The 72,089-nt window shown below is 42.3% G+C and overlaps 1 protein-coding gene across 1 annotated transcript; it reads left to right on the top strand.

The window, feature by feature from the left end:
- Positions 1-71,075: 71,075 nt before the first annotated feature.
- Positions 71,076-71,880, top strand: LOC149244937 (uncharacterized). Its single transcript, XM_089436768.1, has 2 exons — positions 71,076-71,234; positions 71,521-71,880. The coding sequence occupies exons 1-2, from the start codon at positions 71,076-71,078 to the stop codon at positions 71,878-71,880; spliced, it is 519 nt and encodes a 172-aa protein (XP_089292894.1).
- The last annotated feature ends 209 nt before the right edge of the window (positions 71,881-72,089 follow it).

The following is a 72,089-nucleotide window of genomic DNA, read 5'->3' as shown; positions in this document are numbered from 1 at the left end:
CGAAGGAGACTAGAGTCATCTTTTCGTCCTTTTCTCGACTCTTGAAACATGAAAAGGTCAAGTTTAGTTCCTGTGTCTTAAAAATTTATTCGGCCACGTTAACATCACCTGGTTAGATTTTGTATGCGTTAGTTTGTGTAAGGTCTTTATCGTTAGATTCCTTTAGGTCTTGTTTGGGGTTTTGTCATCCTGGCTGACCCGTCAACTCCCGTTCCAAGTGATCAAGGTTCTCCATCTTCTGCTGCTCCTGAGGTACCAGTTGTAAGTGATACTCTTCCGGTTATCCCGAGTATCCAACCTATCAACTCTCGTGCCCCGGGCGACGAAGATTACGAAGAAGATTGGAACCCTATCTGGGAGCCTGACGAGGACGATATTCCTGTTACTCCCCCTAGCGTCTCGTCTCCGATGTCTACCTCCCACATGGATGAGACATCTTCCAGCACAGGTGAGACACCTGTGGTGTCGAATGTTGACACTCCCATCCCAGCTACTTCTCCACTCCCCCCGCGTTATTCATCATTGAGGGATAGAGTAGCTGCTAGGATTCCTGATACGACTATGTGGGATCCTCATATCACTCCCACCACAGGACCTTTTGTTTCATGACCCCATACTACACCTGTTACCTCAGTTCCCACGAATCCAACTGTTTGTGTAGCGTACTCGACTCCGGTCGTTAGTGCCGTAACAGCGTCGTCATCTTCGAACACTGGTGCTGGTTCCCCTCACGGTCAAGTGAGTAGCGGCCAGCCGGAAGTCTCGCCTAGAGTCATCCACCCTACACAAAGTGCTCCATCCTCTTCTGGTCCTTTTCCAGGAGGGGGACCATATGATGCCTATGGGCAGCCTATTCAGGATCCGAACGCGCAAGGTCCACTCTTTTATTATGATTCTACTGGTCAATACCTCCAATACTCTCAAACCTTGCCGCTTCAACCTTTCGTTGAGGTTTCAGTACCGTTATCCATTGCTTGGGACTCTAGTACTCACTCTTTTCATGGGGCCCAAGCAATCCCTGGGCAGTTTCAAGGACTGCCGAATCAAGGCCAGCCACCTTATGTGCAAGCCCCCCAAGGGCAGCCACTTTATGGTCAGTCTTACCCAGGACAATCTGGGGGCCCACAAGGACAACCCTATCAGGGAAAACCTTCGGTCGCTGGTGGTCCGTCGTTTACCTATCAGAGTCAACCTTCTGGTTATCCGGGGCAACCCAGTACCCAGCAAGGTTACCCATCTGGACAACCAGGACAGCCTTACATCCAACAAGGCCAACCTGGTCTCCAGCAGGGTTATCCCTCTGGACAAGCTAGACAAACATCTATTCCACAAGCTCAACCGGCAGTCCAACAGGGGTATCCTTCTGGGCAAGGGGGGCAGCCTTACGTACAGCAAGGCCAACCCATTGCTCAGTCTAGTCATCCTTCTGGGCAAGGGGGGCAACCCCTACATACAGCAGGGCCAACCAACTGCTCAGTCTATGCATCCTCCCGGGCAAATGGGCCAGCTTTCTACGCAGCAAGGCCAACCCACCGCCCGTCTTAATCATCCTTCTGGACAGGCTGGCCAACCTCAAGGTCAACCGACCATCCAGTCTGCTCGACCGTCTGTTCCGTAAGGACAACCCTTGGTTGCTCAAGGACAACCTGGCACCCAGCAAGCACATCCTTCTGGGCAAACAGGTCCATCCCAAACCCAACCAGGCCAACCTTCCGGCCAGATGGTCCCAGCCCAACCTGTTCAAGGACATCTTTCTGTGCCCCAAACTCAAATGGGTTATCAAATACAAGGTGGGCCACGGCCTCAACCTTCTTACCAAACGCAGCCTTCTTATCAGGCTCAGTATGGAGCTCAGGAAGTGTATGGCTACCAGCAACCCCAGGGGCAAACTCAGTTTACCCCATATCAAAATTATCAACAGATGCAGGTCACTCCTTACCAAAATTATCAGTACGATGCACCTGCGGGTCAAGTTGCTAATTGATGGGGTGCTGGGGGATAGACCCAGGGTCAACTGTCTGCATATGGACAAAATCTATATGGACAAAATCCGTATGGACATAATACATATGGACAGAATCCCTACGGGCAAAGTCCCTATGGACCAGGCCCTTTTGGGCCGGGCCCATCTGGACAGAGTCCATGGGGGCAACCACCACCTGGTTGGAACCCTGGTACTGCCTCTCTCCCACAGCCACAAATGTCCTTTAACCCTTAGTTGCCTTTCTTAGCGACGTTGGAACTTCCAGATGTGTCCAAGTTAACGAATGACCCCATTCTGCATAATCCGTATTGGCCACCAGTTCCAACTAAAATACCCGGTGATTGTCCAAAATTTGATGGCAAAGTTGGTGAAGATCCTCAAGCCCATGTCATGACCTATCACCTTTGGTGTTCATCGAACTCATGGCTTGATGACTCTATCCGGCTCCGCCTCTTTCAGAGAACTCTCACCGGCTCAGCCGCTAAGTGGTATATTGAGCTGAATCGCGGCACGTTTCAAGATTTCAACTCGCTAGCTATGGCGTTCTTAACTCATTTTCAGTTACCCATTCGGTACGAGACAGGGACACATCTCCTTACGTCTCTCAAATAGGACACGGCTACGCATATATCTGATCATATACATAAATGGAGAAGGCGTCGTCGCTTCATCAAATTCTGGATTCCTGATCAACTCCTAACCGATTGGTTCACAACTTCCTTTGGCCCTGCGATTGCGTGAGACATCGCCATGGGAGCTTGTGTAAATGAAGAGCAAGCTATCGCGCGTGCTCAGTACCTAGACTTAGTATACTCTCAGTCAGGTACTCTATATGATTATTTGCTAGACGTCCCAAGGCCTGGACAGCCCAAGGCTCCGCCAAAACCATCTGTTGACGGAGTCATTGGCTCTGTAAACTCGTCATCAAAGAAATCGGCCGCGAACCCTAGGAAGCAAAAACATAACGCTTCTAACGGAAATACTTCTCAGGGCCAATCTAATTTTGGAAGTAGCTCCGAGGTAAACGCCGTTCAGTCCACCACGGCGGATAAATCCTCAAAAGGAAAAAAGAAAGGGAAAGCTAAGGATAAAACCGGACAGCCCAAGCAGGATTCCCCTAAGCCTCCACCCGAGGAAGGAGCTAAACGAAAACCTAAGTATCCTTGTCTCATCTGTGATGAGGATCACTACACTAAGGACTGCCCAAGGCGATCCGAAGTTAGTCGGTTATTGAAAGGTGCTCCTGGGACTCTTGCCGTGCTTAAAGAACCTTTCCCTTCCCATCAGACTCAAATGGTGGTAGACCCGTCTCAACCCTCTTCCTCGTTCGTCTCTCAAGTGTTCATGGCTGGGACGATCCTCATCCATGTTTCTACTCGAGCAAAAGAATATCCATCTCATGCCGGGAAAGAGCTGGAGGTCCCCTCCAGCGCTCCTCCGTCCAGTTCTGGTCCTCTCCACATCGAAAGGCCCAGCGCTGAGACGATCCCCCGACCCCCTCCAAAAGGTGTTCTCCGGAAGTCGTCTTACAACCCTAATGCTCGTGCTACCCAGCACTATAGCATTGTTGAGGACTTAGCTCAGGCTCCGTCTGCTATGTCTGCTCTAGAAGTACTCCAGAGCTGCCCCTCCAAGAGGAAGTCCTTGCTATCAGCTATTGGTGGCATCGACCCGGCTGATTTAGATTTGATTTCTTTTGATCTCGAGGGTTTTACACAGAGACTGCCTCACCAAGTCGCTTTCCTTATACAGGTCATCATCAATAGCAAAACGGTTCATCGTACGGTCATTGATGAAGGTGCCTCAACTTGCATCATGTCTGTTGCTTGCTGGAAGGCTATTGGTTCTCCTACTTTGAGTCAGTCTCCTACCACGTTAGAAGCCTTCGATGGAAGAGAGTCCCGTCCTTACAGTATCCTCCAACACTTGCCCATCTCTTTGGAAGGGAAGACGGTGGAAGTGGAGGTCGAAGTTGTTGACGCCAATCTTACCTACAACCTCCTCCTCGGACGGAGCTGGACATACGCCATGCAAGCTGTGGCTTCCTCCCTGTTCCATGTCATTCGTTTCCCTCACCAGGGGAAGATTGTCACGGTGGACCAGCTCTCCTTCTTCGCCTCTTCCTCTGAAGGTAATGTGCCATTTGTGGAGCATACCTCTAAGTCACTCGAGAGCGTGGGCACCGGACTTTTCAAAGATCCCACTTTAATGGGAGTCTTTCCCCTCCCACCTCCGAATCTCGCCCCTATTAACATGATCTCTGTACGCTCTGATCCGTGGGTTCTTCCTCCCGCGAATCAGGAAGATTCTTGGGGTGATATGATGCCGTTGAGTCCTGCCGAGCTCAACTACATCGAAATCGTCGCTGCATCGGCTCCCCCTGCTGAACCTGCTCTCCCGAGTAGTGTTCCCGATTCATATGTTCATTTCCCTTGGCTAGGATATGAGGCTACTTCGGATCCATTGAAGGAAATATTTCCTTCCGATGAAGCCATCATAGAGACAATGTCTCTCGAAGAGCTCCCTTGGTTAGATAATCACCACCGCTCTTCGTTCCTCCCTCCCCATTCGGAAATGATCGCATGTCTCGAGCGGTTTGCTTCGTGTGTCCCATCCCCGCCCCTCCAAACACCTATTCAGCTTTATCAAGTGTCTTCTGAGGGCAATATGGGAAACATCACGCAAACCCAACCTATCGACATCTCTGTCAAACCAGGGATTGTCGAGCACATTCATATCGGAGTCACTTGCACTCCAAAGGAAGTTCAACTCTACACTGCTCTATTTCGCGAATTTCGTGATGTCTTCGCATGGTCCTATGAGGAAATTCCCGGCATCGACCCTAGTATAGTGGTGCACGAAATACCTACGTATCCAGGTGCTAAGCCTGTTCGTCAGCGCTTACGCCCTGTGCACCCCCGAAAGGCTGCAGCTATCAAAGCAGAGGTCGAAAAGCTTCTCAAGGCCGGTTTTATTTACCCCATTCCACTCACGGATTGGGTTTCTAATATAGTCCCTGTGAATAAAAAGTAGGGTACTATCCGAGTCTGTGTTGATTACCGTGATATCAATCGTGCCTGTCCGAAGGACAACTTCCCTACACCCTTCATCGATCAGCTTATTGATGAGTGTGCAGGAAGCGAAATTTACTCGTTTATGGACGGCTTCTCTGGCTATAACCAGATCAACATTGCACCCACAGATCAACATAAGACGACTTTTATTTGTCCTTGGGGCACTTTTGCCTATAAGAAGCTCCCTTTCGGTCTCAAGAATGTCGGTGCCACGTTCCAACGTGCAATGTCTTATGCCTTTCATGATATTCGTCACATTGTACAGCCGTACCTGGATGACCTCCCAGCTCATTCAGCCAAGCGTCAGGACCATCCCTCTCATCTTCGTGAAATTTTTCTCCGCTGTCGACACTACCGCATTAGGCTCAATCCTCATAAGTGTGTCTTCTGCGTAGAATCAGGCCGACTACTCGGGTTCATCGTCTCCCGAGAAGGCATCCGTCTGGATCCCCTCAAAGTTGAGGCCATCCTGAATCTTCCTCCCCCTGCCTCTTTGCAGCAATTGCAGAGCTTGCAGGGCAAAGCGAATTTTCTTAGACGATTCATTCTGAATTATGCCGAGGTGGCTAAGGGTTTCACACGGTTATTAAAGCGAGACACACCCTTTCGTTGGGATGCCATCGCTCAGGAGTCTTTCGAGCGACTCAAGGACCTCCTTGTCTCAACTCCACTCTTAAGACCTCCGAACTACCACCGTGATTATACTCTCTATCTAGCTGCCGCTGACACCACCATCGGCATGGTTCTGGTGTAGGATGATGATGATGGCAATGAGCACGTTATCTATTACCTTAGCCGCAACCTCTTGGATACGGAAACTCGCTACGCTTATGTCGAGAAGTTCGCATTGGCAGCTGTCTGCGCCGTCCAACGTTTCCGGCACTATATCCTATTGTGCACCACGACTGTGATTTCTGACTACAACCCAATGACCTACATCTTGTCGTGTCAGCTGCTGGGGGCAAGTACTCGAAATGGATCGTAATCCTACAAGAGTTTGACTTGGAATTTACTGCTGCCAAGTCTAAGAAGTCTCTGGTCTTTGCATAATTGCTCTGTTCTTTGCCATCTCCTTCTACACCATCTCGTTCGGAAGAGCATATCCCGGATGAAACGTTGTTTCTAATCAGTACCATCTACCCTTGGTATGGGGACATCATCGTGTATTTGCAGACGTCTTCCTTCCGTCCCAATGTATCGAAAGACGCTCGACGGAGGATTCGTCATCAATCTCAACCCTATCGCATTATTGGCGATACCCTGTACCGCTTCGGCGCTGATTCTGTTCTCCGCCGATGCTTGACTCTCGAGGAGGTTGAGCGGGTATTGAATGACTGCCACTCCGGTGCTTGTGGCGGCCACATGTCCGGATATGCCACTGCCCAGAAAATCCTCCGTGCTAGTTATTTTTGGCCTTCTATCTTCAAGGATTGCATCCTTGCCGTCCGTGCATGCCATGAGTGCCAGATCTACCACCGGAAAATGCGTGCACCTCCTGCACCACTGCACCCTGTTGTTACCGTAGGTCCGTTTGCCAAATGGGGCATCGATTATACATCCTGTAACCCTCGTTCGGCCGGGGGGCATGGGTATATTATCGTTTCCGTGGATTATTTCACCAAATGGGCCGAAGCGATGCCTACATTGAACGAAGACAGCCACACAACGATGCAGTTTTTGTTTAATCATGTCATTACTCAATTTGGAGTCCCCCAGGCTATCGTCACGGATCATGGAAAGCATTTCCGTAATCACATGATGACGGAACTAACGACCCAACTAGGCTTGCGTCAAGATAGTTCGACGTCGTACTACCCTCAATCCAATGGCCAAGTTGAAGCTGTGAAGAAAGTTTTGATCACAATGCTCCAACGTACCGTTGGTACACACAAGTCTAATTGGCATCTGATGTTGTTCCCCGCCTTGTGGGCCTATCGGACCTCTGTGAAGGACGCCACCGGTTTCACCCCTTTTCAGCTCGTTTATGGACTGGAGGCCACCCTTCCTGTTGAGTGTGAGATTCCTTCGTTAAAGTTAGCTGTCGAGTTGCTTCCCAACACCACTCCGGTGGAGGAACGGCTTCTTTGTTTAGAACGGCTAGACGAGACCCGTTGCTTAGCTTCTCTAGCTATCGAAGCACAAAAGAAGAGAGTTAAGGCTCACTTCGACAACACCATTCAACCTCGTTCCTTTGTTGAGGGAGATCTAGTGCTGCTCTATGATCAAGCTAAGGATAAGCTAGGGGCAGGCAAACTCGAATCCATGTGGCTAGGCCCCTATATCGTGAAGAGAGTTCTGCAAAAGGGGGCATATGAGCTGATCGACTACGAAGGAAATCCTCTCGACAAGCCCCACAACGGGCTTTATTTGAAAAAATACTATGCATGATTTCGTGCACCTAGTTTGTACATACGTGTGTTTTTAGCAAGTGTGTTATGTGTGCATGATTTCACGTTTTGCTTTGGTATGAAGGCGTGTTTTCCGCTTATTGTGTTTTCTGCTCCTTGTGCAGATGTCCAGTGCACCTTATGTTGGTTTCGCTGATGGCGCCTGCCGTAGCACTTGCAATTTGTCTTCTGCAGCATGGGCGATCTATGATCCTCACGGAGAGTTGATAGACCTTCAAGGTGTGTGCTTGGGTCGTATCACTAACAATGTTGCCGAATACAATGCTGTAATTGAGTTACTAGCCGAAGCAGTTGATCTCGGCATTCATGCAATGGTGGTGAACCTGGACTCTCAACTTGTCGTCCATCAACTCAACGAGCGATATTCCGTCAGAGACCAACGCATTCTAAGGTTGTATTTACGTGTAAGATTGTTAGAAAGGAATTTTTATTACATCACATATCAACACATTCCGAGACGATTAAACATGTTAACTGATGCATTGGAAAACCATGTATTAGACAGACATTTGCGTAATAGATAAACATCATACAAGAAGACATAGAAAGCATAATAAGACCATAGAATAAGCATATGTAAATAAATCCTTTTCCAAGCATAGTTTGCATGTGTGTTGTGTGTGCTTTTAAGCTTGCATTAAAAATTAAAATATGTGGATCGTATGTTGTGCAATTGATACATTAGATCACATTTGTGTTAGACATTTGCATAGCATATAAAAACATCATCATATGCAAAAGATCCATCCAAAATCGGTATATATATATATATCGTGTGGCGCACTAAGGCGCTCAAAAATAAGTGTATATGTCTAAGATAAGGCCGATGTCCTCAGTACATCTGAGACGCGTGTCTCTCAAAAAACATCAGTGAGAAATGAGACCTAGATGTCTACTGTGGTGGGTTATGATCTCTGTAGCATACAACTGCCCGTGCCACCCGCCTCAAAAGACGATGCATCTTGGGTTCTACCCCCACTGTGTGAATCTGAGATGCTATGGGGACCTCCTCTATCCCCTGGTAATCTGGAACTCCCGCCAGTAAACCCTCAAGGTTCTGAATCACAATCTCCGGTGTATTGACTCCTGGAGGAGCCAAGGCCAGGGCTCCAGCGCCCTGTCCCTCTCTCCGTGCCTCTGGGGCTAGACCAAGGGGTCTCGTGGGTCCCACATCTGCATACCATAGCATTCATCATAAAGACATGTACATGAAAAAATTAAAAAACATTACAAAAGATAAAAATTAAAAAGAGATCAAGTGGCTTACCACCATCGTCCCAATGCTCTCCTGCGGGCAGTGGCATGTCTGGATCACCGCGAAAGTCTATGCCAGCATATGGCCAATCCTCTACAAAAATAACCTGCCGATCCAACCACTCTCGAAAATATACACCCCATGCCACTAGGCGTCCGCCACCTCCACGCGGCATGACATGGCCCCATCGACTAGCCCTCGTCTCTCGAGGACCTCTGGGTGGATCCACGACCATGTCCTGCAGCTGTAATGCCGGCACCCGCTCCAGCATGAGCGGAACTAAAATGGACCCGTAGCCAAACTGTTTCGACTCACCGTGTCGACAGTTGCTCAATTGTCTCTTCATGTTGATCGTTACTGCTGCTGCCCAGTTGAATATGGTGGGCTGTAAACACTCGAGAGCTAATAGTAGATGGGTCTTTGAGGCCTCGTGATTGGCCAAACAGCCCGCTGCCCGGGTCACCAGGAAGAGTATGGATCGAAGGACGATGTCCTCCACCGTGGGAATACCTACCTTCCCACTCCGTGTTTTGCGTGCCTGTGGGCACACCCGAGCCATCAGCATATCGAGGGTTTCACCACTGGGTCGTTGCCCCTCCAGAATGGGCATCTCACCTCGGCGTGATAACCCGGTCAAAAAATAAATGTCCGTGGAATCAAACTCGATATCACGGCCTCGAATCGTAAACTTTCCATCAACAGGATTCCAGGCTCTGATTAGGAACTCGAGCAGATCAGGTTGTGCTCGCAGGCGTGGAGTGAGGAAAAATTTGAGCAACCCGCATGCCCGCATTGCATTGCGGCACCCAGCATCGGCATAAGCCGCTATATCTTCGTTATCGTGAGCTCTCTCTTGCCAAAAAAATGTCATTGTGTCCTGCATGACCACAAAAAAATATTAGAGCCCTGACCGTTGAAGTCTATACATTTAAAATAATAATAATATAATTTCACGGCATCAGCGCGGCTGTTTTTAAAACAGTCGCGCTGATCATGGCGCCCCTTTGTTTTTTTCCTTGGGTCAGCGCGGAAGCACACGTGTTTTCCACGCTGATCCGGAGGTGGTGTGTGTAAAATTTAATCGATCAGCGCGGACCCGATGAGGAAATCCGCGCTGACCGAGAGCGCATTGAAGCTCCAAAAATTTGCCCAAATGGCCAATTCCCACCGTGGAAATGCTGCAAAAAGGACTCAAAATGAAGCGCAGGAGAAGGAGAACCTACCTGGAACAAGTTGCAGGATGGATGGTGTCCGCACGGGATGGAATTCGCTCCATCAACCTTGCAGCTCCACAACGTTCTCCACAGTTCAAAATGGTAACAATGGTAAAAAATTTCTTTTACCCCCCTATTTATGGTAAAAAATTTATAATTGACTATGGTTTTTCATAAATGTGGGTTTTTGTCATGCTTTTACCATGTATTTAGTGCTAATGTCGCTATATTATGTTGTTATGCATGTTTTACTATGTTTTTAACATGTCGAACAGGTTTACGCGTGTGGTGCTCTTGTGCAGGTTCTAGTAACTGGCAGGGTCACGACGGTCCTATACACACTTGGTCCCAAAAAACGTCGTCTTTAAGCTCTTTTCCGACGTAAAACAAGAAAAGATGGCCGAGCTCCCTTTCGGCTCGTTAAAAGGAACGAGAGGCGATCGCTTTTAAAGCTCTTTTTAACGACCATTTAACTTAAAAAGATTGTCGGGTGTTTGTCGTTTCGCACTCGTTATTGGCTCCAAAACGACATACTTCTGACCGCTTTTTTACTTTTTCGGGTCGAAGTCACTATTCACGAAAAGTACTCCTCGATCATACTGGTCAGGCGGTTCTTTCAAGCATTGTTTTATACTTTTTCGGGCTCGAGAGACACAACTTTACGAAAAAGGACCCCCCTGGAGTTTTCTTTTCCACTGTCTTTTCAGACTCTCTAAACAAGAAGAGACGCCTAGTTCTTCCTTTGTCAGACTCGTTAAAACTTAATGACATCGGACACCGTCACAATGACGCTTCCCAAGCATATGCTATCCCCGTCAAGCTTGTCACCCAAAAATAATCAGGGTACCTGCCAGAAATGGTGGAGAAAATGGAACTGTAATAATGGTCGTGTCGGTAGTATGTCACTCTTGAACATGGCACTAGTCTGCATTCATGTCTGGGTGGGGATTTCTCATCTTGTTTTACACTAGCCTTCGTGGGTTTGGGTTATCCTATTTGACCTCTCATCTGCTCATTGCCTTGTCATCATGACCTCTGCTCATTTGATGCCAGATACTGCCAAACCCGCTGTCGTGCCGCCGATATGTTCAAGAGAAGTTGACCTCTGCGAACTTACCACCTCCCTCTGATGTCTCACACAAAATATTTTGTCCTTCTTTGTCTCGTGTCGATGATGTGGGAAACATTATGGCCCACCTTCGATCAAGGTTACTTCCTGTCGACTTCAGCTCATTATCCAGGAACGTGACCTAGAGACCCCCTTCAGGTGCCTTAGAGCCTACATGCCTCAATGGCAGGTTCTTCGTGTTCGACGCGAGGTTTTCAGCATTGGCCTCCGATCGAATGATTCTGCGGGTGTTCGACACCAGCTCATTGATTCACACGCCGCAGATTGTACCTATAAGTACCTTGAGGACCATTTTCATTATTGGTGGTACCTCTCGCGTCTGTTAACAGTCTTCACCATTGGCTGGTAATCAGACGATGTTCATGCATGTTCGACCTCGGCTCATGTATTCACATGCTTGGACTTGTACTTTGTTCGGGTAGGGATGGAGCGCAAGACCCTGGTTTTTGTCTGTTGCACACCAGGTTGCGATTTTGTGGATTATTATTACATGACTCATTGATGGATGGCTGCGCCCATACCTGAGTCTTTTGGGATGGCTGTGACCATACCTTTTTATCATCATGGTCTCTTCAGCTGGGTGGCTACGTCCATACCACAAACCTTTTCGTATGTCTTTTGGATGGCTGCACCCATGCCTAGACTACGTGTAATAGAGATATCTGTTGTACATGCGTGCAGGTTCTTCCTGGTGGTGTTCCAGTTCAGCGAGTTTTGTAAAGCATTTCACCCCTCCCACTCTCTCGGGCTTCATGCTTTAGGGGGCATCTGTTACACAGTAATTTGTCACTGTCTCTCTGCCAGTCTCCCTACTATGTCATGAAATCAAATTAATCATGCTCATGCTCTCTAATCTGGCCAAATGACCCACTTTGCCAAAGTTTATTCCATCACCGCGACTGTTATTAAAATAACTGCGCTGACTGGCGCCTCATAGTGCAACGAATGCGCTGCCAGCGCGGAAGCACACGGGTTTTCCGCGCTGGTCGAATTTCATGACCCAGCGCATCCTATGTTTGTATTGAGTCGCGCTGACACAACCTTCTCCGTTATTTAGATGCGATGTCAGCGCTCCAGTGCAGTTATACACCCGCGCTGATCCAGTTTGGGCGAGTTTGTTCTACCAGCCAGCCTTCCAGATGACTCTAGACCTGGTTGTTGGCCTTGTGAATGTCGCCCTCCCTTCTATGGCATGTCTGTTCATCATTTGAGCCACCTTCCTTGGAGATAAGCTCATCCTTCCACCATTCATGGAGACTCCTTCTCCTATTTAAGCCTCTACCATGGCCATGAGCAGTTTTTTTGGATAGTGTGGAATTCATAGTGCTTAGAGTGCTGCTGCTAGTAGGTAGTTGGTGTGACAAGTGTGGATTTGCTAGAGAGCTTAAGGAAGATTGTGAGTATTGCTTGTGTGAGAGAGAGTTTTTGTCTTGGGAGATCTACCTCCAAGGGTGAATTCTTAAGAGACTTGCTGGCTGGACCCTCTTGAGAAGGACTCAACGTCAGAACTTTGGTTGTACCTTTCTCTATTATTGATTAATAATAGATGACTATTGTTATGGTTCCATTCTCATTTGTCTTTGTAATGGTTAATGTGAATTACATCCTTTCTGACTGATGTATAATTGCATTTATTAGATTTCACGCTTGTGTTTGTGTTCCTCTTTGTGTGTGCAGGTATCTATCTACGGGGATCATGGAAGATCGTGACTGGCCAAAGCGAAGGAGCGAGAACGACATCTCTTCATCAAACAATAGCATTGGAATCCAAGTAGGTGTTCATTGCCTATCTTTTATTTGCAATTAGGAACTTGCATAGTAGCATTGATTGATTTTTGCTAGACCCATTCTGGGCTAGTAGGGATCGCCTCTATCCGTAGAGGGGATTTACCTCTCCAACATGTATTACAGCTAGAAATTCTTTTTCAATAACAGTGTAATTTAATTCAGCAGGGGATAAATTTTTGCTGATGTAATAAATAGCATATGGTTTTTTATCCTCTTCCTGCCCAAGGACTGCTCTGATGGCTGTGTCTGAGGCATCAGATGAGATCTAGAATGGCAAATCCCAATTTGGTCCTCTAAGGACTGGGGCTGTGGATATGAGCTTCTTCAAATCCTTGAAAGCACGTTCACATTTTTCTGTCCAAAGAAAATCAACGTTACCAGTTAATGCATATAGAGGTGCAGCAATGTGCGAATAATGTTCTATAAATCGCCTATAATAACTAGAAAATCCAAGAAAACTGCGTACCTCTGTTTGAGTAGTAGGAGTGGGAATAAGCAAAAGTATTTGGATTTTGGCCGGGTCTACCTGAATGCTAGCTGCTGAAACATAGTGTCCTAGAATAAGTCCTTCAGTCATCATCATATAACGTTTTTTGTGGCTTAAGCAAAGCCTGGTAGCAATGCAGCGTTGTAGGACTTCTTCTAGGGTGTCCAATGCTGGATCAAAATCATCGCCATATGGTGTAAAGTCATCCATATATACTTCAAGTCCGTCATTTATTAAATCTGCAAAAATACTAAGGATAGCCCTTTGGAATGTGGCAGGAACATTGCATAAGCCAAAAGGTAGAACTCGATAGGAAAATGTTCCCCAAGGACAAGTAAAAGTAGTTTTGTCTTGGTCTTCAGGGGCAATCTGAATCTGATTGTATCCACTGAAGCCATCTAGGAAAGAAAAGAATTTCTTTCCTGCTAAAGTATCTAATACTTGTTCTATGAATGGGAGAGGAAAGTGGTCCTTTTGTGTCGCTTTATTTAGCTCCCTGTAATCCACACAGATTCTCCATTTCCCATTCTTTTTTGGTACCACTACAAGCGGAGAGACCCATTTACTATCAGAGATAGGATAGATAAAATTGACATATAAAAGTTTTTGAAGTTCAGCTTTTACCACATCTTTTAGATGAGGATTGAGTCTCCTTTGAGGTTGGCGAACAGGTCTGACATCCTTTTCTATATAAATGTGGTGTGTACATAATTGGGGGTCAATGCCTTTCATATTAGGGTAATCGCATGCAAATGCTTCTTTATATTTTCTTAACAAATGGATAAGCTTCATTTCTTGTTCAGATGTGAGGTTGGCATTGATATTTAAGGTTTTTCCTGGTTCAATTTCCACAATTTTACTATTTGCAACAGAAGTAACAGGTATTGTTTGGTCATGTGTATCTTTCAGAGGATCTTCTTCTAATTCATTATCAAATGCTGCTTCTATCATGTGACACTGTGTGCAGGATCTAGATTCAGTTTGACTAATGAAATTATTAATGGCATCATCTTCTATTTGGTCTTTAAAATCAAGTGCCTCTTGTATAGTTAATGGAGATCTGATGTTATCAGTAAGGTATGATACAGGGTGCTTATTAGTTTTGATTATTGTGACACTTGGCTGCGCTGGAGGATATAGAACTAAATTCTTGATATTTGGTCCTCTGGTTATGGTCATATTTCCCTGCCGGCAGCCAATGTAGGCATCGGCAGTGGCAAGCCAAGGTCTACCTAAAATCAGCGGGTGTCCATCAAGTCGGGTTTTGGGATTTATTATCAGGAAATTGGTTGGATATTCCCAGGAATCAACAGAGACCATGACATCATGTAGAGTACCCTCCGGCCTGACCACAGATCGGTCAGCCAATTCTAGCAAAGTAGAGGTGGGTTCTACAGATGTAATGCCTAGCTTTTGGCAAGTAGTGGTTGTTAGAATATTAATTGCAGCTCCTAGATCAACTAAGGTATTAGATAGGGTCTGACCATAGATTTGGACAGTTACAATTGGATTTCCTGGGTCTTCATATTTAATGGGTGTTTCTTTTCCTGATAGTAAGTCAGATAAAGTGCTGAGTACTTGGACTCTTGGATTATTTGTTATATTCCTCCTTGGTTTCTTTATGCACAATTCTTTGATAGTTTTTGCGTATATGGGGATGTCTTGAATGGCTTGGAGGAATGGAATTTTTATGTACAGATTTTGTAACTCTCCCAGAATGTCAAAGTCAGGGTATTGTATAGGTCGATGTATGACTAATCGTTCTGGGAACGGAGGAGAGGATGTGGTTGCTTGATTATGAATTTGTTGTTTATTCACGTCCTCTTGTTGTGACAGATGTTATCTGGGTAACTGATCTTCAATCTGAACTGTCTTATCTCCCTCAGTTTCAATAATACGCCCAGATCTTAACTGAAGATCATTACACTCCTTCAAGTCGGGTCCTATTTCTGGTGATTCTATAATTTGGAGAGATTGGACCGGTCTGTTATTTGGATTGGGGTTGGGTTGGGCTAGGAGTTGCGGTCTCAGATTAGACTGGGGATTTTGTTGTAGGGCTAGCAATGTAGGTTGAGGGAGCGGAATAGTTCCTACTGGCTGATGCATCGGTCTCTGCCAATTTGTATGCCACGCTGAACTTTGTGAAGTAGGGGGATTCCATTGTGGAGGATATGGGTTACTTTGCCAATATGGTGGAGTATAAGGAAAAATCGGCCAACCAGATTGGCTTGCCTGATTCAGCCACGGGTTTGAAGAAGGAAATGACTGTGGTGACCAGTATGAAAACGGGGGCTGGGACTGACTTTGCCACATACTATATTGTTGAGCATTATACTGTGGAGGCTGAAAAGAAGAAGTTGGGTCTGGAAACATACCAGATTGTCTCGGATGCCACTAACGGCGCTGGTTGATCAAATACACCGATTCTGGTTCTTCTTTTGCCTCCTTATATACCGCTTTCAATCCAAGAAGTGAGGGGCAGCTCTCCATAAGGTGATCTTCTGTATAAATGGCACATGTTTGGATTGTATCCAGTGGACATTCCTTGTGACTATGCTTTTTCCTGCATCGGGGACAGAAGATCGCCAAATTCTGTTCCGCCTCCATTTGCTTCTGTTTAGCCTACATAATATCAAGTTGTGTAGTTAGTGTCCCCAGAATATCAGTTTTAAAATTTTCCAATAAATTCCCAATTTCTACACGTGTTACTCCTTCTGTTGAAATTTTATTATCTCTTACAAATCGATCATGTTCTTCCGGTTTTATTCTTGTGCTGCTTCTCGAACTCCTGATACACAAATTGATAATATCAACAAAATTCTCTTGATAAATATCCCCTTTTCCCATGATGTTTAATGTTTCGATCCTTTGTTCCTTCATGCCCCTTATCAATGCAGTTTTTAACACATTATCAGGTAAAGGTAGTTATGCATAAAGAGATCTTTGTAAATTGTACTGGAAACATTCCACATACTCCTCTAATGTTTCATTCGGTCTAGCTGTCATCTGAAATATTTCGTCCTTCAGTTCTCTAGACCTGCAATAATCCTGATATTTTTTTAGGAAAGATTCTTTCATTTGATCCCAGTTATTTATAACCCCACCACCTAATCCCATAATCCATCTTAAAGCAGCCCCTTTTAATGTAGAGGGAAATAAATTCAGTTTCTGGGGGTCGATGGTGTAATCATATCCCCTGCACAACACATCAAATTCAAATAAAAATGCATCCGGATCTTCTGATGTGAGACCATGAAATGTAGGGATATGTTGAAGAGGGATTGCTTTCATAGGCGCATTTACTGCAAAATCCACTATAGGGTATTGTAATGTAGAGGTTTGAGTGTTTGGCTGATTTTGAGCCATAGGGTCAAATATATGCCAATAACCTTCTTGGATATCTAGGAGGGTATTCCTAGTTTGAGAGGGAATGGCTTTGACAGGAATAGTTTTAATAGCACTTCCTCTATCTGGGATAATGAGAATGCTCGATGTCTGAGGAGATTGGGTTCCTTCAACAATGATTTTCGCAGCACTCCCCTTGTTTGGTCTATTTAATGGCTGATTTATTCCAATATGAGATCTTGGCTCCTCGGTTTCCCCTGTTTCTCCTTCTCCTTCACAAAGATTGCTGAAATTCCCTTCCTGCAATAGTTCTGGAGTAGAATTTTCAATTTCTTGAAAGTCCTGCTCTTCAGTTTGACTATGCACCTCAGCAAAGGCTACAGATGGTGATCCTGTGGCCTGAAGGGAACTAGTAGGCTTTTTAGAAATGATTTTCCTGGGTCCTACTGATGGTTGAGATTCTTCTTTCTTGTAGATTTCGTCTATGAAGGTCGTTCGGCAAAGGGTCACCAACCCCTTAGCTTTTTCTGGCTTGGGTAGAGGTTTGGTATTTTTTTCCTGTTTTTTCTGCTTAGTCATGCACTCAAATGAACTACTAAATTCTATTCAAACAAAGCAATAGCAAATCTGTTAGGAAAGCGGACAGGGGAGCAGGGCTTTTACATGCTCCGTACGTAGGTTCTTACCTTTCGTTTTTAAGATCAAACTCTTCCCTAGCAGGTTTGTACACTATTCCGAAAAAAAGGACAAATGGCTACACTCTTTCCCTGGAAACGATGCCAAAATGTAGAGCTATAAAAAGGGTCTCTTTCACCTCTAATTACCTCACATTAATATGTCAATCTGGGAGCGATTTGTTATTTCAAAGAGTGTCTCAGTTTGAGGCTATCATTTGTCAGAGTAATGCTAGTAGTACAGTGTTCAGAAATACAAGAGTAAACGGATGCTTGCCTACAACTTAACTACTTCAAAAGAGTAAATCACACACTCAAAAGACTAGGCAACTTATCAGTCAAGGGTTTGGTAGCGATAACCCATCCCTTTGGAAACTGATGGAAAAGGAAATTAGGACAGATCATGGATCTGGGAGCCAGGCAGTAAATGCCAAGGCTCACTACAGCCTTAGATCGTCTCACACACCAAAATAACAAACGCCAGTAAATGGAACAGCAGATAAGAAAATGGAACAGCAATTAGGAAATCGAACAGCAAGTCTGTAAAGGAACAGCAAATCCAAAAGGGAACAACAATTCTTAAATGGAACAGCAACTAAACAACTAAGTCTCACAAGCAGTAATCAAACTTAATATATCGAATCAAATGCATTAATCGTAATCAAACAAAAATCTTTCACTCTTAAAGTAGATCGAACAGTACGCATCAATGGAGCAGCAATTCTTACTAATAAGTTATGGAACAGTGCTTAGAAACCATATACGCACACAGCACACTCAAATAGTAATCTGATCTAAGCATCAATCTCAGTTAAAAGGAATACGACTGTATTTTAAAATAGAACAACATCGCTCATCAATTCAACAATCGTAAAACATATAATTTTGTAACGTGAATGAACAGATGCACAGCACAAAAGCTCTGTAATGAAATAGTAACAGTCTCCTATTAAGACTCGTAATATTAGATCAACTCTGAAAAGAACAGTAATATAATGCAGAGTTAATACAACAGTTCTGTCTATGGAAACCTTAATGAATTAAACAAAACAGAGTATGTGTTGTAAACATATAAAGCATATCAAATTACCAAATAATGACGATAAGCAAACCACACAGAAGCCAAACCGTAATAATACAGGAGCAAGTGTCCCCCAGGGCCAGGCCCTTAGCCTCCAGGGGTACATCGCTTTAGATTAATCCAGACTCAGAGATGAAGTGATCACCAAGCTTGTATTAATGCATGAAACAAAATTACAATAAACCAGTTCTTATTGAGACTCGATGATGAAAGTTTCGATCTTAACAGAAAATGCATAAAAACATAATCATGTCGAACTCCCTAAGCTAACAATGTTGTCCCCTTTTATAAGGGTGACGGCGGAGATGTCCAAGTACAAAAATAGATAAAACAGCGATCCCTCAGGATCAAGGATCCTGAGGGATTCGCCGAACCGTTAATCCTCAATCATCTCTTTTCTCTCCCGCGCCGAGCTGGTGTCTCCACCTCCTTTTCAGGGCCAATTTGCTTTGATCTGCTTAGCCCTGTTTGCATTCGGTCTCCCTTCGAAGGGATAGCGGTTATCTCGTCCTTGTCCTTTCCTTTGGAACGACAACTCCTCGTTTTCACTCCTTCCTGCATGAGGAAATGAAAATTGTCAGCGTTTAGTCTTGCATATTAATCTCACATGTTTTTTTATAATTCTTTATCGTTTTCCAAATTCATGATACAAAAGGTTTGCAAGTTCTAGGGAATCAATACTGAAATGATCATCAAAAACATACCTTTTTAGTACTCCACAGTTTGCGTCCTAGATTTTCTCCACGAAGTCCTGAGTTAAATTCCTCCTATAGAGAAGTGAGACACTGTCAAGGCTAACTGGTGGGAAAAACTATGAATTTTATGTGAGTGTGTGTGTGTTGGAAACATAGCCTGTACTCTATTTAGAGAAATCTCGAGTCGTCCTTCTATACACGAGCAGTCAGGTTTCAAAGCAGAGAAATTGATACGAAGAGGCCTCCAGATACCGTTTTAACACTCTGAGAAGGAACCACACCTAGAATTCCCTTTCTGCTCAAAGCGCAAGCAAAAATAGAGCCTTTTTCACCATGCCCGAAGGGTTTATCCGAAAGGAACCCTCGGACTCCAAGAAACTCCGAGAAACCCCTGAGGTGGTAGACTTATTTTCCCGTGCACATTGGATGACATTCTGTGACAAACGTCAAGGTCACGATGATGAAATTACAGAAGAATTCCTAAGGTCCCTAACGCCGAAATCGAAGACACTAGCCACTGTCAACTTCAGAGGATTGACCCTAAGACTCACCCCACAGCTCATTAGCAAAGTCACTGATCTACCGATGGGGGTACCCTGGGATAAGGAGGAGAGAAAACTGGGTCAAAAGGCTAAAAAGGAGTTCTTCTTGCCAGAGGAACAATTTTGAGAGGACAAGAATGGGGTCCGAAGAACCAGCCTACAGTCATTTTGGAGCGAAGTCAGCCTCCAAATTATGAAGTATATTACTTGTGAGGGGCGATTCAGCATCGTATATGGTTATCATTTCTGTTTGCTAACAGAACTCAGGCACCAAATGGATCTGCCCTCAAAACAAAAATTGAGCATCCCCTACTTCCTCCTGCAATCCTTGATTGAGTGTGCCACAAAGATGAAGGAGGGGACACCAGACTAGCTAGCCCATCATGGGCTTATCAAGCTCCTCGTGGAAGATGCACTACATACTTACACTGTCCCTCTCTCCTGGGAAATTTTTCGAAATATGTCTAAGGATGATGACATCCGAATTTTGGCCGAGGAGCTCACTTCCTCCAGCGGTGAGGAGAAGGAGCACACCGAGTCAGGAAAGAAAGCTAAAGGTCAAGAAACCCTGGGAAAATCACCAAAGAAAGAACATAAAGAGCCACGAGAAAAAGGCCAAGATGCTGAGGCCAAAATAGGGGGTGATAAAATAACACAAACATCCAAGGAGAAAATACTACAGAGAAGGGCAGAAAGGACCGAGAAAGTCCTAGCTAGTGAAGGCACCCCTAAGGCAGCCTCGGCCAAGCTAAAGGAAAAAGCACCCTCAGCCAAGCAGGCTAAAACAGTGCCAATTGGTTCTACAGGAAGCCCAAAAAATGCTTCTACAGGAAGCCAGAAACCAGCCACTACAGGCATTTTTACAGGAAGTTCGAAGAAAGGGCAGCAGAAGGAGAAATCGGCCAAGATTTTAGCTAGGGAGGCAGCAGCTGTGCTTGCCACCCTCAGCGCCTCCCCCAAGCAGAAGGAAAAGCGAAAGAGGGAGCTTCCATTATATTTTAAGGCAAGAAGAAGTGTAAGAATTAAAACCGGAAGACCCCAACCTCCATCCAAAGAACCAATTACCATTGAAGACACCCCTACCACGCCAAAGGAGAAGTCCCCCTCCAAAGCATCAGTCACTTATGAGCGGGGGAGCCCGAAGACATCTGCCTGGAGGGAGAGAATGGAAAGGTTGGACTCAAAAGCCTCTCTATAGGATGTTGAAGCTGTTCTACAGGAAACATTGGCCAGGCTCAAGGAGACCGAAAAAATGGAAGGGGAGGCAGCCAAATCACCACAAAAGGAAGAAGAGGTAGAGCACATTATGGAACCTAGCCCCCAGCCCAGCTTGGGCTCCTATTATAACTTTTTGCAGGCCAGAAATATCATTCCTCAGAAATTCATAGTGCCACTTTTCTTTGCACTAGAGGAAGAAAGAGTGAGGACCCACACATGGATGAAAATAGCCAAGTCTAAAGGAGTAGCAGATATAGGTCCCTTGGAGGAACAACTCAAGGAGGAAAGAAGAGAATTGGCTATGGCAAAACATGTGGGAAACTGCCAGCGAGTCAGGCTACAAGAAGAAAATGAGCTGCTTAGACAGCAGCTACACTCACAGGGACAGAGGAAGGAAGACAGGCCTCACATCCTGGGGGAACAAGAGCAACAAGAGGGGCCCACAACAGCCACAGATACCCCTTATGAATAGCAAAGGAAGGAAGGAACACAGACTGAAATTGAGACAATGAACCAACAGCTACAGGAACAAGAACTACAGATACATTCTCTGAAACAGTAGTTGCAAGAAAAGGAGGCCCAACTGGCCTGCATGGCCAGCTAGGCAATGGAGGCCCTGCAGTGCAGACAGCCTGCCAAATCCTATGCCCTATACCTCAAGGACCAATGGTTACAGTTTCAAATCAATACCTTGGCCCAAAGGGGCATCACCCCTTTCCAAAATTATCATCAGTTTGCAGCTTTATGTGGTAGTAGTTCATTTGAGGATAGGGCTAGATTGGCAGAGTTCTACTTGCACAACTTCGCCCTTCCGGACATGAACGCATGGGATCCTAACATGGTGATGGGAGATGTCCAGCTGATGGCCATGGCCTCTTGGATGAGCCATGAGGAGAAGAGAGCAGAAGAGGTCCGCAGTATCATAGGCAGAGAGCTCAGTGAGCCTCTCATGATCAGAGCAGAGCCAAATGACCCATTGGCAGTGATAAGCGCCCACCAGCATTTGGCCAACAGTCCTCAAGACCTACCGGAATACATTGAGCAACAAGCTCAAGCCATTGCTCATTTTGAGGGCATGGAGAGGCTATTAGGAGAAAACTGTATGCATGCTTGCACAAGGCGGTGGAACACACTGCCTCACAGCCTGAAGATAAGGGAATATCAACCTCCCACTAGGATGAGGGAGGCCTTGGCAAGGGTACCTCTCTACAAACAGTTGATCTAGAACTTGCAGGCCAATTGGATTGGGTTGAAATTCAGTCCCCCTTTACTTTTGGGATTGCTAGAAGGAGTGAAGGAAGAGGAAGAAGGTAGAAAGTGGGAGGAGGTGGAAAGGAAGGCAGGATTCCATGATCATGAAGAGGATATCACAGCAGAGGCTTGGGATGTGAGGGAGGCGATCAAAGCCATGAAGGATGATGAGCTGGACTAGTTGCTCAGAGGATGAGCAACCGATTCAGCAGGGGGGTGATGATGAGCCCCCAAATTGGGTAACCTATTGGGCTCATTTTGCCTAATTATCCTTGTTCAGTCCTTGTTTAATCCTCCATTTTTCATAACTTATGCATTATTTTTTAGTATGTTTATGTCATTTGTATGAATAAGGGTGGTCACTCTTCCTAGGTGGCTAACACGTGCTTATTTCAGGTTTTATTTGTAGAAATTTTGAATAATTTAACACATATTCAACAGAGATTATCCTGATCATGTACTATTGCAGAAAACATACACAATACATAAGCTCCTCTACGTTGATCATCAATATACCAGCATCAATAACAATAAAAACATCAAGAGCATTCACACATTAACACAGTATGTATCCCGGGGAAAGCATCTCGCTAAAAACCCCAACTATCTGTATATTAATGATTGAGTCATGTAACATTACACAGCATAATACTTCTCACAAGTATCTCCACCTCTGTTACACACAATACAGCTCAGATCTGATCTCCAAATCTCTTCCACTGCTTGCCTGCCTCCACTGCTCAATACCTGCTCAAGAACTGGTGAGAATGGCTCACCAAACTCGTTTTTCACCTGCAAAATAGTCACTCACTCTTTGTTAGACGTGAGCACAAGCTATAATGTGGGCAAATACGTGAGCAAACTCATTGGCATACTCAATCCCTTGATTGTGCAAGATTTGGTGCACAACTATAGCCACAACTGATAGCAATCTGATTCTCTACCACCTGTCCCTGTTGAACTGAACATGCACTGACATGCAACTGAGTTAACTGATGTATTCATTAGTTTTATTATGAGTTAATAACTTGTGAATTAATTAATAACTAATTCACCCAACTCATCTCTAGTCTATTTGCCAGTTAAACTAAATACAACCAGTTTAACAAATCTAAACTGAACACAACTCCATCAACTCCACAATCAACTCCACCAAACTCAACTGATTGAGTTCTAACTGAAGTCATGCATGCAACAACTCAATTGACTCATAAGAAAAGCGTATTTCCTTCTGACAGCTGCATGTGCCATCTCTGTAGCTCAAACTGAAGTGCTTTAAGAGAATAAGATTAAGTTTATAGTCCAAATATTATTGTGAGATAATAATATTTGACTTTTCTATTTTTGACAGCCAGTCTAAAAATAGACTTTGATCACTCACACTGTGATCACTCACACTTTCATCAAAAATAGAATTCCATCTATTTTTTCCCAACTTGATCAATCGTCCATAAACAGCAACCTGCAATCCATAGACATGATCCATATGTCTAAAAATAGACTTGCGCCAAAAATAGCCTGCGGGCCCACTTAGTGAAGGCGACTCTTTTCACTAAGCTCCATCATCTTGTTGCAATCTCAACACTCCCTCTCGACAAGATATGGATTATCAGCAACCCCTATCCTGCCTCGGTGGTACTCGAATTTGCTCCTGGTGAGAGCCTTCGTCAGAATATCAGCATCCTGATCCTCCGTTGGAATGTACGAAAGTAACATGATCCTCCGCTGCACACAATCTCTGATATGATGGTACCTGATGTCAATATGTTTAGATCTATCATGAAATACAGGATTAGCCGAGAGTTTAATGCAACTCTGGTTATCACAGTAAATCACAGTAGGATCCAAATGAGAACCGAACAAACCAACTAGGATCTTCCTCATCCATATAGCCTCGCATGCAGCCAAACTTGCTACCATATACTCGGCCTCCACTGAACTGAGTGCCACGGATCTCTGTTTCCTGCTGTACCAAGAAACTGTTGTCGATCCAATACTGAAGACCCCTCCTGATGTGCTCTTTCTGTCTGTTGGGCTCCCTGCCCAATCTGCATCCGTGAAGCCACATAGCTTCACCTCATCCTCCTGTCTGTACCATAAACCATATCCCGATGTGCCTCTCAAGCAGTGCAATACATGCTTGCCCGCCTTCCAGAAGAGCTTGGTAGGCTTAACCATAGCTTGTGAAAGTTGGTTAACTGCATAGCATATATCAGGTTGTGTATTGACCAAATACATCAGCGACCCCACCAACTGTCGATAAACAGTGGCATCCACTTCTTCTCCCGAAGTGGCATCCTCCTTCCTCCAACCTCCAGGAAGAGGAGTATCAACAGGCTTGCAGCCATGCATGTTGAACTTCTCCAGTATCTCCCGAGCATACTTGCCCTGAGAAACAAACAGTCCACCACTGCGTTGCCATATTTCCAATCCCAGGAAATAGTGAAGAAGGCCCAAATCCTTCATCTCAAACTCTGTAGCAAGATCCTTCTTGCATGACAGTATCAACAGCTCATCACCCGTTAGAATCAAATCATCAACATATAGTACAATGATAAGCAACTTACCCTCCACCACAATCTGGTATAGGTTCGGATCCGCCTCGCTCTTGGAGAATCCAAGTCCTGTGAAATAGATGTCTATCCGTGTGTACCAAGCACGTGGTGCTTGCTTCAACCCATACAGCACTCTCTTGAGCCTGCACACATGTGACTCGCTGCTGAAGACTTCAAAGCCTTCGGGTTGCTCAATGTACACCTCCTCCTCAATGACTCCGTTGAGGAACGCAGTCTTCACATCCATCTAATGAATGTGCCATCCCATTTGCGCTGAGAGAGCAAGAATCGTCCGTATGGAAGAATACCTTGCGACAGGTGCAAAGGTCTCCTCATAATCGATCCCCTCAATCTGTGAAAATCCTCGAGCAACAAATCTTGCCTTGTACTTCTCCACACTCCCGTCAGCTGCCTGCTTAACTTTGTAGATCCATCTCGAACCCACCACTAATTTCCCTTCTGGTCTAGGAACAATCTCCCATGCACTGTTTCTGAAAATAGAATCATACTCTTCTACCATGGCGTCTACCCATACGGGATCCTCCACAGCTTCCTCGAAAGAGGATGGCTCAGTCACAACACACTTGCTCATAAGAGCCATGTATCCAGTGTACCGATCAAGTGACTGTCTCTGCCTACGTTGGGCTGTAGGTGGTCCTACAACTTTCTCTGCATCTTGAGCCAGTCGCTCAGCTTCTGTCAAGCGCTTTCGCCCTCTGATGGTTGGCGCTGCATGAGTGGTCTCTTCCACTCCATGAACCTCGTCCTATGGCTGATCCACATTCTGAAGCTCATCCTTAGGAACTAATAGCTCCTCATCTGCATGCAAGTGTAGCTCCCTCTCAAGCGAACACTTCATGGCTTTCTCCTCCTGAAATTTTATATCCCGTCGCACAACAGTTTTACCACTGTCTGGCAAATACACACGATAGTTGTGGGGCGTATCGGTGTACCCCACAAATATCCCAACCTCTGCGGTCGGCTCCAACTTCTTCCTTGCATCCTTCGTCACATGCATGTAAACGTTAGCACCAAAAATCCTCAAATGAGAAAGATCAGGCTTCTTACCAAAATAAGTCTCCTCAGGTGTACTCATGCCAAGTATCCTATGAGGACAACGGTTCTGCACATAAACTGTTGTATTGCATGCTTCTGCCCACAAGTGAAGGGGTAGGCCCTGATCATGCAACATTGCCCGTCCAGCACCCACAATCGTTCTGTTCTTCCGCTCAGCTACCCCGTTCTGCTGTGGGTTATGGGGAGCTATGAGCTCTCTACGAATCCCTTCTGTCTTGCAAAAATCCTTGAACTCGTCCGAGATGTATTCACCACCATTATCGCTCCTAAGAGCCTTCACCTTCTTCCCCGACTCCTTCTCGACCAGTGCTTTGAATTCACAGAACCTTGAATATGTCTCGCTCTTCTTCTGCATGAAGAAGATTCAGCACTTACGAGAGAAATCATCAACAAAAATCACATAATACATGTGTTTTGTTGTCGAAGCAACTGAGAAAGTTCCACACACGTCTGTGTGAATTCTCTCAAGGATCGTCATGGCGTGACTATCCTTCTCGTGAAAGGTGGCTTTCACAAACTTCCCCAAAGTACACCCCTTGCACTAATCTGACTGCGCAAGTGTGCCTTTAGGAAGCCCTGTAGTGATCTGCTGCAGTATCTTCAAGGCTCCATGGTGAAGGTGACCCAATCTCCTGTGCCACAACTCGCCATCATCCCGGCTCAACAATCCTTCTGCCTTGCCCGCCATTGTTGCGCATCCATCTACATGCAACTGATAAAGGTTCCTCACTCGAACCCCTATCTTCCGGGTCTCACCAGTTGTCTTGCTGCGCAGGAAGGCCTTTCCCTCGCTAAAAACAACATCATACCCCTTGTCTTCTAACATCGCCACCGAGATGAGATTCTTCTTCAATCCTGGAACATGCATGACTTCCTTCAATACAAAGGGTTTACCAGACTCCCTCTCAAAGGAAATGGTACCGATACCGGTCGCACTATATCTACCATCATCGCCCATCTCAATGTGCACTCCAAGATCTTTGTCCTCCAGATCAGAGAACAAATCTCTATCTCCCATCATGTGAAAAGACGCACCACTGTCCAAGAACCACACTGATCCCATCACACTTGAAACCAAGCATGCGATCAATGAAAAATCAAGCTCAAACTGAGAAGCTAAGGCCTCTCCCCCTGCAGATCCAGCAGCTTGCTTGTTCTTCTTCTTCTGCGGACAATTTGTGGCATAGTGTCCGTGCTGGTGACAGTGAAAACACTTCACCTTGGACAAGTCCTGCTTCTTGCCTTTCGCACCGGAATGAGAAGCTTTCTTGTTCTTCCCCTTCTTTTCTTTGGCAGCCAAAGCGCAATTCTCTTCATCAGATACCTTTGATGAAGATCCATTCTCACCTTTATTGTTTCTGAGTTTATCCTTGAGCGTCAGGTCGCTCTTGCTTTGGAATAACATTTGCAATCCGTTGAAAGACATTTCAACAACACTGCTGCAAATTCAATTTCCACCAGCTCCCAAACTCAACCGCTTTCGATCTAAGATTCGTGAGAACAAAATATTTCTCGTACAGAGATTGACTGTATGGGCATTCACCGGATATCTCACCTTCCAAAGGAAGGATGAATCCAGAGGCTACCTGGCCCGATTACAGACTCTACCTGAAGAAATAGAATGTAAACACTTCCTGAATAGTAGATCTGATGATCAATCCTCGCTTGATATCCTGTAAAAATCTCTTCTACAAATCAAGCAGCTCTGATACCATGTAGAAATTTTGAATAATTTAACACATATTCAACAGAGATTATCCTGATCATGTACTATTGCGGAAAACATACACAATACATAAGCTCCTCTACGTTGATTATAGCAGCATCAATAACAATAAAAACATTAAGAGCATTCACACATTAACACAGTATGTATCCCGGGGAAAGCATCTCGCTAAAAACCCCAACTATCTGTATATTAATGATTGAGTCATGTAACATTACACAGGATAATACTTCTCACAAGTATCTCCACCTCTGTTACACACAATACAGCTCAGATCTGATCTCCAAATCTCTTCCACTGCTTGCCTGCCTCCACTGCTCAAGAACTGATGAGAATGGCTCACCAAACTCGTTTTTCACCTACAAAATAGTCACTCACTCTTTGTTGGACGTGAGCACAAGCTATAATGTGGGAAAATACATGAGAAAACTCATTGGCATACTCAATCCCTTGATTGTGCAAGATCTGGTGCACAACTATAGTCACAACTGATAGCAATCTGATTCTCTACCACCTGTCCCTGTTGAACTGAACATGCACTGACATGCAACTGAGTTAACTGATGTATTCATTAGTTGTATTATGAGTTAATAACTTGTGAATTAATTAATAACTAATTCACCCAACTCATCTCTAGTCTATTTGCCAGTTAGACTAAATACAACCAGTTTAACAAAGCTAAACTGAACACAACTCCATCAACTCCACAATCAACTCAACCAAACTCAACTGATTGAGTTCTAACTGAAGTCATGCATGCAAAAACTCAACTGACTCATAAGAAAAGCGTATTTCCTTCTGACAGCTGCATGTGCCACCTCTGTAGCTCAAACTGAAGTGCTTCAAGAGAATAAGATTAAGTTTATAGTCCAAATATTATTGTGAGATAATAATATTTGACTTTTCTATTTTTGACAGCCAGTCTAAAAATAGACTTTGATCACTCACACTGTGATCACTCACACTTTCATCAAAAATAGAAGTCCATCTATTTTTTCCCAACTTGATCAATCATCCATAAACAGCAACCTGCAATCCATAGACATGATCCATATGTCTAAAAATAGACATAGTCTAAAAATATACTTGCGCCAAAAATAGCCTGCGAGCCCACTTAGTGAAGGCGACTCTTTTCACTAAGCTCCATCATCTTGTTGCAATCTCCACATTTTTGACACATGTTGGAGCAAAACCGAGCAATCATGAGCTAGAAGACAGCCAAGCTTGAGGTGAGGATTCGTAGGGGGGTTGTCTATGACATTAATAGCCCTTCCTCAAGATCTTCACCCCCAAACTCCGAGCTCACAGGCCACCAAAACCGGATCTTGAAGGCAGCCATGCAGATTTTGGAAAAGGGACTGTCTACTCATAGTTGGACAGCCAAGTCCCCCAAATTTAGGAGGCCTGCTAGGGCCCTCGTGGTGTATAAATGATAAGGCCTCAGCCTTCGTAAGGGACTTTTGGAAACCACTGCATATTTTTGCACTACAGTGCTGTCAGCTCTAGCTCGTTTTTCTTGTAGCCATTTTGGCATAACTCTTGACTGATGACTATTTTTTGATAATGATAAGCAGTCCTATTTCATATTAACTCTGAGTTTTCTATAGGAGTCGTAGCTCTCAGGGTTGGGCCCAGCCTGAGAGCCTAGGGCCTCCTTTATGTACTGTTATCTTTCCTTTAAGCATCGTTGGTTTTCTTTTTGTGCATTTGCAAACTTATTTCTGTTAGGCAGATTAAGTTGTGTAGATTAACTAGGTCACTGTTTATGAATAGAATACTTCAGATTTTTAGAATAGATTGGTAGGATAATAACAGGAAAAAATCTCCAAGAAAGGGGTCAGCAACACTTTTGGTTTCACCTCTTCCTTATTGGATCAGGGGCTGGAATTGAAGTAACCGTGTTGTCCCAAACAAAAACACTAGTTTGCTTTACCATGCAATCCTTAGTGCACTGTTTTCATTTGCAGAAGTTGGTGATGTGCTCAGATCTCTAAAATGTTTCATTGCATAGTTGATACACATGGTTCTCTTCCAAATAGAGCTGTTGTTCATTCACTTTATTGTTAGTTAGATTAGATTAGCTAGGACTTTGATTACTTGCAAGACTTTGTTGATTCAGTTGAATGTATACGGTGCAGGGCATCTCTACCACTCTTTCATCCACCTAGGCTTCATCTGAGCCATCTGCTCCATCCCCTAGCAAGGTTCCTCATCTCACATCTGTCCTCTTGCCCACGTAACCCTACCTTTTTGTGCAATCATTGTTTCAGCCTTCTTTGAGCCAATTTAGCCATCTACACCTTCTCACCACTCCATCCACTAGTCCCTGGGCCACTTCAGACCCCTATCCTACCTCCATACTCATTCATGCATCTTCCCTCACTCACCCATCCTCCAAAATCCAATCTTTAAACATCCTATAGAAATCTCTGAACATCCTGTAGAAAATCCTGAACATACTGTAGAACCCCTATATACTTCCTGTAGAAGCTCACAAATGAGGTTTCTTGATAGCCAAACTTTGTGGAACTCTTTGGAAGGGTGTTAGGGACTCCTTAGGCCCTCTCTGAACCTTCCCAACCTCTTCCAAGCATTTCTCCTCCCTGATCCACCCTTACACAGTCAAAGAACAGTGAAAGCATATGCATGATGAAACTGACAACTTAATCAAAAATACAAAAAGATGTTTTCTTCAGGTAGAGGTAGTCTAGACACATGTATTTTACCTTCATAGAAGTAATGGAATCTCTTTCAGTAGTTTACATTCTCTCCTTTGCATCAGTAGGACTAGCTGGTAGAATTTGGGTTTGCTGGGGTTTGCGTTTTCCTTTAGTTTTTCAATCTCTTTTCGCAGATAGATTAGCTTCCTTCAAGTTAGCTTTCATCCATCAATTAAAAAGCTTCTTCTAAGAGCTCATAGAAGTTGGCTTAAGCTCCTAGTGGACTTGTGCCAGCTGACCAAGTGACAGCTGCAGCAAGAGCTAGTACTTGTGCATACAGCACTGTCGCTTCCAAGTTTGTTACGAACTACCGGGTTGATAAAAGTAAAGACGGGAGCCCCAGGAGTTGCAGCATTATTGCTGCAATACTGGAGCCCACCAAAAATCTTCTCTTGGTTTTCCATTCGTAACTGAATAAGGGACCATTGTAGCACGGGTCTGCCCACGCATTCCCATGTTTTCTTTGGTAGTCCATTCGCGTCCGAACCCAGATCCAAGATTACCTAATCCATTTCATACTCACCGATTTGCGCAGTCAACCTCATTTCCCTTCCTATGCGCAATGCATGCTTTCCAAGTTTTTGGACCACGCATGGTTCTCCTAACCCCGTGCACCTAGTGATAAGTTCCTGTAGTCTTTTGACTGCCTTGTTGTCATGCATCAATTTCAAGCACGTCTCCAGAAAGGTAGTGAGCATTGAAGGATCCATCGCGGGTTCTAGTTGATCCTTACTACCTGAAGTGGAGGCCTCCGTGAAGCTCTTCTTAGCTTCCATGAATATCTCCTTCGCATGTTCTAAATCAAATTCGGGTTCCTTTGTAGGAGCCTTGCGAACCCATGAACTTTCTTCTGGCTACTTCCCTTTATCATCTCCCATGGTTATACCGCTCCTGTGCATCATGTTTACATTTGGGTCTTATTCGCGTGGCTCAGACTTGATCATCCATAAATTTTGGATCGGAGGGGGCTGGAGTACCCCCTTTTCGTGCATCCTCACTATCAGCGAAGGGCAGTCTTCTACCTCATGATCAAACTAAGTATAGTACCAACATGATGTCCTTGTCAGGTTTTTACAATCGCGGGCATAGTGCCCTAGCCCTCCACAATTGTAGCAAATTAGTTTTCCACAACCCCTTCCTGGTCCCATTCCACCTCGACCTCGACCGTGCCCCTGAAACCCAACGCGTGCCATCCCTGCATTTGGGTTGAGGGCTCGCATTTCGGTCTGTACCCTGTAGGCAGGAGTCTGTTCCATCATTAGTTCGTAGCTTTGGTAGGTGCATTCATCATGGACTACTAACCTGCAGAAATTACAAAACAATTGTTGGGACGCCTACGTATACTTCTACAACAAATGACAATTGTCCATAGTGTGTTTTCCTCCTATCTGATAGATCGCACACCATAATGCAGATGTCGCACTTGGCCCTGTCTATGCCTCAGGTCTTAACAACATTGGCCCTCCTCCTGCCAAGTAATTGGTGAACACTGGACACTGGTCCTTGTCGTGCCCTTGACCTTTGCATTTTATGCACCATACTTCCTCACTCACCTCCAGCCGAGGTGTCCTGTCCTGTTTCAAACTTTGCATTTCCAGACATAGATTTTGTAGTTGTGCCTGGATTTTTTGGACTCCCAACCTAGGGTCTTGTATAGGGGTCTCATGTGATCTCATTTCCATCTCCAATACCTCAGCCTGGGTGGAAAGTTTTTGTTGTGACAGCGTCATCCTTAAGTGTGGCGTAAGTGATGCCACAAAGCATGCACGATGTTGTGCATATGTTAATGTCATATTGGCTTCACGGATCGTACTCTTCAACCTTTGGTCCAGATCCCAGGGGGTCTCACATGGGAGCATCACGATCTCCTTAAACCCAATGATTGATTGTGTTTCTGATTTTTTCCTACTGAACTCCCTGCTCAGCACGGGTTGGATCTCTACGATTCTTGTGTTCGGGTGGTCATTAGAATGCTTGATATGCCACGTTAATGCGCGATCCTGCAACGCACTCACCAGTGTGGCATTTTTAATATTGTCATCCACAACGCCTTGTGCTTCCCATACTGCTCTTACCATGAACCAAAATTGGTCTGGATCTTCATTCCCCACTCCTCTGAATACTGGTAATTTGATTACACTTGCCATACTGAATTGCGGTGGTGGCAGAGGTGGGGTGGGTGGATATGGAGGTGAGGAGGGTGAGACAGGTGGAGGTGGTAAACATGGAATACGTTGCCTTATCAAACTAACCACGCTTCTCGGAGAAACTTTTGTGAGCTCTTCCTCGCTTTCTTGCGAGGGTGGAATTAAGGTATTGGTTTCCAACTCTTCACTACTTCTACTTCTATAAATCTTCTCACTTCGCGTGGTCCCAAACATTAAGTTATTCGTAGAACCCGCTTTTCACCCAATAGCATCTTAATCCAAGTGTTCAAATATTTAATATACTTACCTCATGGTCCCTTGAGAAAACATCGCTCTGCCTCACTGTAGCTGACGGTCGTGTCGACCACGAACTCAGTGATAAATCCTCCTATTATTTGGTCAATCCAATGGTCCACAACTCGTGCGATATTCTCCCCTGACGCTTCTAGTCTACGCACTAATTCTGGAGTCCACACTATTGGTTTTTCGAGCCTACACCTTACCTAGCTATCTGCTAACTTCGCGACCCACTTATACAACTCAAAAGGAAAGGATACAAAGAAAATTTCGTGGATTCCTGTATACAAGTAGCGCTCCAACCACTATTCCTTAGATACTCGCGGATTTCTATTTTCCTACACCGCGAACTTGTGAATCTTCTTCTCCAACTACTCTTCAATTTATTTCTTTGTTGGATTCCAGTGCCACAACATCAGACATCCCTTATGCAGATCCTGGTCCCGGCAATGGAACAATTTGTTGGCTTGTATGGTCCTGACCCAGGTTTAGAGGTGATTTAGCCAAGCAAATCTCGGTACTACTGGCCCTTTTGGCAACAGTCCATGGAGCACAGATTGAGGCCTCACCCGAAGTAGTATGGGAGGGTGCTAGAACCAGGTTTCCGCACCCTGGGGATGTCTGATGAGCTTCTGGAGGTCCGTGGTTTGACCCATTGCTACGCACACTTACTATCCCTTTGCAACCTGCGGTGCTGATTTCGCGCAGCCCTACTCTGGGCGCAACCCATATAATACCCAATTTCCTTGCTATTTAATCTGTTATTATCTAATTACTTAACTTGTTTATGATAGACCAATGATTATTACAGCATATTCAGCAATCATATCAATGCATGTGATAAATAAAACAATATAAACGTAAAGAAGGCAATGCACAACAGATACACAGAAATAGGAATCAACTTCTCTTTATTAATATTCAATCCATATTACAGACTCAACATCGCCCTACGCACTCAGCTACAGGGGTCCGCACACTCAGCTGCAAACTCTACTAGGCCTCTGCGCACTCAGCTGCAGAGCCTCTTCCTACTACTATGACCCAATACACTTAGACTCTTACTCTAAGCTCGAACCATTCGTATTATTCTCTTTTCTTCCTTAGCTATCATTACAGCCTAGAGCCTCACTCTTATTTATAAAATCCCATGGTCCGTAGACCATGGGTAGGCCGATATGACTTTACATTCCATTACAATATTTTAGGGCGGACAGCCCTATGACTTAACCTATACTTCGCACTCTGTGCCCGCAATTCGCGGAGTCTTACTAAACCTTTGACCAAAACTTGGGCTTTAAGCCCCAAAACATGCTGTGGGGGGATTCCATGCCCAACACCAAGGACAGTATTCGCCTTGATCCACTTAAAGTCGAGGCCATTATCAATTTACCCCCTCCATCCTCATTGCACCAACTCCAGAGCCTACAAAGAAAGGAAAATTTTCTCCGTCGTTTTATACCCAATTATGTTGGGCTAGCTACAGGATTTACCCGGTTGCTAAAACAAGGAATGCCTTTCGCATGGGATGAGGTTGCCCACAAATATTTTGATGATCTCAAGGCCGCCCTCGTAAATGCTCCTCTATTGCATCCCCCGGATTATTATCAGGATTACTTCCTTTACCTAGCCTCAGCCCCTAGCACCATTTCTATGGTCCTGGTCCAAGACGACAATGAAGGAAACAAACATGTTATCTACTACCTTAGTCATAATCTCCTCGACACTGAAACGCGTTATGCCCATGTCGAGAAGTTGGATTCGGTTACCGTCCAGGTTGTTCAACGTTTTCGGCACTATATCCTCTTGCGCACGACTACGGTGATTTCCGAATGCAACCCCATGACCTACATCCTGACTTTTCAGTTGCTGGGGGGCAAATATTCTAAATGGATTGTCATCCTACAAGAATTTGATTTGGTATTTACTACTACCAAGTCTAATAAATCACTCATTTTCGCTAAGTTGATTTGTTCCCTTCCTTCTAAGTCTCTCCCTGCTGGTGCAGATGAACAGTTTCTGGATGAGACCCTCTTCCTAACTAGCACCCTTGATCCGTGGTACGGCGATATCATCGTGTATCTCTAGACATCCACGTTCTAGTCCGCATTGACTAAGGATGATCGCTGAAGGATTCGGCATCACTCCTAACCCTACCGTATTATTGGCGATATTTAATATTGTGTCGATGTCAATTCAGTTCTTCGTCGATGCCTTACGATTGAGGAGGCTGAAAGAGTTCTCAATTACTGCCACTCCGGGGCATGTGGTGGTCATATGTCTGGCTATGCTACTGCTCAAAAAATCCTTCATGTTGGTTATTTCTGGTCGTCCATTTTCAAGGACTGCATCCTTGTTGTTCGCAAGTGCCATGAATGCCAAATTTACCAACACAAGATGCGTGCCCCGCCCACTCACCTACACCTCGTCATTATCGTTGGTCCTTTTGCCAAATGGGGCATCAATTATATGACATGTAACCCTCGTTTGGACGAGGGGCATGGCTATATCATCATCATTGTCGATTATTTCACCAAATGGTCTGAAGCAATGCCTACATACTCTACATACGGTAAGACGGGGACTCAATTCCTTTTGAACCATGTTATTTCCAGGTTTAGCGTACCTCTAGCCATTGTCACGGACCATGGCTCCCATTTCTGAGATTACATGATGGCTGAGCTAAAATTCGCATTGGGCTTACACCACGATGGCTCGACCCCATATTATCCTCAAGCCAATGGCCAAGTTTAAGCCGTGAACAAGGTTTTGGTTACAATGCTTTAGCATACTATTGGGATGCACAAGTCAAATTGTCATCTCATGCTCTTTTCAACTCTGTGGGCTTACCGAACCTCGACCAAACATGCAACTAGTTTCACACCATTCCAGCTAGTCTATTGTCTAAAAGAAACATTGTCGATCGAATGCGAGATTCCTTCACTCAAGTTAGTTGTTGAACTTCTCCCAGAAACATCACCTCAGGAAGAATGCTTCCTATATTTAGAATGACTGGATGGAACTCGTCATCTTGCCGCGTTGGTTATCGAAGCATAAAAGAAACGGGTCAAGTCCCATTTCGATCAGTCAGTCTCCCCTCATGTGTTCTCTAAGGGTGATTTGGTCTTACTATATGACCAAGCTAATGATAAGCTAGGGGCAGGCAAGTTCGAACCCATGTGGCATGGGCCCTACATTGTGAAATGTGTTTTGCAGAAAGGGGCCTATGAGCTTATTTATTATGAAGGAAATCCTCTAGATAAGCCCAAAAAGGGGCTTTACCTCAAGAAGTACTATGCTTAGGTCTCTTGCATGATTACTTGTGTACATTAGTGTGTCATTCATTTTTGTACAATGCGGTTTAGTGTGTTGGTTTTCAAACAGCTTTCCTGTTTACTATGTTTTCCTTGCTTTTCAGATGTCCATGACTCCTCACATTAGTTTCATTGATGGTGCTTGTCATAGTACTCGGAACCTATCATCTGTGGCATGGGTTATTTATGACCCTAACGGTGAGTTGATTGACCTTCAAGATATCTGTTTAGATCATACACGATCATCGAACTGTTGTCAGAAGCCATTGCTCTTGACATTCGAGAGTTGGTTGTCAACTTGGATTCACAGCTTGTCATCCTTCAACTCAACAGGCAATATTCTGTCAGAAACCCTCAAATATTGAGAATCTATCTCCGTATTCATCTACTGGAAAGAAATTTTGATTACATTACATATCATCATATTCCTAGGCGTATGAATACATTGACAGATGCATTAGCTAATTATGTGTTGGATAGACATTTATGAAACATGTGAAAAGATAAAACAAACCATTTGTACCATAGTAAGCAGGAAAATACCGCATACATATATATATATGGTGATAATTTTTTATACATCAAAACCCCAAAATAATATGTGTGTCCAAAACAACATCGGCAGCTTGTAGGCTTCATATATCTGTGGCACGCAGGCCTCAAAAAATGTAAATTTTGGACCTAGGAACTAATTGTTAGTGTCAGTCTTTGCAGCCTTCCTCCAGTGATCAAACATGCTCTTACAAAGTGATTTTAAGGTGTCAAGATCAAATTTTGTCATTTCATTGAGTCTTCAAGCAAAATTTGGTCACTGGGCATTAGGTCTAGCGTTTGATTTTACTCCTTTCAAAGTTGTCCAAATTTCGGTCCATGTCATCATTCAGAGGGTTTTCATCATCATGCCAAGTTCCACTAGGTCATTTTACACCTTGTTCATGCTTCAGTTGCGCCTAGGTAAGGTTCATTTCCCTCTCCTAGGGTTTTGAAGGCAATTTCTCTTGGATGGTCAAATCATCAATAAAACCTGTATCCCGATGTTCATATACCTTCCCCTGTCCTCAATTTACCTTATTAAACACTTCCCATAACTGAGATCCCCCAAATTCCTCATTTTCGCACAAACCCTAGTTTCTTGCTACAAACCTTATTTTCTAGGCTAAGCCTGTGTTTTTCCCTTTCGGACCCCTTCCCCTCACTCAATTTCTGAGATTCCACTTTCCCCTACTTCCTCACATCCCTCCCTACTTCCCCAAATTTTCTCAAGAATTTAGAAGCCCCTTATCCCCTTCATTTCGCTTCATTTCAACAAATCCCATGTTCCACACATCGGGGTAGGTTTTACTCCAATGATTTTTCTGAGCAATAAAAGATGAATTTGGGAAAAATGAGAGAGGTTTGTTTCCAAAATATGCCAAGGAAGAAAAAACTCCTTCACTTTTTACACAGGTGTCATGGTTTTAGAGAAATGTCAACAATACAGGTGCCTTGGGAGAATTGATGCACCTCTAAAGTGACCTTGGGAAAATCAATTTTTCTCCTAGCTTGGTCAGTCACATGACTTGATCGATGAGTCAAATGATAACTAGACACAAATATATTTCTAATGAGCTATCATGAGCTCAATTTTGAGTTGAGGAAGGCATTCAAAACTTGACTACAACATCACTCTTCCTTTAGGCAGCCTCATTTGGCATATTTTGACCATTCTTGGAAGATTTGATTTTTTACAGGGAAAATGAACTCCAAATTAAAAACTTCTAGTTGTTTTGGAAATTAGACTCAAATACCTTTCCAACGAGCTATCCTATACTTAATTTGGACACCGGGAAGGCCTCCAAAAGTCTCCTAGAAATAGCACTAAGCATAGGGGAGGCCCGGCGCAATGGGCAGCAATTTCCAGTGTAAATTTACACTGGCGCAGCGCATAGGGAAGGCGCGGTGCATTGGGCTAAAAAGCTTGATTTCTCTCAAAAACTCCCACAAATTTCCAAAATCACTCAACTCTTCTAGTGTGCAAGTAATTTAAGCCCTCTTCCTTGCTAGTGAAGGAGTTTTTCATACAATTTATGGTGGTTGTGTAAAAGAAAATTCAAACCCTAATACCTTGCAATTTGTGCTCACAAAAAAGTGCTTAGGGTTTGTATTTGGTGTTTTTGTTGCCAAATTCCATTCCCTCACTTCCAAACTCTTTGTTTCCCACATTCATTTTCTAGTTTCATCCCCATATCCCTAATTTCCATATCCCTAAATTCACTAACCCTATATTCCTAACTCCCACTATCCCAAACCCTAGCTACACATTCCTAAACCCTAATTGTTATCCTAAAGTCTAAAAACTATCCCTAAAACCCTTCTATTCCCAAAATTCTAGTTAGAAACGTTTCTAAAACCCCTCTTACCCTCTCTCTCCACAATCCCTCATACATTCTTACCCTTGGAGGTAGAAAACTAAAATCACCATAAATCTCATCAAGAAACCTCACACATTAGCAAGCATCGAGAGTCTTGGCTTGAGAGAGTCAACATCCACTTGGAGAAACAGTTGGACAAGGCCGATAGAGACAAGACATTGTTGAGACACATGGCTTTTCACTACATGGCACGAAACAAGGTTTGCAAGGTACGAACAAGGAATTTAAAGGCAAAACTAAGGAGGGCATCAAAAAGGAAAAAGAGGCAAAAAGAGCATGATCGACTTTGGATATTGGCCGAGGAATCCTTGGCCCACCATAGCTCTTGATAGAGAAGGCCCAGCCCAAATTTCAAGAAATTTGGAGCAATTTTTGCATTTTGAAAATTTGTTGCACTAAAACACAGGGTTTTCCTCCCTATGCGTCGCGCCACGTGGCGCTCGCTTTTGCTAGAGGGCTCCAAATCACAAAAAAAATTGCATTCCTAGATTTTTCATGAAAAATTATGGTGTCTTGTTCATGGCCAAGAAATTTGGGCAGGTTTTGAGCCCTCAAAAAGTCAAAAAACACTCAAAAAATGACCTCACTGCCCCTATTTTGACACAAGGGAAAGCAGTCTTGGTAGATTGAAGTTTTGGAGGGGAAAATGACATCCCAATTCAGAAATTCCACTTGGGTTGGAAAGTAGAAAGGTAGGGATTTCCAACAAGCACACTTGGGCTCAATTTGGACTTCAGGAAGTGCCTAAAAATTAGCTCTAAAGTGGCGCGACGCATAGAGAATCAGGCGCGGCGCATAGAGGATTTTTGCCTATTTTTCATTGTTCAGCTCAGAAATTCGCCCAGTTTTGACCAGTTTTGCTTTTTGATGCTACTCTTAATCTTTCATGATGTAATTTGATAACTATGATGTAATATTGGCACATTTTTACTTGTTCTATAGGATTCATTCACTAAAAAGTGAAAATTAAATGAATGAATCAGTTTCCTAGCATATAGGGGTAAGTTGTTTGACTACCTAGATTTCAGTGCCTTGTTTAGAATTGGTTGAAACAACTCCTAGAATGATGAGCTCGACCCCTAGAGGCATGGGAGTGGGTTAGGATGGTCTATATTATGTAATTTATTAGTCATTTTCATGGTTGGATACTTGGGATTGCTTGGCACTTCATTGTACATTTCATTTCTGCAATTTTGGCAAAGGAAAGACCAGGGTTTTGCAGCACTTATTGGGATCCATGTGGCTCTATGTTTTGATGATGTTTTTCTCTATGTATTTGTAAGTTCACTAATGTTTATTTGTATCATTTTCCCTTCTCTTTTCTTCTGAAATTAAACAAATGAGTGATTAAGGTATAATTCATAGGACTGTTATGCTCTGCTTTGAAATTTTGTTTAATTCTACATGTTTTCATCTGTTTGAGGAGGACTCTTGAGACCCTCTTTCCCTCCTTAGCTCCTCACCGGTCTAATCAATCCATTCATTCAATCCAAAGCATCAAAATGACTACCTATCTTTCCCCTACCGGAACTCTGCAAAAATCTGGCCTCATCCCCAGACCCAAAATTTGCCTTTCCCTTTTTCCAACAAAACCCCCAAAAACTCAAATTAAATCCTTTCACTTCATACCTAGCCTAAGATTAGTTGTTAAATCAGTCATCTCAAGCCCTATTTGATTATCTTTTGTTGAGATTGACCCGGAGAGAGCCCTCTCCGATCCTCGTAGGGCTAGCTTCGAGGCTGAGCGTGGTTTGGTGTGGACCTAGAAGCTTACCTTTTCAGCCTGAAGTAAATCTAGGCTCTAACACTAATCAACATGGTGATCGTGGTAGCATGATACAACTCATGTAACACGAGTCAGCTATCGGAAAATCCGATCCGAGACTCCCACCGTGTGTCTCTGGTACTAGCAACGAATGTCTCCAACCCGAGCATACTCTAGGATACCATGATTCAACTCCTCAAGGTTCCTCGCGATCTCCTCCTCGTTTTCACTCCCCTCCTGATAAGGAGCGACAGCATCAATCAAGCGAGCGACTCACTTGGCTATTGGATACATCCCAGCAAGCCGCTCTAGTCCAACGTCTGCATTAACAAGATAGATGTTATAACCACATATATACCAAAACAAATAAAAAAAAAAACTCAAAATTCAAAAATTGATTTTTTTACCTTCATCGTCAAAATCCTCTCCGTCTGCTGGCGACATGTACGTATCTCCACGGAAGTCGGTGCCACTGTATGGCCAGTCCTCCATGACGATATTCTATCATTGTAGCCATGAAAAGAATGCAGGTCTCTACGACATGTGCTGACCCCCAGTGATCCTGGCATCAAATGACTCCAGCGGGCCATTTGCAGGTTGCGTGGTATGGGAGGATCTATCTCAGTCAACTGATATTGGAACAGTGGCACCCGTTCCTAGAAAAAGGTCACTAGTACAGATTCGAAGCAAAATTTCTTCAGATTCCCTGCCTTATCTTTGGTCAACTGGCTCTTTATATTGATCTTCATGGCCTCCACCCAGTTTAAGATTGTAGGTGTTGTGCAGTCGATAGCATACAGGAACTTCGACTTGTTAGTCGCATTCACTGCCTAGGACCCCGCTACTCTGTTGATAGTCAAAAGTAGCACTCTCAATGTCAAATCCTAAACAGTGGAAATCTCAATCTTCCCATTCTTGGATTTGAGGGCCTCAGGGCAATGTTTGGTGAGCAACATGGATGTGCTTGCCCCATTCGGTTGTGACCTGTATAAGTTGACTGGTTCCCCTCTTCGGGACAGTCGTATGATGAAATATATAGCTAAAGTATCTAACTCTAGCTCCTAGTCACCAATGACGAATATTTCCTGATTTATGTCCCAAAGATTAATCAAGTACCGAAGCAACTCAGGTTGGGCCCACATCCCTGGCATGAGAAAGAATTTGAGAAGCCCACAAGCCCTCAAATCTTCCAGGGAATTTGGATCATTCAGTGCCTGAGTGTCCACATCTTCATGGTCTTGTTCTTTCCAGTCCACCATTTTTAGCGATTCTTTCTTACAAAATCCATAGATTTGAGTCAACAATCATGCTTGGCCCATAAATTTCAAGTTTTAACGGTGGTTTTGTGAGGAAATAGGGTTTTTCCCTATTCACGGTGTTGGTGTGCCTGTTTTAAAAATAGTTGTGCCAACGGCGTGATAGGCCTTGTTAATTACCCTCGGCCGGCGAAATTCCGTGCCCGGAAGTCGCGCTAACAGAGGGCAAAAAACTTTTGATAACCCCCCCCCCCCTAAAAAAAAAAAAACAACCTAAAAATGGTTAAAAACAAGAATAAAATACATGAAAATGGCGCTCAAGGCCTTGGCTCTTACATGTAATTGGCGGCTCGACGAATGACTTCCCGGATCTCCCGCAATCTACTCTGGAACAATTAGGGAAAAAGTGAGTAAAAATTCTTCACAACAAGGTAAAATGGTAAATGGTAAAATATATATTTACTTTTTCCCTTTTTATTCAATTTTTCATGAAAATATTAGCTTTTTGTAAATATTTTAGCCTATTTTGCCTCAAGAACTGGATAATGTACTTTACCTTTTTGCACAGCGATAGGTGATGGATGTTCGACGATGATGATGAGTCACGTTTCAGCTCTTTTCTCGACTCGTTAAACTCATATGAAAAGATTGCCGAGTATTTTCCCATTTTGACTCATAAAAGAGAATAAAATCGGTGGTTTGCTTTCGAACTCTTTTCTAACCCTTTAAAATCGAAAAGATAGTCGAGCCCTTGTTGTTTCGAACTCGTTAATGGATGTGAAACGTCATGTGCCCTGTATAAGTTTACCCCTTTTTCGAGCTGGGATGCACTATTTACGAAAAAGGTACTCCTTGGCTGAAATGGTCAAGCAGTTCTCTCAAGTATCATTTTCCACCTTTTCGGGCTCGCGAGACACAAACGTATGAAAATGGACCATGTGGAGTTTTCTTTATCATGTCTTTTTCAAACTCTCTTAACATGAAAAAGATACCGAGTTACACCTTTTCAGACTCGTTAAAATATTAAAAGACATTGGATTTGTCACCATGATGAACATGAGCTTCTCCTCCCTAGGGCTCGTTAAACTTACTAGGTCAGATTCATCCGAAGGATGAATTTACAATGCAAGCATATGTTATCCCCTTTAAGCTTACGATTAAAAAATAATTGGGGTACCTGCCAAAAATGGTGGGGGAAAATTTGGAAATCTAATCAGTTGTGTTGGCAACTCACTCTTGAACATGACACTTTCTGCTTTGTGTTGGGTTGGGACATCCTCCCTTTTATCGTTGACCTTCCTGGGTTGGGCCATTCATTTTTTCCTTCCATTTGATCTCTACCACGTCATCATGACCATCAATCCTATGGATCCAAAAGCTTCCAAACTTCCAATTGTGTCGTCGTTATGTTCAAGAGTTGTCCTCTTGCAGTTACATTTACCTCTACTTCTCTGTATCATCCAAAATCATTTTGCATCCTCTTGTCTCATGTCGATGATGTGGGACACATTATGTCCCTCCTTCGACACAGTCGCTTCCTTTCAACTTCAACTCATTATCCAGGAAGTTGACCGGGAGACTCCCTTCCTGTACCTTAGAGCTTGCATGCCCTAATGGTAAGTTCTTCACACTCAATGACAAATTCACATCATTGGATTTTGATTGAGTGATTTCACAAGTGTTCGACTTCAGTTCCTCTATTCACATTCTTTGTATTGTGTTGATAGTACCTTGAGGACCATTGTCATTATCGGTGGTTTCTCTCATGCTTGTTAACAGTTTACATCATTGACTGGTAATCAAGCAATTTTCTAACATGTTTGACGTCAACACATCTATTCACATGTTAGAATTTGTTCTTTGATCGGGTTGTGTTGGAGCACAAGACCCTGGGCTCAGATCACAAAAATTCTAGGTTTCGAAGTGATGTGACATGGTTATGTTGATATACATGTCTCTTTCAGATGGATGGCTGCGACCATACCATGAGTTATCATATGTGATCCTTCTCATTTTTGGATGGTTGCAACCATACCTTGGTTTCATTATGATCCTCTTTAATGGATGGTTGCGCCCATGCCTGGATCCATTTACATGATCATTCTCAGGATGGCTGCGTCCATACCATGATTCATGTATCATTTGACATAATTTGCAGTTATGTAGATGTATATGTACTTGCTTGCAGGTTTTTCGATGACAGACTATGGTTCCCCGCACGGATTCATAAAGCATTTCATCCCTCACTCTAGTTTGGCCTTCACGCTTTAGGGGGCATCTGTTACACAGAATTTTGTCACTGTACCTGTACTCCCTGTTCCTTGATCCTAGAGGACCTCTATAATGAACCCTACATGCTTACCCTTCATGAATAAACTCCCATTGTGTCCCTCTTCATAAGCAGAGCAATTCCCTTTTGCAGCATTTCCCCAAAAACTTCTGCTTTTCCCAATTTACAAGACTGGTGCTAATGGCCCATGTCTCCCTCATGCCGATATGCAGGGATTAACATTTTCCCTAGTGCCAACTAGAGTGACTGAGATTTTTTCCAGTCACGTCGGTCCTCTTATGGAAAGTTTTTTAAATAAAGAGTCGAAGTTTCCAGCTCTAGAAGCTTTGTAATAGAAGTCTGGGAAATGGTTTGGCCGGATGGGGTCAAGGATGTCAGTTTGGGCTCCTTTCCCCTATAATGATGGAACTACCTCAAGAGATAAGACCTTCTCCCATGAGAAGAGGATCCATCTCCCATCTATTCATCTTATATAAACCTCCCTTTTTCCCAAGCACAAGCTAGTGTTAATGTTGGAGTGCTAGTACTAATTAAGTTTGGAGTAAAAAACAAGCTATTCCTAGTTGTAGCTCTCTATTTGTGTGAGGGAGAAGTTTGAATTTGGTTTAGTGTGAAGCCTAAAGGGAAGAGCCTTAAAATTATTATTGTTGAGGCCATCATGGAATGCTAGCAAAAGTCTATGGGAACCTAGTTTTGTCAGAGGAGAATGGCAACATCAAGACAATGGTTGTAATCTCTTCTTGATTCAATATATATGAAACTATCGATTGATTTCCTACATGATTTGTCATCTTACATGTTCATGGCTTAATGTTTCTTGACTTGTTAAGTAGGTTGAATTACAATTTGTCTATTATCACGGTTGTTGTTTGTTGTTGTTTACTTGTTTCAGGTGTTTGAAAAAGGAAGTGAGAGATAGTTGGAGTGAGTAAGCAAGGCCATCATCAAATGGGATAAGTGTACTAAGAGGTAGGCCCTCTTAATTGGTTCTAACCTAAGGAAATCTTCCATAGAAAGTATCAGTTATGGCTAGACCCATTATCGAGCTAGAGGAATTTGTTTGTGTCCGCACTTATAATTTTACTTCACCACAGGGGGGATGTTAGGATATTTTGACACATAGGAAATAGTTAAGTATAACTTGGTCTAGTGTAGAGTTAGGTAAAGTGTGTTTATTTACTATGTACTTTTGTAACTTACAATCTGACAGTCACGATATGTTCTAGACATGAATTGATCCGGCGGTTCATTCTCTCCTCGGTATTACCAACACTTGATATGTGGCTTAACACCCGATTGGTCCATGATCTCTATTTAAAGAGAATGGAGGGTCATTTGTAGGGTGACCATTCATGAGAGAAGCTTATGTAAATTTTCTTTATTTTATTAATAAATTGCTTGAAGTGGCTGCGTTGGCTCAGGCTATGGATTGTTTCCCTCTTTGAGGGTTTTAACCACGTCAAGAATAATCTTGTATTGATCTATGATATATTTGTGAGCAGTGTCCTTTGGTGTTCTATCTGAGGAACTTACCCTGTAAATTCCTACAAATATTTCATTTATTTTAATCGATGATACTATGATGGAAAATTTGTTCCTTTTGGAGAGAGTCATAGTGAAATCACGATGCTTTCACTTGTAACTAGTACTACCTACTCTGATCGATCTTCCATTTTTGGTTAATCCTTGTCAACTAAGTCGAGTAAAGTAAGGAGGGATGAGGAACCTTAACAAGTATGTCAGAGGTATACATAAATATATTTCTCTAAAGGGAAAACATCTTTTGCTCTCAATAAGTTGGGATCCCTCTTCCACCCCATGAAAGAAGAGAAAGGCTTCCTGCACAGAGAGGTGAAGCAAGCAACTCTGTTGGGATATTTTCCATGCTCGTTGGCAGCGGAGCAATGCTTGTATTCCTAAAGGGACTCTATGGGGGTACTTTCCAAGCCTGTTGGAAGGAGAACAACACCAGGGATTAAAACTAAGACTCTAGCAATCTCTTTTACTTCTGCATTTATATACTCCTCAGCCCCAATCGAAACAACTTAGTTTGACTTAGCTTGGTATGTGTGTTATCGATGAAGAGAATGGTAAGGACTATATCTTTAAATCAAGCTAAGTGAAGAAGTTATGATAATAAATGAAGTGAAAAATACCTCCAGAAGATTTAGACCTAATTTTCATGAGACAAGATCCATATAGAGAGTTGGAGTTCTACCAGTGTGTCGTCAATGTTGTAGCAGCTACAACCAACCTCCAAAAGTGTGCCTATGCTTCGATTTTGGAGCATTCCTTCTTATCCACAAGAGCTCTTCTTGCACTAATCCAGGTATTCATGCTTAAACTAAGACTTATCTTTTCATTTGTTCTTGTGCTTGCTTCTTTCACACTTAGTTGATCCTTCTAAATCACACATTGATCTCCCAACCTAGTCTCACAGCAGTTATGGGCTTGCCTCCATAAACTACGCAATCCTTGAGGGAAAGCAGCCTTGATGATGGGAATTGTGTAGTCCTGACTAGTAGTCAGCCTTGAGATCATGAACTGCACAGTCATGGAATTCAGCCCAACACTGAGCCCAGAAACTGCGCAATCCTTCACTAAGCTCTAAACTACACCGTGCACTGGGGCGAAAAGTTTCCCAGTTCCCCAAAACTGTGCAATATTTCCCGGAAGTGTGCATGGTAATTTCCTAGAAAAGTTAAAAAGAAAAAAAAACATCCCTAAAAATTAGGAATCTATTTTTGGTATCCCATAGGAGGCACTTTTTCTATTTTTAGAAACTTCTGCCAAGTGTTGCTTTTTCCTTGATTTTAGGCATGCACGTCATAAAACCTAATTCACTCAAATATATTTAATCGATGCTTCTAGAGCTCATTTTCATATTAATCTTGGAGATTTAGCATTCCTAAGGAGATCAAGGAACCTTCGGTGTGATCATCGTCGCTTTTCCGGGTGAGTTTCACTTTTGTCATCTTTTTTTACATTTTTTTGTCACTTTTTGTCGCTTTTTCTTGTGTGAGTGTTGTTTTACTTATTTCTCTTAATGGTTGTTGTATTTTAAACTTGTTTTAACTTGTATAAGTGTTGTTTTAACTTTTATATTTCCTTTCACAAGTGTTGCATTGGTTTTCCTATTTTTCACCAAGGGTCGTCGTTACAGCGACTCTCCTCACATACTTGATTTTACTTCCATTTGATTAATTGTTTCACTTGATCTACATGGATTTATTCATACTTAGTCAGATCTGCACTCAAGATCATACTATCTCTCAAATCTACTCATTTTTCACACTTCCCTTGGGCAGATATGCACTTTCCTTGGTCGGTTTTCACTTTGCCCAGTTAGGCACTATGCAATCCTAAGGCTCAAGCCACAAGCTTGGCCTCTAGAATTACACAGTGCACAATCCAAGATGGCTTCAAGTGCGCATTGCGCATCTCCAGGAACCAACTTGTCACCTTTTCCACTAAGACTACACAATGCGCAGTCTCTCCCAGATGTGTGTCGAGGCTAAACTGCGCATTGCGCAATTTCAACCCACAAGCTTCAACTCTGGCTGTTGGGACTGCACAATGTGTAGTTCCCACAGGCATCTAGTCCCTCCTGTCAATTAAAATTGTGCAATCCTTTTCCCTAGTTTCTAGGTTTGCTGCTTGATCATGCCTTATAAGTATATTTTCTTAAGAATAATATTTGCTTTCCATGAGAGTAGTTTTTGTCCCACAGGTACCACAATTGTTTAGAACCTCTCTAGAAGTCACTGTTACCATGGCACCAAAGAGATTTTCTTCAAAAGAAACCATTGAAGAAAAACTGGGGAAGAAATTGAGGAAGCAATTGAGCAAGCGATATTCTAAAAAGTTGGGTGAGAGAGCCATCGAAATTTTGATAGAAACGCACCCATGTATACAAGACATATACCCTCACGAAGGCCTACTAGGTCTTGGTTATTGTAGCTTGCAGGATCCATGGTAAGCAGAAAACGGAAACCTTTCCTGAAAGGTGGGTAGTCTTATTGGGTAAGGTGGTGAATGAGGGGACTTCGTTCAACTAGTCAGATATTTTGGCTTGACATTTGAAGGCCCACGTAGCACAAGCTCAGAGTCCTCCCGATAGTGAGCAAGCAAGGTTTTATATGTTTTCATATTTACTAGATGTGATATGTGCACAAAAATAGTTCCCTGGCATGAATTGGACATGGGAACCATGAGAACCTGCCATACATATCTATTACAAGTTTCTTTCAGATTGTAGTTATCAAGGGGTAATGGCATAACTAACAGACTCATCATTCCATTGTACAAGCTCATATTCGAAGAATATCCACCTTGCATGTCACGAGGAGAAATGGAGGTGATAGCAGACATCATAGATTGGTATGCCTCACTAGGTGGCACCTTCCTTAGAGTGTTTGGTAGAGAGAAGCCTACACATGTTTTACCAAGGTATGCCACCAACCAACCTATCATGCAAGAATTGTTGAATCATCTTGCCATAGGGTTGTCAACAGTGTTGCACAGGAAGAAGAAAGAACCATGGCACACTCTTCCTTTGTAAATTACATTATACGAGATAAAGAACTTGAAATTCATGGATGTCGAGGGAAAGGAGATAATGACTTTTGAATTCGATACTTGAGATGTTAATTTGTATGATCCCCATGATATTTGTAAAGACCATTCTGTGAGAGTTTACTTTTCATGGATGGATGGGGCATTCCATTGGCTAGGGGAGGATCCATGGCAGTATTTCTACAATACCTCTAGACTCTGTGATCCGTTCAGTTTAGCAGGGACTTCACATGCTGCTCCACAGATGACAACAAGAAGCAACAGCAATAGAAGGCAACAATCATGTGCAAGGGAGCCTACTTTAAGACTTAATGATGTTTTTATTATGCTCTTGAAAGCTAGTAGTAGACAAGGGAAATAGGAATATTTATAATAGTTCAGAGGGAGAAAAAAGTTGCAATATGAAAAATTGATCCTATTATCATGAAAGAAACTTTGGAAGCAGAAGAAAAGAGGAAGCACAGGATACAGAGAGTAGAGTAGAGGAAGAGACAAAAGCAGAGGTTACAGGAAGCAGAACTAAAGTTGCAGGAGACATAGCAGGAACTGAAGGAAGAAGAAGAATTGAGGAGGGGAGAACAAGAAGAGAAGTGGAAGCATGAAGAAGAACAAATCCAAGGCGCAATGACAGAGGAAAATGCGTCAATCTGGATGATCATGCATCACATGCATTCTGTAGAGAAAGGTTGATAGTTGGACACCAGGAAGCATCCAAATTCCATTGTCGAAGCCAAATTAGCCTATGCGGGAGAAACAAGATCAAACATTCAGTATTTGACAGTCGATAATGAGCAATTGACACAGAATTTGCAGGCTTCCAAGCAAGGGGTAGAACAACTCCGAGCAGAAGTACAGAATGCAATTTCCACATAGGTTTACTTAGAGAAGATGAGAGTAACAATACTTTTTGAAGTATCAACACTTGGGGAAACCATGCAGAAGCTATATGAGGGGTTTTTCACCATACATAAATTATTTTTCCATTTGCATGGATTACAGAAGTAGAGAAAAGAGTTTGTTAAAACTCTCAAGAACAAACAAGCTTCCCTTTCCTATGTGCAAGAGTGAACAATGTGATACAAAGGGGCATCGCTTGACTTAGTCAAGAAAATGAAGCCACGGGCAGAGCTATAGAAAGCGAAAGTTCAGATGTTGATTCAGAACAACAAGCATCTTGCCTCATTCATTGGCAACATTCAGGCCTCATATATATGGTTTTTCAGTAGTTTATATGTATTGGTGATAACTCACTAGATCCCATCAGTCATTTCACTCACCAAATCAAAACCTAAGAATGAAGTTTGGCAGGAGATCAAAGAGTACTTGGAGCAGCTGAGACAAGTGTCCACCAAGGAGGATTTAGAGGTGAATAGACAAAAATGTAGAATTACATTAGTTGTCCTCTCCAAGTCAGAAAAATGTTTCTCATGCTTTAAAAAGGAACTTGAAACTAGTTACAAGACATTGTACCTGCATTCCATGGAGGCTAGAGTCTGCTTCCATCCAGACACCATCATGCAGTTTGGGGATATCATTATGAAATATCAAGATTGGCACCGATATGTGACCGAGAAGTAGCAAGTGGAGATTGTTGAGCTAGATTTCTCCCAAACTCATGCATCATAGTGTTGTGTCTTTTTAGGCTGTCAATATGGGTACAACTTTAAAATGTAATATTATTTGTAATTATGTTGTAAGTGAAATTCCAAGTGTCAATATTGGAATATAAAGATTCATCATGTAATGTAATGTGTGATGTTTGTAAAGAAGTTGAAGAGTCATAAGGGAAGTCCAAAGGTCACAAAGGGGAGTTTAGGAGTCACCCCCTATTTTTATAAATAGAACCTCATAACTCATGTAAGAGGCTTTTAGGAGCCAAGATTTTGGATAGGCCTAGGCTTAAAAGGAGCTTGGGAGTATTGTGAAGAGCCTTAGCCTCTCCATAGCATAGCGCGGGTATACTTCTTTGGAGGAGTAGGTGTTCTTGACTTCAATGTTCCACTATTGGGCCTAGTGGTCCATTAATGGTGTATATATGAATGGAACTTTCACTTATAATAATAAAATCAGAGCCAGCATGCCTTCATTCATATGTTGTGAATATAGAATGACTATTCTTGTTGTATTTGTAATGTATGTTATTTAAATTATGCTTATGCTTATAAACTATTTCATTTGCATTTTTCTGAATCTTTTTGAATGTGTGGTGTTGTATTAATTCATCACTTTAACTTGTGGACTATTCTGCATCTTAGCCTGTGATGTCATTATGCTCATGTGTTCCTTTCAAGATGCGCACTATTACAGGCTTCCAAGGGGTTCACTTCATTTTCCCTTCATGTGTTGGAACCTTCATGCATCGCACTTGACTCTCCATAGGGTTACACTCTTGCTCTCACCCAAAGTTACCATACTTCACTTTGCGCATTTTCACAGTCAAGGCATAACATTGCCACCCACTGTTGGGACTCCTACTCCAAATGGTGTGAGTTCTAGTTGGGACTTCATATTGGGGAGATCCCCTAAATGTTAGCGGGTCTAGTACTATCAACGCTACTCTATTGCATCAATCTATTTGTGAACCACCACTCATAGGGAGCACCAACCCCCTTTGATTATTTGCTAGCACCCACTAGAAAGAGACACTAACTCCCTCCTTTTGCAGACACCTGATCATCTTACTAGAAGGACCATCTGAAGCACTAACTTCATGGATTTGTAGCAAGAACCAACTTGCAAGAGGCACAAACCTCCAAGCCTTCTCAGACACCCACTAAAGATGGAATCACCAACTTCCTGTGTGGAGGATCTTGTTAGCTCTATATAATGAGGATTTCCAAAGGTCAAAAATGAGCTTGATCTGCTTGGTTCTGCTCAAAAGGAAGCTCATAATGGTCATCTTCCCTTTTTCCTTCTACTCCATTTTCTCTCCGCCACCTCCATTCCTTTATTTTCCATTCTAAACCCGAAATAGCCCCTTTGCCTTTAAGCCCCGAGCGCAAAGTATAAACCCTCATAAAATCTTTCCATACGGCCTCGTGTGCTTGCTAAAGCCCTTCATCGTTTCCCCACCATTGATTTCCCCGTCGAATCTAATGGCTCCCGTTGCACCCGATAAAGCAACCTGTGCGTTCATTTCCTAATCGTCTGATCACCTTCGAAGAGATCTAATGGCCTTCGCACTTATCATGCCCACAATGTAATCGAACGTTAGCACACGATGAGAGCGGTTTTTCTCTCTCATTCGCCGCTACATGTCGAGCGCTGAGTGGAATTGCTTGTTCTTGTCCTTTTACCACTTTATGCCTGAAGGCAGTGTAATCAATACCATTTACCGTCTAACCTATCCGCTCGCCCGTTAAACTCCCGCGCAACTCCACCACCCGATCACCATCTAATCTATCCACCTAAGATCTAACAGCCCACATTCATCCCGCTCCCACCTTGTCCGACATCCTCCACCGAGCCATCTCTACCATCTATTCTCTCAATCCGACAATCATCCTACCCTATCATCTCAATCGTCCATTAATCCATGCACTCCATGTCCTTTGACCACTCCGTTTGTCTAAAGGATGAAGGCGACTAGCTTGCCAATACTAGTCACATTAAATCCTCAACAACCATGTTTAAATAGACAGTATGGCCAAGGAGAAAAGGGACAAGCACGACCTAGTAACTGCATTTATTAGTTATGGAACTTCACTAATACGAGCACTCCAACTACCTAAGAGGACAGTGCATCACCTAAGCAGATTAGATTCATCCACTGCAACAAGAAAACACGGTCAGAGACTCCATCAGGCCGTTAAATGCAGTTGGTGGTCAGTTATGACCCCTCCATACCAAATGGCCAAGTGCCCTTGCAATGTAAACTCTATAAATACCCAGAAGAAAGATGTAATCAGGGTTGATGGTTGACGTTTTGATGTAAGGTTCAACTTCTGGAGACTGTAGATATTTTGTCACTTGCAGCGTCTCATCTTCATTTTCAGCTAATACAAGCTTCTTTTGCTGTTAACTGCTCACTTTCCATTTTCTTCTGTTCTAAGCTGTGCCTGATATGCTGAGTTCTTGATCTTTAAGGTTTAGCACTAGAAAGTTGTCATCCTATCTATGTGTTAGATTGTTGAATGTATCATTGAATAAGTTATTCAGGTTTCTTTTTATCTAGTGCCAAAGAGTTGTCATCATGTATGTGCATTAGTAGATTAGATTTACAGGCTTCTTTACTGGCTGCAGCCAACCATCACATGGTCTTGTGCATCTACTGTTGTGGCCAGTATTCTCCATATTCACCCAATCTCTAAACTGTGAGTGGTTGGTGGTCTAAATCCTTGTAGTCTGGGGGTGTTCACGCACGTCTGGAGTGAAACAAAGTAGAATTGGTTATCTGGATTGGACAAGCATCATTCCTTCCATTCATCCATTGCAACAATAAGTTGAATTTATATGTTATCGAGCATCTCCGAGCTACAACCTAGGAGAGTTTCTTGGAATCCTAACATAATTGGCGCCATTGCCGGGGAGAGGAGATTGAAGCTCAGCTTCCCTAGGAGAATGACACAGATCTAGCTTTGATGATAGACAAAGTCTGGACACATTTTTGGTTGTAATCATCTATCTGGCAACTCTACTGGAGGACCAACCCTTTTGGTGACTCCACATCATAGTTTTGGCTCAGTTTGTGAGGCATACTCAGAGAAATCCTCAGAGATCACCAGCTAACCTAGTGCTTGACCCTGAGAAGATTGTCAAGCAGAGAAAGACATCATAAAAAGGAGCATCAGGAACAGGTAAGCCTAAAAAATATTTTGTATCTCTACAAGAGAGGCTTGTAAATGAGCATGTTCATTTTGAAAATATAGAGCCTAACATTACCAGTGAAGAAATACTCTCAGAGATTCATAAAGCTCCTTGTTCAATAAGTTCCCCTTTGGATCTTAGTCCAAAGAAAACGTCCCTTCCAGTCCATCATATTCCTTTAGCCCTATCATTCGTTTCTCATCTCCTGCCCTTGAAGCCAATACATGCCAGTGGCCCTTTCCAGTAGTGGGGTTGGGATTTCATAGTAGAATTAATCCACATTCCAGTGGCCAATGCAAATGAATCTTAGTATCCACTAATTACTTCACTAAATGGATTGAGGCCATCCATACTAGGAAAGTTGATCACCGCGTGGTCATGAAGTTCTTAACAGAAAACATCTTCACCAGGTTTGGCTGTCCACACAAATTGATCACAGACAATGCAACAACCTTCCGGGCAAAAGATTTGGTGGACATGTGTGACTCAATAGGCATCAAGTTAGTTCATTCCATCTCATATTACCCTCAAGGTAATGGACTAGCAGAGTCTTCCAACAAGAGCCTGATAAGGATAATCAAAAAGCTGTTGGAGGACAATAAGAGGAACTGGGATTCCAAGTTGAAGTATGCATTGTGGGCTAACAGAGTGAATACCAAGAAATCCACAGTGATTTCTCCATTCCAGCTGGTATATGGTACTGAGGCTATTTTCCCTATCCAGTTAACACTCCCTGTGGCTAAGTTTTTGCAGGAAGAGCAGAATGAGGAAGATGACTTGACAAAGAGGATTAGTGACTTGGCAGAAGTGCACCAGATCAGCGATCAGCTGGTTGAGAAGTCTACAGCACATTAAAAGAGAATCAAGTAAGCCTTTGACAGAAAGGCAAAGATAGACAATTTTTAGATTGGAGACTTGGTGCTCAAATGGGATGCACTGAAGGAAAAGAAGGGCAATCATGGGAAGTTTGATGCTCTATGGACCGGACCTTTTGTCATCACTCAGATCCAAGGGAACAACACTTTCATGCTGCAAAGTATGGAAGGAGAGACAGTTTTTGATGGCCCAGTTAATGGGTAATTTTTGAAAATTTATGTTTTTTAAGGTCTTTAGGCCTTAATGTTGTAAATATGTTATTTTATCAGTTTTAGTGTAAACTTAATTAGACTCCATGCCCAATGGAACATTAAGAAATTTTGTTGATCTGGTTTCTGTAGGAAAGGCAATGGTCTACAATTCTTGAGACCTCACAGGGAGGATCTCATCCCCAGAAGGAGCTAGTGTTAGCTCTGCTATATAAAGAGGATTTTCAAAGGTCAGAAATGAGCTTGATCTGCTTGGTTCTGCTCAAAAGGAAGCTCATATTGTTCATCTTCCCTTTTTCCTTCTACTCCTTTTTCTTTCTGCCACCTCCATTCCTTTATTTTCCCTTCTAAACCCAAAATAGCCCCTTTGCCTTTAAGCCCCGAGCGCAAGGTATAAACCCTCATAAAACCTTCCCATACGCCCTCACATTCTTGCTAAAGCCCTTCATCATTTCCCCTCCATTGATTTCCTCGCTGAATCTAACGGCTCCCATTGCACCCGATAAAGCAACCTGCGTGCTCATTTCCCAACCATCCAATCACCTCCGAAGAGATCTAACGGACTTCGCACTTATCGCGCCATGATGTAATCGAACGTTAGTGCGCGATGAGAGCAGTTTTTCTCTCTCATCCACCACTACGTGTCGAGCGCTGAGTGGAATTGCTTGGTCTTGTCCTTTTATCGCTTTATGCCCGAAGGCAGTGCGATCAATATCGTTTACCGCCTAACCTATCGGCCTGCCTGTTAAACTCACGTGCAACTCCACTGCCTGATCACCGTCTAATATATCCACCTAAGATCTAACAGCCCACATTCATCTCGCTCCCACCTCGTCTGATATCCTTCGTCGAGCCATCTCTGTCGTCTATTCTCTCGATCCGACAGTCATCCTCCCCTATCATCTTGATCATCCATTCACCCATGCACTCCATGTCCTTTGACCACTCCATTTGTCCAAAGGAGGAAGGCGACCATCTTGCCAGTACCAGTCACAGTAAATCCTCAACAACCATGTTTAAAGAGACAGTATGGCCAAGGAGAAAAAGGACAAGCATGACCCAATAACTACATTTATCAGTTATGGAACTTCACTAATACGAGCACTCCAACTGCCTAAGAGGACAACGCAGCACCTGAACAGATTAGATTCATCCACTGTAGCAAGAAAACACAGTCAAAGACTCCATCAGGCCATTAAAAGCAGTTGGTGGTCAATTATGACCCCTCCATACCAAACGGCCAAGTGCCTTTGCAATGTAAACTCTATAAATACCTATAAGAAAGATGTAATGAGGGTTGATGGTTGATGTTTTGATGTAAGGTTCAACTTCTAGAGACTGTAAATATTTCGTCACTTGCAGTGTCTCGTCTTCATTTTTATCTAATACAAGTTTCTTTTGCTGTTAACTGCTCACTTTCCATTTTCTTCTGTTCTAAGTTGTGCCTGATATGTTGAGTTTTTGATCTGTAAGGTTTAGCACTAGAAAGTTGTCATCCTATCTATGTGGTAGATTGTTGAATGTATCATTGAATAAGTTCTTCTAGTTTCTTTTTATCTAGTGCCAGAGAGTTTTCATCCTGTCTATGCATTAGTAGATTAGATTTACAGGCTTCTTTACTGGTTGCAGCCAGCCATCACATGGCCTTGTGCATCTACTGGTGTGGTCAGTATTCTTCATATTCATCCAATCTCTAAACTGTGAGTAGTTGGTGGTCTAAAGCCTTGTAGTCTGGGGGTGTTCACGAATTTCTGGAGTGAAACAAAGTATAAGTGGTTATCTGGCTTGGAAAAGCATCATTCCTTCCATTCATCCATTGCAACAATAAGTTTAATTTATATGTTACCAGGCATCTCCTAGCTACAACCTAGGAGAGTTTCTTGGAATCCTAACAGATCCAACCTACACTTAAGAAAAAACTTACTACTCACTGTAAATGGCAGCCTCTCTTCTTGTTTTCATCTCTTTGTTCTCCTAATCCCTTGGCCCACGTAACATTCTTTATGCTCTTCTCACTCTGGAGCATCCCACTGTTCTTCTCAACAATAGTAACTCATCATAGCTCTCTCAACACTATTTCCACACAACAACATCGTATTGATCTCAGCCCTCTACTCTCAACAACATACATTTAGCACTTAGCCCTTTCCATCCCACAGGCTCTCTCAGCCTCTCACATAGCAGCATAGACTCCATCAGCATATTTCCTCTACATAGGTACTCTCAGCCTCTTCTTTGCAGCACAAGCTCACTCGAGCTCGCACAGCAGCACCGACACACTCAACCTCTTTTCTCTACAACATAGGCACACACAACATCTTTTTGTAGCCCAAGTACACAGACTCTCCTCAGTAATTCACTCACACCCAATGCTCTCCACACAGCACACTAGCAACAATTTTTCTTCCCAACCTTGCTCGACTGCAATCTTGGGTTTAGTTTCACTGAAACATAGTAATTGATGTTGTCTCTTTCAACCATCATTTCACCATTCATGATGCCTGAGTGTACTTCTGCATTTAGAACTCCTTCCTTTTGTTTCATTTGATACATTGCTACTATGATAATATTAAATGCATAGCATGGGCTTCTGATAATTTTCTCCTGCTTAGCTACTCAACAATTGCAGTTGCAAATTAAGTGTTGCAAGGAATGTCCACCTTAGTGTCTTTCAACCTACTGGAAAATAAATCTTAGTCACACTGTAGACTAAAGGAGCTCTTCGATTAAATTTAGCTTGTACCGACAGTATGGCTCTTTACCGCACATGACATACTTATGAATTGTCTTCCACATATTAACACGTACCTCAGGCATGGCTCTCCTTCGTGCAATCAAATATTTTGTTCTGAGGTTTTCTTCTTCATTTAATCTCTTGTAGCGTGCATGGGGGATCAGAGATGGATTACTTCAACTCAAGATAGTGTTGAAAATAGCAACAAGAAATGTCAAAAATGGAATCCAGAAATTCCAGTTTAATTTTCCTTGAATTAAACTGAGAATTAAAATCGAATTCTATTCTCATAGCAACTTGTAAATAGTTAATTAAGTTTAATTAACTTAATTATCTTAGGAATTTTGAGTTGGAAGTATTTCTAAAGTCATGTATATGTTCTCCCTATATTATAGGGGTCCAGAATGAGTTAAGTATGAGTTTTAATTAGTTAACTCAGTGTACTGAGTTCAGTCTAGTTAAATTAGTTCCAAATTGTTTGAGGAACTAATAGTGAGTTAACAATCAGTTGGTGAACTAATGCATTAACTAGTGCTACTCCACCTAACTAAAGATTCCCTGATCAGAAACTAATGCATGTCAATTCTGAGAAAGACCCAATTGGGACTAGAGTGCAGGGACAGTGTACTATTTATTGTATAATTTTCTGAGTTGTACAGATAGTGCATGCAATCAGGAACTGAACCTAGAAGGGATTGCATAGTTTTGGATGCATTGATTTCCCTTTAAGATGGGCTAATCAAGCATAGAATTACGCAAGGAAATAGGGGCTTGGAGAGTAGCTAAAGAGGCTAGAGATTAGCTTGAGCTTGCTTGTGAGAAGGGAGATTAATCATACTAAGTGTTGGGATTGTTCTTGTGAGAACAAGCATTGTATTATCATCTTAGATTTCTGATTTAATGCAATACAGATAGCGGGGTTTTGACCTGTGGCTTTCCCCGGATACATATTATGTTGTGCCATTGATTTGTCTTCCTCTTGTTGATTATTGTTTTCATCGATCTATTGGCTTTCACTCGTTGAAAGTAGAAGTAGATTATTGTCCTATGCTTTAGTAAATTGCATGTGCTTATGAATCTACAAGAAATTCTACATGGTATTGGAGCTAGATTTGTAGAAATATACTACATGGTATCAAAACAGGATTTATCTTTGGGCCGCAAGTTTACAGAGAAGATCTGAATTTTTTTTGTGCTATATTTGCAAAACCAAATAGTAAATCTAGATTCCTTGCAAAAAAAATACCCAAATTCAAAAAAAAAAAAGAATCGGCCAAATCAAAGTTCTGATGAAGGAGATATCGTTGATTTAAAATTAGCGCTTTTTTTATAAAATTCTGTGACGGTGGGACAGATGAAACAAATCGGTGTGCTAGCCAAGAAACTGTATGCACTTCAGGTAAAATATGCGTGAAAATCCTTAAGGAGCAAGGAAAAGGTTAGAGACTTGGTGGTTGAGAGGGAGAGTAAATTACCTCTCAACATGCATCCCCAGAAGAAGCCTCAGAAGTAGCTTCAGGAAGTTGTGGAGAAACCAAAACTAGAGAAGATGAGAGGAGATTGAGTTGAGGCATCCACTCATGCAGAGACTTCCAGTAGGGGGTGAATTTCAATCCAAGTGGGTAGAGGGAGCACATGCAGCCATACTTCGAGGTGTGAGGTGGGGTGATGTGAAGTGTTAGTCCCAAGAGGGCTGAAATTGGGCAAGGTCCATTGAGAGGTTTTATCTCATGGATCGTACCTTGCTATGGGAGCCTAAAGTACATAGTACCGGGAGGAATCAGCGGGATTGATGCAGTCAAAGTTTTGATTTGACAAAGGAAATAGAAGTCAGAGACTCTGATGACAGATGCATCATATTGATTCAGGTTGGATGTTTTTTTTGCTTCTGGAGTTGTTGTAGCAACAACACTAGAGATAAGTGTTGCATGTAGAACATTCCAAAGGTTCGAGATCAGGATCGACTTGAATTGCTTTCTTCTTGAAAGGGAGTGTTGAAAATAGCAACAAGAAATGTTAAAAATAGAATCCAAAAATTCCAATTTAATTTGCCTTTGAATTAAACTGAGAATTAAAATCGAATTCTATTTTCATAGCAACTTGTAAATAGTTAATTAAGTTTAATTAACTTAATTAGCTTAGGAATTTTGAGTTGGAAGTAATTCTGAAGTCATCTATATGATCTCCCTATATTATAGGGGTCCAGGATGATATAAGTATGAGTTATAATTAGTTAAATCAGTTTACTGAGTTAAGTCCAGTTAAATTAGTTCCAAACTGTTTGAGGAACTAATAGTGAGTTAACAGTCAGTCGGTGCACTAATGTATTAACTAGTGATACTCCAATAAATTGAAGATTCCCTCATCAAAAACTCATGCATGTCAATTCTGAGGGAGAACCAATTGAGACTAGAGTGTAGGGACAAAGTACTATTTGTTGTATAATTTTCTGAGTTGTACAAATGGTGCATGCAATCAGGAACTGAACCTAGAAGGGATTGTGCAGTTTTGGATGCATTGATTTCCCTTTAAGATGGGCTAATCAGTCATAGAAATTGGGTAATGAAACAGGCGCTTGGAGAGCAAGTAAAGAGGCTAGAGATTGGCTTGAGCTTGTTTATGAGTAGGGATATTGATCATACTGAGTGTTGGGAATGTTCTTGTGAGAACAATCATTGTACTGTCATCTTGGATTTCTGATTTAATGCAATACAGATAGTCAGGTTTTGACCTGTGGCTTTCCCTCGATACTTATTTTGTTATGTGCCATCGATTTTTCTTCCTCTTGTTGATTATTGTTTTCATCGATCTATTGGCTTCGGTTGGTTGAAAGTAGAAGTAGATTCTTAACCTGTGCTTTAGTAAATTGCATGTGCTTGTGAATCTACAGGAAATTCTACACGGTATCAGAGCTAGATTTGTAGAAATTTAATACATGGTATTGGAGCAGGATTTCTTTTTGGGTCGCACATTTGCAGAGAAGATCTGAATTTTTTTGTGCAATATTTTCAAAAACAAATAGTAGATCTAGATTCCTTGCAAAAAAAATACCCAAATTCAAAAAAAAGCAGCGAAATCGGAGTTCGGATGAAGGAGATATCGTTGATTTAAAATTAGCGCTTTTTTCAGAAAATTTTGTGACCACGGGACAAATGCAACAAATTGGTGTGCTAGCCAAGAACTTGTATGCACTTGAGGTACAATATGCATGCAAATCCTTGATGAGAAAGGCAAAGGTTAGAGACTTGGTGGTTGAGAGGGAGAGTAAATTACCTCTCAATATGCATCACCAGAAGAAGCCTCAGAAGTAGCTTCAGGAAGTTGTGGAGCAGCCACAACTAGAGAAGATGAGAGGAGTCTGAGTGGAGGAATCCACTCATGCAGAGATTTCCAGTAGGGGGAATTTTGATCCAAGTGGGTAGAGGGAGCACATGCAACCATACCTCAAGGAGTGAGGTGGCGTGATGTGAAGTGCTAGTCCCAAGAGGGCTGAAATTAGGCAGGGCCCGTTGAGAGGTTTTATCTCATGGATTGTACCTTGCTATGGGAGCCCAAAGTACATAGTAACGAGAGGAATCAGTGGGATTGATGCAGTCAAAGTTTTCAGTTGACAGAGGCAATAGTAGTCAGAGACTTTGATGATAGATGCATCATACTGATTCAAGTTGGATGTTTTTTTTGTTTCTGGAGTTATTGTAGCAACAACACTAGAGAGAAGTGTTACATATAGAACATTCCAAAGGTTCAGGATCAGGATCAACTTGAATTCCTTTTTTGTTGAAAGGGAGTGTTGAAAATAGCAAAAAGAAATGTTAAAAATAGAATCCAGAAATTCTAGTTTAATTTGTCTTTGAATTAAACTGAGATTAAAATCAAATTCTATTCTCATAGCAACTTGTAAATAGTTAATTAAATTTAATTAACTTAATTATCTTAGGAATTTCGAGTTGGAATTTCTGAAGTCATGTTTATGTTATCCCTATATTATAGGGGTCCAGAATGAGTTAAGTATGAGTTGTAATTAGTTAACTCAGTTTACTGAGTTAAGTCTAGTTAAATTAGTTCCAAACTATTTGAGGAACTAATAGTGAGTTAACAGTCAGTTAGTGCACTAATTCATTAACTAGTGCTACTCCAACTAACTGAAGATTCCCTCATCAGAAACTCATGCATGTCGATTCTGAGAAAGACCCAGTTGAGACTAGAATGCAGGGACAGTGTACTATTTGTTGTATAATTTTCTGAGTTGTATAGATGGTGCATGCAGTCAGGAACTGAACCTGGAAGGGATTGCGTAGTTTTGGATGCACTGATTTCCCTTTAAGATGGGCTAATCTGGCATAGGAATTGCGCAAGGAAATAGGCGCTTGGAGAGTAGCTGAAGAGGCTATAGATTGACTTGAGCTTTCTTGTGAGCAAGGAGATTGATCATACGAAGTTCTAAGATTGTTCTTGTGAGAAAAAGCATTGTATTATCATCTTGGATTTCTGATTTAATGTAATACAGATAATGGGGTTTTGACCTATGGCTTTCCCCGGATACTTATTATGTTACGTGCCATTAATTTGTCTTCCTCTTGTTGATTATTGTTTCCATCAATCTATTGGCTTCCACTGGTTGAAAGTAGAAGTAGATTCTTGTCCTATGCTTTAGTAAATTGCATGCACTTGTGAATCTACAGGAAATTCTACATGGTATTGGAGCTAGATTTGTAGAAATTTACTACATGGTATCGGAGCTAGATTTGTAGAAATTTACTACATGGTATCGGAGCAGGATTTCTTTTTGGGTCGTGAGTTTGCAGAGAAGATCTGAATTCTTTTGTGCAATATTTTCAAAAATAAATAGCAGTTCTAGATTCCTTGCAAAAAAAATACCCAAATTCAAAAAAAAGAATCAGCCAAATCGGAGTTCGGATGAAGGAGATATAGTTGATTTAAAATTAGTGCTTTTTTTCGAAAATTCTGTGACAGTGGGACGGATGAAACAAAGTGGTGTGCTAGCCAAGAACCTATATGCACTTGAGGTACAATATGCATGCAAATCCTTGAGGAGCAAGGCAAAGGTTAGAGACTTGGTGGTTGAGAGGGAGAGTAAATTACCTCTCAACATGCATCCCCAGAAGAAGCTTCAAAAGTAGCTTCAGGAAGTTGTGGAGCAGCCAAAACTAGAGAAGATGAGAGGAGACCGAGTGGAGTCATCCACTCATGCAGAGACTTCTAGTAGGGGGGAATTTCGATCCAAGTGGGTAGAGGGAGCACATGCAGCCATACCTCAAGGTGCGAGGTGGGGTGATGTGAAGGCTAAAATTGGGCAGGGTCCATTGAGAGGTTTTATCTCATGGATCATACCTTACTATGGAAGCCCAAAGTACATAGTAGCAGGAGGAATCAGTTGGATTGTTGCAGTCAGAGTTTTCAGTTGACAGAGGCAATAGCAGTCAGAGACTTTGATGACAGATGCATCACACTGATTCAGGTTGGATGTTTTTTTGTTTCTAGAGTTTTTGTAGCAACAACACTAGAGAGAAGTGTTGCATGCAGAACATTCCAAAGGTTCGGGATTGGGATCGAGTTGAATTACTTTCTTGTTGAAAGGAAGTGTTGAAAATAGCAACAAGAAATGTTAAAAATATTATCCAGAAATTCGAGTTTAATTTTTCTTTGAATTAAACTGTGAATTAAAATGGAATTCTATTCTCATAGCAACTTGTAAATAGTTAATTAAGTCTAATTAACTTAATTAGCTTAGGAATTTCGACTTGGAAGTCTTTCTGAAGTCATGTATATGTTCTCCCTATATTATAGGGGTCCAAGATGAGTTAAGTATGAGTTTTAATTAGTTAACTCAGTTTACTGAGTTAAGTACAGTTAAATTAGGTCCAAACTATTTGAGGAACTAATAGTGAGTTAACAGTCAGTTGGTGCACTAATGCATTAACTAGTGCTACTCCAATAAATTGAAAATTCCCTCATCAGAAACTCATGCATGTCGATTCTGAGAAAGACCCAGTTGAGACTAGAGTGTAGGTCATTGTACTATTCGTTGTAGAATTTTCTGAGTTGTACAGATGGTGCATGCAATCAAGAACTGAACCTAGAAGGGATTGCACAGTTTTGGATGCATTTCTTTCCCTTTAAGATGGGCTAATCAGGCATAGGAATTTTTCAAGGAAATAGGGGCTTGGAGAGCAGCTGAAGAGGCTAGAGATTGACTTGAGCTTGCTTGTGAGCAGGGATATTAATCATACTGAGTGCTGGGATTTTTCTTGTGAGAACAATCATTGTATTATCATCTTGGATTTCTAATTTAATGCAATACAAATAGCGGGGTTTGAGTTTTGGCAAACCCGGATACTTATTGTGTTATGTGTCATTGATTTGTCTTCCTCTTGTTGATTATTATTTTCATCGATCTCTTGGCTTCCGTTGGTTGAAAGTAGAAGTAGATTCTTGTCTTGTGCTTTAGTAAATTACATGAGCTTGTGAATCTACGGGAAATTCTATAGATAGGCCTAACACTCTTCTCTGAAAATAGTGGTCCTCATCACCCTTGACTCAACTATCTTGACAGTTTCTATTTATTCCAATGACCAACTCTTCCTCCTTCATTTATTCTTAGTTTTTGACTCATTCATCCCTCATACACCTTTGTGTTACAATCTCAGAGCCCCACATTTCGTAGCTATATTAAGGCGGGATATTACGAGATCGTGAGGTTATGACATTGGCCTTTAGCCCCTTTTTATTTTCCTCTTATTTTTTTTCAACCATAGGACCAGGAGTTGTGACCGGTGGCATAGAGCTTCGGTTCTAAGTCCTTCAGGATCCTTCTGGGGGGCTATATCATTATGTTCTTTCTATATGCCCCTGTTTCTTTGGGCTCCATCACTAAGTTCCAACAACATTGGAAGCTCCATGTATCGGAACTTTCTTCAAATTACAATTGTAGAGGAGTTACGAAAACTCTGTCCTCCTAAATATACTTCCAATGTGACATTGAAATCTCCTTGTATCGGAACTTTATTCAAATTGCACTTATAAAGTAGTTACAAAAACTCAAACCTCTGAAATATATATCCCACATGGAATCTCCATAGAACTTAAGTGCTAAGCCCTTCAAGATCATGTTGGGCACCTATCTCCTTGTGTTCTTGCTCTACGCCCTTGGTTCTGTGGGCTCCACAACCAAGTGCCAATACACATTGGAAGCTCCTTGTATCAGAACTTTCTCAAAATGTAATTATATAGGAGTTATGAAATATGAGACCTCTGATATATTCCCAGGATGACATCATTCACTTTTCATACACCCTATGTAGCGTCTCCATAGTGGTGACACGTGTCATTAGGATTTTCCCCATTATGCCACTCAATAATGTTCAATTTGACTGCCACATGTCCTTCGTACAACCATGTCATGCTAATGTCATCTACCACCATCATCTCTTGAGAGCCAATCAACTATTTCCATGAGTCGTGTCTGAGGAGAGAGAAAGGGTCCCTATTTCTTTGGTTTTGCAAATGAATTCCTTTGTAAATCCCTGCTCCCCACAACCTTCCACGCTTTTTAAAAAAGATTCATTAATAAGGAATTACGAAATTCTGAAATTCTAAAGTTCTAAAGCTCGAGGATCTGATATTTGGCCTGCTTCTGATTGACTAAGGCTTTGACCCTCTGAGACTCCAACCCTTTGAAGTTCTGAGGTTTCGAAATTCAGGGATCCAATATTCAACCTGCTTTTAATTGACTGAGACTCTGGCCCTCTGAAGTTTTGAGGTTCCTAAATTCAGGGATTTAATATTCGGCCTACTTCCGATTGACTGAGACTCTGACCCTTTTGATGTCCCGAGACTCTGATCCTCCAAAGTTCTAAAGTTCTGAAATTCGGGGATCTGATATTTGACCTACTTCACTGTTCTGAAATTTGGCCCGCTTCCCTAGTTCTGAGGTTACGAAATTCGGCCTGCTCCTAAGGATTTCGAGATCCTTACTTTGGCTATCAATAAATGATTATCTCAAGATCCATTTTTGGACTTCCACATACCATTGGAAATTATTTTCAATGAAATTTCTAGTGGATAAGGTCTGATGCAGTCCTTAATCCCATTTTCTACCTGAAACATGGTTACAAACTCTCTGCCATTCTTTTTACCTTCACTATTCTTCTTGTGCCTAGAATCCTGGACTCGTTGTCCAGCATATTCATATTTTTATGGCTTTTCCAATGGGCTTTCTACTCTGATGATTCTCTACCAGAGACTTTAGCAACCATAGGACTCCCCCTGATCTTGACACATCAAGCATATCAATTCTAGCATTTGCTTCCATCACAACTAGCATAGTGGACACCAATGCTACTCTGCCTAACATCATGCTAGCACATACATCCATGCTAGTCTAGTTGACATCAATGCCAACATACTTGCTAACTATCAGGCAATACCAAGTTTTTCTTCATTTACTTTCTATCCCTCCACTATTACTATGGCTCGAGTATATCAAGGTATTTATTCAATGTTTCGATCTCTCAAATTAATCATAATATAAAGGAACAACCTATTGATGGTCAAAAAAGACCTCATCAACATGTCATGGAAACCACCCGGTCATAGCTCCAACTAAGCTCTTATGTTTGATATAGTGCTTCTGACTGGTTCAATTGGGTCCAGTTAATCTCTCTCTCCCTTTTGGCTTATAATATATCTATTATTTACCAATAAAAGGAGAGAAATCAGATCTGCCCTCTTGTAGAGCACTTGTAGGAAAGTGATCCTTACGTTGGCTCTATGGCTCAGCCAAGCCGAAACTAAGGTTTGCCCCTGTGTGAAGGGACTTGTACAATGCATAAGTAAATATAAATTCATATATATGCTAATGTGCAAGCAAAAATCTAATCCTATCTCGATTTGGAAAATGATAGTCTTCTCTGAATTCAATAGAAGATGAACTAACTAACCAAGGGAAGAGGATTATTTATATGATTGAATTTATTTTATAATTTTCATTAATAAAAGAAGTAGTGCATTCAATTAATGAACGAGAAAAAAAATGGGAATGTATTTAAATTATAAATGTTACTATTGAATGCATTCCTATTTCAATGAATTCATAATAATTTTGTTATCCTCCTCAGAGATAGCTCATACAGACCTTCAATAGCATAAAACAATTGATACGACAATAATGCTCAATATCATAAAGCAATACACTATTTAGAAAAAGAATTAAAATAAATTAGAGAAATTATGGCAATAGTGGATAACTTACAATCCAAACAATAGTGCACTATAATGAAAATTTATTAAAATCATACCAAAACTTCATTACAAGTTTTGTCATCCATGAGAAGTTTCAACTCCTTGAATAAATTTCTTACAGTAGTGCAAAAGAATCTTCTCTTTCGAAACAAAAAAATCTCTATCTCTCCATAATTTAACTCACAATACATTACAAAAGTGCAAGTGCACAGCAAGAACAATTACAGAGTTTTCCTCTAACCTTAGATCTGAAGTATTCCACTCACCTACAGTATAATCCCCCAATACAATAGTGTTTTCAGTGCCTCTAGTTGCAGATAAGAGGAACGTCATGTTCACTCTCTAAATTGTTATTTAATAGTTACAAGAATCTCCAAAATAAATATTTGTTGATAGTAGTTTTCCATATCCTGAATTAGAGTTGCAAATTCCCCATTTTTCTCTTTGTTGGTCTCTTTCCATTGCTCCAAAATGCCTCAGATATGAACTTTTCCAACTAATCTCCTGCTACAAACCAATCAAAAACAACAAGAAAAATAATTAAGTTACATATTAGAAATAAATAAATAAAACAAACAAACAAATTCTCATGAAATTGCTAAATTAAAATAAATAAAACCAAAGAAATTCCATGCTATGATTGCTTCAAATGGATCTAATTAGCCTTTGAATATTTTTGGAGGATGAATTAGTGACAATGGTTTTCTCAAGCCAATGTAACTTGCCCAAATCAAATTCGAAAAAATAATTATTGTTGCAAATTCGTCACTTTGTCTTCTGCTAAATTTTTGGGTCATTAAATAATTAAATCTACTAAAATTATAATTTCCAAATTATTATCCTCGGTCTTGGATCTCCAATGAGATATTGTGCGCTTCATTTGGCCAAGTAAATCTTGAGATATGCCTCTTCAAAATTAAAGTGTTAAAATTACCAGAATTCTGGAAAAAAGTACACCAAGACTAAACTAAAGAAATTTTAATTAAAAATTCTAATATAAATTAAATTATTAATTATTAATTAACTAAATAATTAAAATTAATTAATTACAGTTATTATATCAATTTAATTGCAATTATAAAATTAATTAATTATATATCTATTAATTAAATTCTATTATACTTACAAATTATATAGGTTAAATTAATTCAACATATTAAAATATTAAAAGAAAACATAGTAAAGCATGCCATGGTATTAGTGACTCTTTGTTAAACATATATGTAGATGGTTTTATATTACATGGGAGGTATAAGGAGGAGAATGTGGGTGTCTCGAGAGTTATAAGAGGGATGTATCGGGATATTGGAAGAATAAGGAATGGAGTGGGAGGCATAATGTAAGGCCCCTCGGTTATCATCGCAGATTGAAGAATCAGGCGTTCACAGTGGACGTGTTTAACTGATGAGTTGAGGATGAGTCGTCATGGGTGCACGATAGGCGAGACGAGTCGATTGTACAAAACCGATGAGTTGGCGATGGTCACGCCCGACCGACGATATGGGTCAACCAAACGAGCCAAGGATGCACCCACGAGGCACGTGGCAAAAAATGACTAAGTGTGGGCAAGCGCGTTGGTGAGTTATAAGGGCGAGCGACCGAATGTATGGGCGCCCCTACACTTGGGCTGACGGGTGGAAAATACGCTAAGTGTTGAAACAGTGGGTCGGCTTGGTGGTAGCAAGCCCACCCATGGTCGACGAAGTGTATAAGAAACATGGTGGATAAGTGTGGAGAGGCATCATCCAACGAGCTAAGCAAGACAAGTCCTAAGTCAAGGGGTGGGTGAATCTTTGCGAGGTCCAGGATGTGCCCACACTACGGGCAGAATAGTGTTTCAATAGCAGCGTAACCGGTGGGCAGAACAGGGCCGAGTTCTAGGTGGGCAGTTGCACTGCAGGTGGGCAGGCGAACCACAGGTTAACGGATAGGCAAGTAGCAGGTCGACAGGTGGTTGTCACACGGAATGGGCGAACTATTGTTGGTAGGTTGTAATGTGGGCATCGAGAGGAGCTGGGCAGGGCGACCTGGGTGGGCGGCGTGCCTGTGGTAATTCTAAACGGGGAGTCAGGTGGGCGACCTGTGTGGGAGGTGCACCCACGGTAGAGTTGAATGGGAGTCGTGTAGGCGACCGGGCAGTGAGTTGAAGTGAATTTTTCACAGCACGTGGGTACAGTGGTGCGAGTGTGTTGGGCAGGTCTGCACGATGCAGCGGCCGAGTCGAGTAGACCGGCCGAGCTGCACGGAAGCCACTTTGTTGTAAAAATTATATAACTCGGTTGAGCTTGTCTCCCGAGGAAATTGTAAAATAGCATTTATAAAAGATTACTGCTATTACATGTGTCTTGTGTCTCTTGCATATGGTTAATGATTGATGTTTATTTTGCATATTAATAATCAAAGATGATGAAAGATGAAAGCGTTAGGCGTAGTCCGGAAAATAACTTAAAATATAAAATGTTTTAAGTGTTTATCCAGTGCCGCACGTGGACTAACTCATGAAAAAAGAGTCAGGGGCGTGACAGAAGGTATCAAATCAAATTCTAGATGCCACGTATGTATGCAGTCTGAAGTTTTGGAAAGGAAATCTTGGATTAACAGTTTGGGGTTTCGAGACTTGGAGGTTCATGGAAAGACTATCCAAGTGTTGGTGGACACGGGTGCCACACATAACTTCATGACTACATGTTTAGTGAAAGAAGGTGGGCTGCAGATTATCCCTTCAGATGTGGAGGTCAAGGCATTGAACTCAAGGGCTAAAGTGGTTGGATTAGCAAATGAAGTTCCAATTCGAATTGAAGACTGGCAGGGTTAGTTGGACTTCACGGTGATGGAGATGAACGACTTTGACATGATATTGGGGCAGAATTTCTTGAAGGGAAATAGAGTGGTTATTGTTCCCTTCTGCGATGAGATTATGCTGATTGGAGACTCACGAACTTGGACTTTTCGTACTCATAAGCAAAGGAAGGAAGTCAAAGTGCAGCATGTTTCTGCACTAAGTTTGGAGAAGGCTATGTGGGATTCAGATGTAGAGACATATGCGATAGTCATCAGAGAAGTTGATAGCAATGATGGAGTGGGGAAGCCTTTTCCAGCTGAAATTTCTGAGGTACTGGCCAAGTATGCAGATTTAATGCCCAATGAGCTACCAAAGAAACTTCCACCAAGGCATGCGGTGGACCATAGCATTGAGCTAGAGTCAGGGAATCAACCTTCGGAAAAATCTCCTTATCAATTGTCAGGCCCGGAGTTGGAGGAATTGAAACGATAGTGGAAAGAGTTGATTGATGCAGGTTTCATAAGACCTTCAAGGTCCCCATATGGAGCTCCAATATTGTTCTAGTGGAAGAAAGATAGAAACAAGCTACAGATGTGTTGTGATTATCATGATCTTAACAAGCAGATGATAAAGAACAGGTATCCTTTTCCATTAGCTGCAGATTTCTTTGATAAGCTTGTGAAAGCCCAAGCGTTTTGCAAGCTAGACTTGAGGCATGGGTACTATAAGGTGCGAATAGTGGAAGGAGATGAGAGGAAGACCGCAATTGTGACAAGGTATGGAAATTTTGAATTCTTTTTTATGCCATTCGGGTTGTGCAATGCTCCTGCCACGCTTTTCACTTTGATGAATGATGTACTACATCCATATTTGGATTCATTTGTAGTAGTATACTTGGATGATATCATGGTGTATAGTGATAACATGGAGGATCATAAGAAACACTTGGCTTTGGTGTTTGAGGCACTGAAGAAGAGTCAGTTATACTTAAAGAAGTCGAAGTGTATGTTTTCCCAGACCGAGATTCCGTTCCTCGGGCACATTGTGGGCCAAGGGAACATACGGATGGAGCTGAGCAGAGTGAAGGCGATAGAGGATTGGGTCGAACCAAAGAATGTCCATGATATGAGGGTGTTTTTTAGGAGGACCAACGACCAGCAGAAGTTTGTAGAGGGGTACTCCACAGTAACCTCGTCACTGATAGACATTTTGAAGAAGGATAAGCAATGGAATTGGACGGAGAAATGTTGTATGGCATTTGAAGACTTGAAGAAGACGATAGTTTCAACATCAATACTGAAGTTGCCTGACTTCTAGAGACTGTTTGAGGTACACACAAATGCTTCACATTTTGTGATAGGAGGAGTTCTTATGCACGATGGGCATCCAGTGGCGTATGAGAGTTGGAAGTTGCAAGATAGGGAACGAAGGTATATGGTTCATGAGAAGGAGATGAATACAATCATCCATTGTTTACAAGTATGGGGGCATTACTTGATTGGGAAGCCTTTTGTTGTCAAGACTAACAACGTTGCAGGGAGTTATTTTGCATCACAACCGAAGTTTTAAGCGAAGCAATATTGTTTGCAAGACTTCTTGGCATAGTTCGACATGACTATTGAGTACAGGCCGAGTAGACTCAATGCAGTTGCAGATTCCCTCAGTAGGAAGGAACAGATAGCTGCACTTGAGGAGGAAGAAGACCGGGAAGCACAAAGTAAGAGTCATGTACAGATGACCGAGGAGATGCAAAATAATCTCAATGAGAGCATTGAGACCGCTACTCAAGCGCAAAACAGTATGAAGCAGATAAAGGAGGGGAAGACACATAAGTTTTTTCTCTCAGATGGACTCTTATTCTTTGGGAACCGACTTTATGTTCCGAAGACATCTAGACTTAGGAGACACCTTTTGAAGGAGTGCCATGATTCTTTGTTGGCTGGCCACCCAGGGCAATGTTGTTCTTTGGCATTGTTGGAGAGAGGGTTCTTTTGGGAGAAGGTGAGGGAGGATGTAGAGGAGTATGTGCACACATGTATTATTTGTCAGCAAGACAAATCAGACACCAGAGGCAGGGAGGATTGTTACAGACTTTACTGATTCCAGAGAGACCATGGATGAGTGTTTCAATGGACTTCATTACTCGGTTACCGCATGTGAAGGGGTATAACGAGATTATGGTCGTGGTTGATTGTTTTTCCAAGTATGGCATCTCCATTCCAACGAGGATACCTTCTGGAGCCAAGCAGACTGCAGAGTTGTTCTTCAAGAACATAGTGAAGTATTGGGTAATTCCATTGAGCATTATGTCGGACCGAGATCCGCAATTTACATGCAGATTTTGGACCACATATTTCAAGCTAGTCAGGACAGATTTGTTGATGAGTTCGAGTTACCATCTACAGACAAATGGGAAGACTGAGGAATTAATGCATTGTTGGAGGACTACTTGAGACATTATGTAATGGTTGATTAGAAGAATTTTCCTGAACTCTTGGATGTAGCTCAGTTCAGCCACAACATCTAGAAGAGTTCCGCAACAGGGTATAGTCTATTTGAGTTGGTGAATAACAGTTGCCAGTTGCTCCTCATACTGTATTAACAAGAGGTTTCTTGAGGAGTCCTCATGCGAAGAGGTTTATGACAGCATGGGATGAGACCTTGGAGTTGGCACATTTGCTCTTGCACGAGGGTGAAAGGAGGATGAATAAATGGACAGAAAAGGATAGGTGGGATGCACACTTTAGTCTGGGAGATATGGTTTTTCTTAGGATTACCACAGATCGGTTTCAGCCACCGAAAGGGACTGCGAGATCTTTGATGAGGAAGTATGAGGGGCCATTTCGAGTGAAGAAGCGAGTGGGAGAAGTTTCATATGAGTTGGAACTTCCGAACCACATGTGTTTGAAACATCCTGTTTTCCATATCAGTTAGTTGAAGAAGTGTCGACTTGATGCAGACCATCTAGACAAGATAGAGCCACCAAGAGGGCTATCCATGATTATTGACAGACCGAACCTTGTTTTGGAGAAGATCTTGGATCTTTGAACGACAGGTCTTGGGAGTAATATGCGATGGGAATTCCTCATTAGATGGAAGGATGCACCAGAGGAGGATAGCTGGGAGATGGAGGACTAACTATG

This window comes from Pinus tabuliformis, chromosome 7 (genome assembly GCF_031772625.1).
Source record: "Pinus tabuliformis cultivar Carrire ecotype Pingquan chromosome 7, CPIR1, whole genome shotgun sequence".
In the NCBI taxonomy this organism is placed as follows: Eukaryota; Viridiplantae; Streptophyta; class Pinopsida; order Pinales; family Pinaceae; genus Pinus; species Pinus tabuliformis.
The sequence above is the reverse complement of the archived record's forward strand: the minus strand, read 5'-3'. Positions and strand labels throughout refer to the sequence as shown.

What these genes read in the sequence shown, in the direction of transcription:
- LOC149244937 (XM_089436768.1), top strand. Translation starts at nt 71,076, where the DNA reads ATGGACTTCATTACTCGGTTACCGCATGTGAAGGGGTATAACGAGATT. An exon ending in AGAACATAGTGAAGTATTGG is followed by an intron (nt 71,235 to 71,520) that starts GTAATTCCATTG and finishes GGTGAATAACAG; the next exon opens with TTGCCAGTTGCTCCTCATAC.